The sequence below is a fragment of the Rutidosis leptorrhynchoides genome, chromosome 1, assembly GCF_046630445.1.
Source record: "Rutidosis leptorrhynchoides isolate AG116_Rl617_1_P2 chromosome 1, CSIRO_AGI_Rlap_v1, whole genome shotgun sequence".
NCBI classification, from domain to species: Eukaryota; Viridiplantae; Streptophyta; class Magnoliopsida; order Asterales; family Asteraceae; genus Rutidosis; species Rutidosis leptorrhynchoides.
Window position 1 is genome coordinate 188,382,789 of NC_092333.1, and position 72,089 is coordinate 188,454,877.

At 31.8% G+C, this 72,089-nt stretch overlaps 1 protein-coding gene and 1 long non-coding RNA gene across 2 annotated transcripts; one reads left to right on the forward strand and one right to left on the reverse strand.

The window, feature by feature from the left end:
- Positions 1–2,191: 2,191 nt before the first annotated feature.
- On the forward strand, positions 2,192–31,486 carry LOC139867582 (aldehyde dehydrogenase family 3 member F1-like). Its single transcript, XM_071855953.1, has 10 exons — positions 2,192–2,383; positions 3,038–3,106; positions 20,203–20,299; positions 21,461–21,667; positions 29,473–29,597; positions 29,705–29,809; positions 30,125–30,297; positions 30,393–30,483; positions 30,764–30,913; positions 31,005–31,486. Exons 1-10 carry the CDS (start codon positions 2,192–2,194, stop codon positions 31,245–31,247), a joined length of 1,452 nt encoding a protein of 483 aa, XP_071712054.1. The 3' UTR covers positions 31,248–31,486.
- Positions 9,738–13,187, reverse strand: LOC139867575 (uncharacterized). The gene is made up of 8 exons (XR_011765882.1): positions 12,827–13,187; positions 12,607–12,716; positions 12,051–12,176; positions 11,852–11,907; positions 11,670–11,756; positions 10,491–11,592; positions 10,236–10,359; positions 9,738–9,970 (listed from the first exon to the last, which is right to left on the reverse strand). It is a non-coding gene; the product is annotated as an uncharacterized lncRNA (long non-coding RNA).
- Positions 31,487–72,089: the final 40,603 nt, after the last annotated feature.

Consider the following 72,089-nt stretch of genomic DNA (forward strand, 5'->3'; position numbering starts at 1 on the left):
TATTTATTTGTACGTGAACGAGTAAAGGAATAACGTATATGTATCGAGCACACAAGAACTCATGAAATGCTTGCTGATCCGCTAACTAAAGGTCTACAACCCAATCTATTAACGAGTCATGTCGCTAAATTGGGATTTTATATGAGACCTTACGTAATGTTGAAGTTATTGTATAATTTTCATGATAACGTTTAATTTCAAAACAAGCACTTTAAGTCAATATCCCTCACTATAATGTCTAGTTTGTCTATTATTACTTCAATTGTGCACACTTATGTTTCATTATAGACAAACTTATTTATGTACCACATTATTCTCTTATCGTTTTGGCTTAAGAAATCATATATTTTATATTAGTACCATAGGATAATTAATGGGGTTCCCGTGTCAAAAGCGACACATGTAGGCTGTATCATTTTTCTTTGGTGCTATATATTATGATGATTACAATAAACTTGGTTAAACTAATTCTCAATTTATGTACAAATGGTAATTTTTCCAAGTGGGAAAATGTTAGAATATTCCATTTATTATGTGGCCTATTACCATTCATGATGTACACCCGTTAAGTTTGCATAATGGAATAATTTCTCCTTAACTAACTTTTGGCGGTTGTTTGATGGAAGTAACCGCCATAACCACCATAACTATATATATAGAGGGGATGTGGTTCTTGAAAGATGATATAATTTTCTGTATTCCATTCATTCACAATCTTGTATCATATATACAGAGATATCGACTTATGCCCCAAGCTAACTAACAGTTGATCCTAATTCTTTGAGATATCAAATCACTATCTAAAATACAATATGCTATAGATAAGTGCTAGCTATACATAACAAATATATCAGGACTATAGTTGACTAATACTCCCCCGCACTCGAAACGGGAGGTTGACGAACGTTGAGAGTGGCTCGAAAATCATTAAACAGCACATATGGGAGGTCGTTCGTAAAAATATCTGCAACTTGGTAAGTAGATGGCACGTGAAAGACACGAACATGACCGCGAGCAACTTGTTCCCGAACAAAGTGAATATCAAGTTCTACGTGTTTCGTCTGCTGATGTTGTATAGGATTACTGGACAAATAGATCGCACTCACATTGTCGCAATACACAATTGTGGCTTTGCGAATAGGGTGATGTAATTCTAGAAGAAGATTACGTAACCAACACGATTCGGAAACAACATTTGCAACTCCACAATATTTGGCTTCGGCACTAGAGCGGGACAAGGTAGGTTGGCGCTTGGAGGACCAGGATATCAGATTACCACCTAAATATACACAATATCCGGAAGTGGATCGTCTAGTGTCGGGACACCCAGCCCAATCGGCGTCAGTGTAAGAAACTAAACTGATAGACGACGATTTGGTGAGATGAAGTCCATGATTAATTGTTCCTTTGATGTACCGTAATATGCGTTTCAACGCACCCATATGACCCTCGTGTGGAGCATGCATGTGTAGGCAAATCTGTTGGACGGCATATGATATATCGGGATAGGTGAAGGTAAGATATTGCAACGCCCCTGCCATACTTTGATAGAAAGTAGGGTCGTGATATATGTTCCCGGCTTAGATAAGTGCTAGCTATACATAACAAATATATCGGGACTATAGTTGACTAATAGTTCTTTTCTCAATATATTGTCAAATAATTATTCTCTCAAGAACACCATTAGATGGTGAGAAAATCCCTCCATTGTATTCTTGACAATCAATATTGGAATCGATAATCCTAACGGTATTGTTTCATCATTCAAACTCAAGATTCAGTCGGTTCTTCGATCAAGTAATTAAGTCATCTTTCATAATCTTGTTATGATGTGATTACACGAGATTAAGATTGATCATGTTTATCATGATGATTAATTTAACACGTTCTTTTAACTAAGCGAAAAAATTCATGCTCGTATTTGAATGTTCATGTTGGTTGGTTAATAAACGAATATGTTGATTTTCGTTCGTTTAGAAAAACGAAAAAAGATTGTTCGTACTTGGTTAAAGGTGCCAAAAAGTACTTGGTTTTTGGTAGTTGAGTATTAATGAACCATTTCCCAAATCATGCAATAACTTCTTTTAGCTTCTTTGTATAAAAATAGCTAAATCCATGTGATTCCATCAATATGAACTAGCTAGCAATACTTAAGAAAGTAACTTATTTTGTTTCCAAAAAAACATACAAGATGTTGAATGAGTTCGAAAATGATTTAAAGGAACTGAAACAAGTTTTTAATTCTGGGAAAACAAAGGAAGCATCATGGAGGATTTCACAACTTCAAGGGTTACTCCATATCCTTGAAGATAGAGAAAATGATATTTTCATCGCTCTTAAGCAAGATTTAGGGAAGCATCATGTTGAATCTTATAGAGACGAGGTAAAAATACACATATCCCTTTCGAACTGATCGTTTCGAACCCATTTTAAATCGTTTGAATCATAACTAACTGTTTCGATTCAAAGGTCCCGTTGAAAATGCTTCAATGACGTTTAACTAACACTTTCACTTACAAAACGGGTAAACTGATAACGTTTTCCCGTTCAAACTACTCGAGAGAAAGACCAGTATTTTTACTCACATATATACGTTGTCTAAATGTGTATCTCTTGATGGTTTTCGACAATTTTCCTTAGTTATTGGTTTATGATAGAATCAATAAAATTATCACAACTATAGTGTGTAACTTATTGGTTATTTTTTTTATGTTTGAGATCATATCTTTTGTGCATCATAAACTATGCTACTAAGTTTTGTCATATATGATTTCATGAAGAGCAAAATGATTGACGACTTGAAGTTTGAAATTGGTCACTTAAATAAGCATTATAGAGTTTAAAGTTACGAATTAAGGTCTTTTTGTTCCTCATATATATACCGAATACATAATAAAAGCACATTTATTCAACATTTGATAAATATGTTATTAAAAGTTTAGCCAAAAACATAAATAAGTACTTTCTGTCACCTCCTATAGTGTGTAAATTGTAAAAATTAGGTACCTTTATTCATGTAACTAGTTTGTACGTGCAGATTGGAACAGTGGTGAAATCTATAAATAATGCTCTTGATAACTTGAAGCAATGGATGGCTCCCAAAAAGGTTATTTTATTGACCTTTTACTTTTCTACTTTTGTCATTTCAGGCGCTGAATTGCACATTTAGGACATTGATTATATACATTACATTTTAAGTTACAAATTTTGAAAGACTACATGTGTCACAAACAAAGGAAATTTCAGTTGGTTTCACCCTCTCATCACGCTTGTCTCTTTGCTTCATTCGGGGTTTTAAAGCTCGTCGGTGCTCCCGCCAACCGTCGGCTAAGGTGACGTCACCACACAGTTGGTGGTGACGTCACTACCAAGTTGGTGGTGACCGCCTTTAATTCGTTTTTTTGTTGTCAAACTCGCCGGAGGGGCTGGTTGTCATCACCCAGTTGGTGGTGTTTACTATGTTATTTTTTACATGTTGGCAGTGGTTAGTGACGGTTTTAGTTGCTGGTGTGTTTTTCGCGTTACTGTGGCCTAGTTTCTTCGGACTCCTTTTCGGGTTGGGTTGTCCAGGTTGATACATACAATGATCTCCCGGTTGGAGATCCGGTTTATCTATGACGATTAGACGGGGTTTTTGCGGCTGGGTTCCTTTTAAGCGCCTGCTCCGGAGGAGTGTGTTGGTCGGTGTTTTGGTGGTTGTTGGTTTTCCCGGCTGGCTTCCTATTGGCCGGATTTTTTTTGGTTTCTTTCTGGTTTGCTTCTGCCACCTTACTTCAGTTGTGAGGTTCTTTTGCTTAGTGGTGATGGTTGTGGTGGGCACTTTAGAGGTGGTCGTACTTTTTTCAGCATTAGTTCTGGCGACTTTCTGGTGCTTTGCCAGCGGTTCATTATTTCTTCTTTGTTAGTTGTGTTGGCGTTCAGCGTTCTTCTGATCGTCGTCGTTGTTTTATCTTGTTTAGTGCAACTGACTTTTAAGTTATCCTATGTTAGTGTTTTGGTCATGTTTAGTTTTCTAGTAAATTGTGTTATCCACCCTGTTTGTGGCACGATTTATTTAGGTTACGTGTTATGTTATTTGTTTGACTATGTTTAGATTTTCTTTTGTATCGGTTGTACGTGTTGATCTTCGAATTCGTATAATGTTATTAAATCTTTTAGTAAAGAAAAAGACATCGTCTGATCTACTTTTTAAAATATACAAATTTATGAGGAAAAAGAAAGTCAGATAATTCTCACACGAGAAATGATTATTTATTAAATGTTATAATTTTGTAGGCTTATAACTTCCTTTAGTGGCCTGGTTCTTGACTGTAGACTACTAATAAGTATATAGAGGGAATATGAGAGAAGTAGGTGTTTTATATATGTTTTTGGTGTGCACCTTATGTGCTCATAACACACATATATATACTAAAAAAAACTACTATACAATGTTTATAATAATAATAAAATTAGCATCCATCTCTCCCTTGGATGACAATTTTATTATAGAATAACTAGTACAGCCTCGTTAAAAACCTTGCTAAAGAAAATCCATTGGGATAAAACTTTAGCTAAGGGAAAAAGAGTGCAGCATAGAGTTGACTCCCCCTCAAGTAGGCAACGCCTGAATTGTTACATCTTCTGAACATGCCTCATGCCAATATTATGAACGTGTGTTCTGAAAATAGCAGTTGGAAGTGCTTTGGTGAAAAGGTCAGCAGAGTTTTTGCTGGACTGAACATATCTCATTTCAATCTGGTTGTCCTTAATGAGATTTTGAGTGTATGAGAAGAATCTAGGAGGTATGTGTTTTGTTCGGTCACTTTTGATATACCCTTCTTTCATCTGTGCTATGCAAGCTGCATTATCTTCATATATAGTTGTTGGACTTTTATCGCATTCTAGTCCACAAGAATCAGTAATGAGTTGTGTCATTGATCTCAACCAAAAACATTTCCGAGTAGCTTCATGTAATGCAATCACTTCGGCATGATTTGATGATGTTGCATCAAGTGTTTGTTTTTGAGAACGCCATGATATTGCGGTACCTCCATTTAGGAATACATATCCATTTTGAGATTTAGCTTTATGTGGATCAGATAAATAACCTGCATCTGCATAACCAACCAAATCTTGTTTTGATTCGTTAGAATAAAATAATCCTAAATCAGTAGTTCCTCGAAGGTATCGAAATATGTGTTTGATCCCATTCCAGTGTCTTTTGGTAGGAGCTGAGCTGAACCTTGCCAACAAATTAACTGCAAAAGAAATGTCAGGTCTTGTACAATTTGTAAGATACATAAGAGCTCCAATTGCACTAAGATATGGTACTTCTGGTCCCAGGATATCTTCATGATCTTCACAGGAACGAAATGGATCAGTGTCAACATTAAGTGATCTAACAACCATAGGAGTACTTAATGGTTTTGCCTTGTCCATATTAAAACGTTTTAAAATCTTTTCAGTATATGTTGTTTGATGTACAAGTAAACCATTAGGCATATGTTCAATTTGTAAACCAAGGCAATACTTGGTTTTTTCGAGATCTTTCATTTCAAATTCTTTCTTTAGAAGTTGAATGGCTTCATGGATCTCTTTATTTGTTCCTATGATGTTAAGATCATCAACATAAACAGCTATGATCACATATCCGGATGTTGTTTTCTTAATGAAAACACATGGGCAAATAAAATTATTGGTATACCCTTTGCTTATCAAGTAATCACTTAATCATTTATACCATATGAGACCCGATTGTTTCAACCCATATAAAGACCTTTGTAACTTGATTGAGTACATTTCTTTGAGTTTTGCATTGGTTGCTTCTGATACCTTAAATCCTTCAGGTATCTTCATATATATATCACTATCAAGTGATCCATAAAGATAAGCAGTCACAACATCCATGAGATGCATTTCTAAATTTTTAGAAACTGCCAGGCTGATTAAGTATCTAAAAGTAATTGCATCCATAACAGGAGAATAAGTTTCCTCATAATCAATTCCTGGTCTTTGAGAAAAACCTTGAGCTACAAGTCTAGCTTTATACCTTGTAACTTCATTTTTCTCATTTCTTTTTCGTACAAAAACCCATCTATATCCCACAGGTTTCACATCTTTAGGTGTGAGAATGATAGATTCGAAAACTTTTCTTTTATTGAGCGATTCAAATTCAACTCGTATTGCTCCTTTCCAATGATCCCAATCATGTCTATTTTGACATTCCATGACAGATTTTGGTTCTGGATCATCATCATCATTCATGATGTCATATGCAACATTATATGAAAATATCTCATCAAGATTTTTCATTTCATTTCGGTTCCATAATATTTTTGAATGTGCATAATTGATTGAAAATTCCGTATTGACATCATCAATCTCCTCTGCAGAAGGAGTATTGATTTGTAGTTCTTCTTGAACACTTTCTTTTACCTCATTATCAGCTGATTTTCTTTTTCGAGGATTTTTATCTTTGGAACCAATTGGTTTCCCACATTTCTGGCGTGGCAAAGACTCAAGAATGACATTATTGCCAGTTTTTGGAATTTCAATTCGAGCTGGAGCATTTGCTGCTGGTATATATGATTTAGTCACTCTTTTTGTATCTGTAAATGCATCAGGCAATTTATTCGCAAGTTCTTGCATATACATTATTTTTTGAACTTCGGTCTCGCATTCTTTTGTGCGAGGATCAAGATACATTAATTGAGGTTCACACCATGAAACATCATTTTCTTTATTTTTTATTTCTCCCCCTAATCTAGGGAATAATGTTTCATTAAAGTGACAATCAGCAAAACGTGCTGTAAAAACATCACCCGTCATGGGTTCAATATATCTTATTATTGAAGATGTTTCATATCCAACATATATTCCCATCCTTCTTTGAGGACCCATTTTAGTGCGTTGTGGTGGTGCGATAGGGACATAAACCGCACAACCAAATGTTCTAAGGTGGGAAATATTTGGCTGATGGCCAAAAGCAAGTTGCAAGGGAGAATATGTATGACTTGCGCTTGGTCTAATGCGAATCAATGATGCAGCATGCAAAATTGCATGGCCCCATACAGATACTGGGAGTTTTGTTCGCATTATCAATGGTCTAGCTATTAGCTGCAATCGTTTAATTAATGATTCAGCTAAACCATTTTGTGTATGCACATGGGCAACGGGATGTTCAACAATAATCCCAATAGACATGCAAAAGTTATTAAATGCTTGAGACGTAAACTCACCGGCATTATCTAGTCTCACCCTTTTAATAGTATAATCAGGGAAATGTGCTCTCAATTTAATAATTTGAGCAAGAAATTTTGCAAATGTCATATTTCAACTTGATAATAGACAAACATGAGACCATCTACTAGATGCGTCTATTAGAACCATAAAATATCTAAATGGTCCACATGGCGGATGAATTGGTCCACGTATATCACCTTGAATTCTTTCAAGAAACATTGGTGATTCTTTTTCAACCTTAAGAGGTGATGGTCTTATTATCAACTTTCCAAGTGAGCATGATGTACATGGGATAAGTGCATCATGAGGGATCCTTTGATCCGCCAATGGATGTCCATGTGTATTTGTATTATTCTTTTCATCATTGTTGATCCTGGGTGGCCTAATCTCTCATACCACAAACTGATCATTACAGGATCACATGATTTTTCTTTAACTACCACATTTACTTCAGGTACATTTATATGTGTATAATGTAAACCAGAATGAAGTCTTGGTAGTTTTTCAATTACACGATTCTTATCAGTGATACTTAAATATTTTTCATTTTCTGTTGTCACTGACTGATAATCATATCCATTTTGGTATATGTCAGAGAAACTTAACAAATTTCTCTTTGACATGGGAGAAAATAAGGCATTATTTATCAGAAAATTCGTACCATTTGGTAACATGAATTTTGCCTTTCCCATTCCTTTTATTAAGTCCACAGGACCTGATATAGTATGTATAGTTTCTTCCGTTGCTTTCAAGTCTGTGAAATATTTTTTAGATTTGAGTATGGTGTGAGTGGCACCACTGTCTGCAAAACAAATATCTCCACCATTTGACTGATTTTTTACTCCAGCAGTATACATCATGAACTTGATTAGTGTCGTGTGCTTGCTTAGATAAACCTTGATTATACGGAGCACTTCGTGCTGATAACGTGTTATAATTTTGTAGGCTTATAACTTCCTTTAGTGGCCTGGTTCTTGACTGTAGACTACTAATAAGTATATAGAGGGAATATGAGAGAAGTAGGTGTTTTATATATGTTTTTGGTGTGCACCTTATGTGCTCATAACACATATATATATACTAAAAAAAAAACTACTATACAATATTTATAATAATAATAAAATTAGCATCCATGACTTTTATAACATTAAAAATATTGTTGAAAATTAGGTCCAATCTTTATAACAGTAAAAGAGGTTCGCACTGCGCCCTTTTCCTTATCAACCTTCCGCCTTACGTTATTTGAGATGAGTATTAGATTTATTAATTATTTTTAATTTTAATATTTTTATGTATGTTTATATCATCTAAGAATTAAATTTCTCGTTTCCTAAAATTTTGGTAAAAATATTAAATTAATAAAATTTGATGATTTTATATCATGGTAGTTTTATTTTTGGTAAACTACACTATATATTCATATATATCATACAATTGATTATTTTTAACCTTTATTTACATTTTTAAAATCTTAATAATATGATATTTAAGTTAAAAATAATAAATGATTAATTAAACAAGATTTAAATAAACTTATAACTATAGTCTTGAGAATAGAATAATAGAATTTCTAAAATTAGAAATAATATATATATATATATATATATATATATATATATATATATATATATATATATATATATATATATATATATATATATATACATACTAGATTTTTTGAGCCCGTGCGATGCACGGTGGATATAATATAACTGATTATAAATGAATTTTTATTAAATTAGTATCAACAAATGATATAATTTTTTTAATCACCAAATAATTTTATTTAAATTTGTCGAACAAATATTTTTTGTAAATTGTTCGATTATTCTATGATTAATGATTATAGCTACTTCATTAATTGGAGCAACAATTGGTAGTTGTTTTCAAGACTTCTTTGTATAAAATATTTCTCTAAGCCCGTGCGTTGCATAGATGTGTAAAAAACTGTGCAATAAAAGGGATTTGCAGTTCATATTAGTATGTAAATAGTGATACTAAAAATACATAAAATATAAGGATTATTTAAGAGCCCGTGCTATTGACAAAATTTAAATATTCTTTTTGAGTTTAAGAGCTCGTGGTCATTGAGTTGATAAATCTGCAAATTTAACAAAAACAAAAAAATTCTAATATAAATGATTGTGCTGTAATAGTTCACCTCATAATACTACATCATAGGAGCCAATAAAAATCTAAAAATATATTTTATATTTAAAACATTCAAATGTGTAAAACACCATGCAATTGTATTTAAAACATATTTTTTGATGGCCCCAAACACCGAACACTGGTTTGATTACATTAGTAAACATGGTTATAGTTGTGTTTAACTATTGTAACTATTTTGATATTAGAAATCAAATGTGAAATGCCTTAGTATATATACTCCATAGATCTGGCGTTATACTAATTTACTAAATATTCATAAAGCCAATAATTATTAACAATACCAAAATGCAATATAAATTGGAAACTCAAACTAAGTGAGTAACTAATAAAAAGTCATTTCATAATTACTGTAATTCAAGGAAACCCCACGATGATTAGTACTTCGCAAATGTTAATACAAAAATAAAATAACATAACAAAATAGAATACAATCAAATATCTTCCACTTGATTACATGATTACCTCGAAGAACTCTGTTGAAGATGGTTGCATTCAACCTACCTTTACTTTTCTTTCTCGTCTTGTTGACTGATCAAAAATGTCTTTACTTTTCTTTCTTTCTCGTCTTGTTGACCTGCAATTCAAATGGTCGAAGGTCAAGCAAAAAATACATAAGAGAATCCAATTCATTTAGGGATATATAAAACAATTATTTTTTCTTTGGTTAAGCATTAAAAAGAAATTAAGTAAATAAATATAAATCGTTAATCATCAGAGATTAAAAAACTTAAATTCATAAACATAAAACACTTTGGACACCTTTCATCGAGAGCAGGATAAGATCAATATGTGCTTCTTAATGTATGGATTTATAAACCAAATATACGTGATAGACATACCTTCATTGAATCGTTAGGTTCATGAATCGTCGGAAACGGAGAACGGTTTCGGAATAGATGAATATACGGTAGTTTCCAATGAAGCCTTTTTACAACAGATAAAATCATTTGCAGTAATTGAGCCCTAAATCATTAGCAAAGATACTTACAATTAGAATCTAAATCATTAGTTACTTATCTTTTTGTAAAGAAAAACATTATAAAACCTATAATTAACACATCAATCGTTCATTATTCACAAGAAAAATGATGTACCTCATATGATAATTTGGTCATGTTCAATGGTCCATCAACATAACCCAGTCTCGGAATAGCAAAAATTAACAACTATAAATCATATAAATCAACATTCAGTTACTTAAAAAATAACAAACTTTAACTGTTGGTTAACCATTTCATGATATCGAATACTGTGATCTCTAGAATAGGATTTAATGCACTCATTATATTTGAAATTTGCACTACAGCTGCTGCAAGTGCTATCACAGTTGCCCAGTTCATGATAAAAAATAGTAACACCTGGGTTTTAATAAAGCGATAGTGAAACGTTAGCTAAAAAACAAATAGACAAATAATAACATTAAAAGAATAGTGAATTAGTAAGTCGGTAAATAGGATGGCACAAACCTTTGGCGGTTAACTAAACCTACATGAGCATATATAATCTAACCCAAATCGATCTCTGTTTAGAGCATATATTAAAGAAACTATTTATGTAAAATATAAAATATGATTCTGAATTCATCGACAAATTGTCTATCCTGTATTATATATCAGAGTTAGTTATAGTCTATCATGAGCATTTTATAACTAACAGAGTTAGTTATAGTCTATCATTACCTCTGGCCTCGTAGAGGACACTGAAATATGAGAGTAATAAGTAGAGGACACTGAAATATGAGAGTAATAAGTAGATAAGGCCAAAATTTTAAGCAGACAAAAAAACAAAGAGAAAGTTGCATTTTTATGTGATTTGTGTAAGCATGCATAAAATACCTGCTGAAACACACCAACTCTTTTTTCATGGTTGGAACTTGATCTTGAAGCTGTTAAAGATTCTAATGAAGAAACAATTGATTCTGATGCATGCAGATACGTGAAACTATAATATCGAATATATTTTTCACTTCAATTACCATTAATTATTGACAAAAATAGATATTCTCCTTGATATCAGATAAAATCCTACCTCTGCATACCCCTTTGAGATACGCAATGCATAATCTGCAGCCACATGTTGCCTTTGTGTACCGCTAACTGCATCATTATGTTGGGCTATTGCCAATGCATTAGCCAGGGCATTTGTATTTGGTCCAGAACTATTCCTGCCTTTATAAAATTCTAATTGCCTTGCTGCCTGTATTTGTTACAAAGGGTGGTGAGATTTTAATTAAAAAAAAACGATGAAATAAATGCGTTATAAAGAGAACTTACCAAATAATAACTACTCATTGTCCTGATATAGCCTTTGAAAGTAGGCCTGCTAGTAACGGATTACTGTCCAATATGTATTTGCTTTATCTGCGTAATTAAACATTTTAAATTGGTTATTTTTTAAATCAATAAGACAATAGACAGGATACAGTATTATATATATTTTTTCACAGTGTACTTACGGGAAGAAGTCGTAAGTTTTCAGAGGCCATGTTTCATTAGATGAGTTTTTTTGCATCTGTGTAGATTGATGGTGTAGAATATAACGCATTTACACGCCCATCCATTAACAATTATCAGTTATTAGTTCCTTCACAAGTAAATTAGACAAAAACAACATACATAAAGAAAGAAACCGTGTATCAATTTAAATGCCAATACCTGGTTAACATAGTGTATAAATTTATCCATCTGCCTGAACCATGAGACTGCATATTGATACTGGAAATCAGTTCCCATTGTCCACATAATATGGTTTGTCCTCTGGCCTCGTCTTCAATACATGACCTTATGTTATCAATAGATTGGTTCAGTATGTTAGCAATCGATTCATCCAGATACTCGTTCCAACAAATATTTTTCTCAATATCAAATCCATCGACGATGGCACTCACGAGTCACTGATATATTAGCAGATTTAAATGGGCATCGAATTATATGATAAAATCGAGAATTGGTGAGAAGAATGTGTTGTGCGGCTGAGTTGTTTCAAACCCTAACAAATGACGTGTTTTCAACGACTCCATCTCAAATGCCTTATAATTTGCCTTATTGTATAATTCAAAAACTATCTATACATACATCTACTATACGTATATAATTACGGAATTACTGATTGTGATTGATTGTATGATTCGTACTCCAAATAAAAACCATAAATTAGAATCATTATCGATAAGAAATTTAGAGTAATTATATAAAAAAGGAAATTACAAACCTTAACTTGAAGCCTTTCAAATCGTGAATAGATCAGAATGATTATACAAATTCTTGATCATGTTATGCTTTCTTGAAGCCTTTCAAAAACTTGAACCCTAATTTTAACACCTAAAATTATCAACATGAACAGACATAAAATGCAGCAAAATTAGAAAAACTATTTCATCCATACCTGAATCTAAATGTCCTCTCCATAACAAAAAAAGAAAATACATCACCTGAGTAGAATCGGCATCCGCAACAGAATCAAAAGTAAACCCTTGAAGGTGAAGTATCAACAGAATTCTCTCGTAAGATAGGGTTTCGTTGTTCGTTGAATGGCTTCATCTTTACCAAAACCCTAATTTGAAGTATAAACTATAGAAATAGATCATTGAACGGCTTCATCTTTACCAAAACCCTGATATATTAGGGGTTAAAATTAGAGTTCATAAAATTAATTATAAACGGATTAGAAAATTATTTATACGCTTCATAAACTGTAAGTTGCGTCACCATAACGCGAGACCTTTATTTCTCAAAACTCGAGAAAACCGTTACAAATTAATCATCATAGCCTTTTATATTAAACTTAATTTTATGAAGTTTATTCATCTTTATTTGGACATAGGCTCAGGTAAGTGGGTAATATCAAGTAAGAGAATAGGAATCTCGTGGCTACAAACTGTAAGTTGCCTCGTCAAGACGGGGGACCATTTTTTCTCATTTCTCAACACAACCTTTGAAATATTATCATCACAGCCTGGTATATTAAACTTCTTTCTATGAAGTTTATCGATTTAATTAAAAAAATGTCAGCATCAGAAAACACAAACGTTAGTACGAATATAGACTGTCACTTAAAAATACCACTAAAAAACAATATGTTTGCAAAATTAGAAAAACTATTTCATCCATACCTGAATCTAAATGTCCTCTCCATAACAAAAAAAAGAAAATACATCACCTGAGTAGAATCGGCATCCACAATAGAATCAAAAGTAAACCCTTGACGGTGAAGTATCAACAGAATTCTCTCATAAGATAGGGTTTCGTTGTTCGTTGAACGGCTTCATCTTTACCAAAACCCTAATTTGAAGTATAAACTATAGAAATAGATCGTTGAACGGCTTCATCTTTGCGAAAAGCAAGGTTAGTCGCGAGTCGGGGACGCATCGGTGGAGACCTAAAAAGGACGCGTCGGCCGAGTCGGGGACGCATCGGGGACGCATTGGTCGTTGACTAACGTTGACTTTATTGATAATTTCTTAAATATATATTTATATATGTATAAAATAGTTGATTCTGTACCATAAATTTCTTAAATAAGAACTTGAAACTAAATACAATCAAACTTCAAACTTAATTAATGTTACCGAGTACATAATCAGTAAGGACACAAAGAAAAAAGCGGCCAAAAAAATGAAAACGTACCCTAATTTTAAAACATATCACATCTTGACAAAAATTTGAATGATTTTGACCGATTTTGACCAACTTTGACCGTCTTTGACCGAACTTTTAGCTTTGACCGTCTTTTGAGTCGTTTTCAGAAAAAACGGGACAGAGAACCCAAAAAAACGACGCATCGGCTGACGCGTCGGCCAAGTCGGCCGACTTTTACAACACTGGCCAAAACCCTGATAAATTAGGGGTTAAAATTACAGTTCATAAAATTAATTATAAACGGATTAGAAAATTATTTATACGCTTCATAAACTGTAAGTTGCGTCACCATAACGCGAGACCTTTATTTCTCAGAACTCGAGAAAACCGTTACAAATTAATCATCATAGCCTTTTATATTAAACTTAATTTTATGAAGTTTATTCATCTTTATTTGGACATAGGCTCAGGTAAGTGGGTAATATCAAGTAAGAGAATAGGAACCCCGTGGCTGCAAACTGTAAGTTGCCTCATCAAGACGGGGAACCATTTTTTCTCATTTCTCAACACAACCTTTGGAATATTATCATCACAGCCTGGTATATTAAACTTCTTTCTATGAAGTTTATTGATTTAATTAAAAAATGTCAGCATCAGAAAACACAAACGTTAGTACGAATATAGGCTGTCACTTAAAAATACCACTCAAAAACAATACGTTTGCAAATCATTGTGGTTCTGTCCCTGGCTCATACATATGCATAATCCTAGCAACTGAAAATGAGTTGTCATGGTTGCACTCCGGAGGATGCTATGCCAAGATACAAAAACATTTTTAGTGTAAATAGACAATTGGGACATGCTTTGAAGCCACATAGTTCTATTCAGCATAGAACAATGTTTACCAACCAAGCCAATTAACTTTTTAAGTTATATCCCATAAACATAATACTATATATAACAATAAATAAACAGGTAATTAAATCAATAAAAAAAACCTGACGAACGGTAATCCGCATGTATTGTAATAATTTTAAGAATTAAGAATAATAACCAATAAACTAATAACAGAAAACATGGCACCATGGCTGCAATTCAAAAATTGCCATGCCAAGATATCATCATGTTTTTGTCATTGTAAGGGTCAAGTTATAACTGTAGAGGTTACCTGCAAAACGGAGCAACATAGATTCCCTATCATTATGAGTTCAAAATGGAACATCAGCATCGCTGCAATCTTTATTCAAAAGTCAAGCTAACTTAAAGAAACAAAGCGAGATAGAATCTCGACCATTATGAATTCCAAACAAAACATCACTTCAAAGGGAAAACGCCTCAACAAAAATTCGAACCATAAGAAATCATCAAATAACAAAGCTGACAATTATAAGTGTAAATAGAGCATTACCTCAGCGTCAAGTGGAGACATTAACTGCAATTCGATGGTGATAAACCCACCACAACCACCGGAAACTATCAAGCGTTAACTCAAAAAGTGTAAACCCTAAAAGAAATTCGACGGTCAAACACCCAACAGAACAACCATCGATGGGGAAAATAAGAAATCCAGAAGAAGAAAGCAAAAAAAGGCATCGAAGAACCGATTAAGAACGTGAAAACCCTAAACTGAGGCATGAATTTTGATGCGTGAAAACCCTTAAGGAAAGGGTTAAAAGTTATAACCTTTGTTAGTATGTAGAAAGGTATTGGTGCGTGAATTTTGATCAATCTCGAAAAGGGGCATGGCGTGAATGTAATTAGAGTTTGTAGCAGATGAATTAGGAATGCGGTGTATGAGAGGATTAAGGATTCAGTGTACAGAATGGCATGGCGTGGATGTAATTAGGGTTTCTTACACAAATCGTTCTTAAAGAAGAAGGTTGAAGGATATGGAGAGAGAGATTGTGCAGTTTATTATGTCTGTAGATCTAAATTGAAGATCAAGAAGATGCTTTTTGCACATGCTGTCCTGCAAAAAGTAAGTCTTGGGAAGGGCACTAAAAATTCAAATTTGAATCTGATTTTAAAAACGGGTTGATGATGTGGTGTATATATCTATATGTATAGGTAGTTTGTGAGGTAAAAAAATAGGAAAAAATCTTGTATATGTATAGGTTTTATGTGAGTGTTACCTCTCTCCTAAATGGCCCTTAAATCATGGGTTGGATGACATTTGGACAAAAGCTTATATATATATATATATATATATATATATATATATATATATATATATATATATATATATATATATATATATATATATATATATATATATATATATATATATATAATAGGATATAAATTTTTGATAGTTAATTCAACAATAAAGATCAGTTAGTTTATTAAATTTGTACAAATACCTATATATTTATGTTTCATCATTATTCTTATAATGATAATTACTAAATGATTATGATAAATATTAATAATAATCATATATGATCCGAGTGTACATACAAATTTAAAAGCTAGTATTATTATACAAGATTCTAAACTCATTGGTTAATAATATAAATTGATTAGCTTAAGATTTGTGTAATATCATGATAAGATTAAGGAATCTTATGATACACAATATATCATTAGCATTGATGAATGTCAATATCATGACAAGAGTAAGGGATCTTATGATATATATATATATATATATATATATATATATATATATATATATATATATATATATATATATATATATATATATATATATATATATATATATATATATATATATATATATCCTTGTGGTTGAAAGTTATTTTAAGATATTTGTAACTATATATTATATCTATATTATATATATTATTAAATTATGATATCGATTTATTTATATATTAAGAATTTATTACACTTATACGTATACATATAAATAATTAACAAATATATTATGTTATTACTATATACGCCGTATAAAATAAAATATAAACTTACGTATTACAATCTTTAAAGGAAAAGGAATGTTCATGATCCGTTTTGTTTACTTTTGGTTATTATTTAATTAATTACTATATATATAGTAATTAATACAAATACACCAAACAAAACCTACCAAAATTTTTTAATGGACTTATCTTTATGTTCGTCTTGAGTTAGGTTCCATCGCCATCACCGTTTAACTCGAAATAATTTTACGAACAAAACACAATAAATTTTATTCGAAACGGAGCTTAGATGCACTACCAAACAAAACATTTATTTTTAGCAATAAATATGGAAGTGATTTGAATTTACACTTTAAGTCCTTAAAATATTTTATGAACACAAAATATAACCATTATAATATTAATTATACATGATGACTCCCCCGAGTACCATTATTTTGCTGAAATAACTAACGACTTTTCTAAAATTAAACTCGCGGGTTATATATTTATATTAAAAAAATAATTGTAAAATTATATAACTTATAGTTTACTACTGTTACGTTCCATGAGAGATTTTCAATGTACTCTAAATATTACGTAGTATATAATTTATATATGAAAAAGATATTAATGGTGAGAAAGAAAATTGTAGAGATTACGTTACTAATACCATCCAAAATTACTTTTAAAATTTGTCAACACCACGGGCTCTTAAACTCAAAAGAACTTTTGAAATTCGTCAACATCATGGGCTCTTAAACTCAACGGTTTTTTTGAAAAAGAAGTTGTATGCGTCATAAACTTTGTCAACATTGTTAAAATTTGCCAACACTACATGCTTTTACACTCAAAAGAACTTTTAAAATTCGTTAACATCACGGGCTCTTAAACTCAAAAGAAATTTTTAAAATTTGTGAATACCACGGGCTCTTAAACTCAAAAGAATTTTTAAAATTTGTCAATACCACGGGCTCTTAAATAATTCTTATATTTTTTCTATTATTTTAGTAACGTTATTTACATAAACTGCAAATTACATTTTTTGCACGGTTTCTTACACACCCGTGCAACGCACGGGCTTAAAAACCTAGTATATATATACGAAAAAGTATTTTGTGAATTGTGGTTGAAAGTTATTTTAGGATTTTTGTATCTATATATTATATCTATATATATCTATATTATTTATTATATATATCAAAATATAATATAATACATGTATAGAATTCATACTCCGTATTCATTCACTTATATATCTTCCATTTCCATCAATAATTAATAATTGGTATAAACACTTTGATTTCACCTATCGGCAATTTTTTTTCCCTATCCTTCAAAATTACAATTAACTCCCCTCATAGTACTAATATAAAAGATAATTTGAAAGGCCAAAAGTTTAAATTCACTATTTAATATAAATCTACCAACAAAACGTACCAAATTTTTTAACGGCTTTATCTTTTTGTTAGCCGCGAGTTAGGTTCCACCGCCATCACCGTCAACTCGAAATAACTTTACGAACAAAACGCAATAAAATGTATTTGAAACGAAACTTCGATGCACTATTAACAGAGCATTTCTTTTTAGCAATAAATATGGAAGTGATTTGAATTTCCATTTTAGGTCCTTAAAATATTTATGAAAACGCAAATATAACTATTATAATATTAATTAGACATGACGACTCACCCGAGTACCATTATTTTACTAAAATGACTAACAATTTTTCTAAAATTAAACTCGCGGATTACACTTTTATTCAAAAAATAATTTTGCATAATAATTCTAAAATAATATAACTTATACTTTACTAATGTTACGTTCCATGACAAGTTTTCAATTTACTCTAAATATTACGTAGTATATAATTTATATATTAAATTAAAAAACTTATTAATTGTGAGGAAAAAATTGTAGACATTAAGTTAATTTGTCAACACCACGAGCTCTTAAACTTAAAAGAACTTTTAAAATTCTTCAACACCACGGGCTTTTAAACGCAAAAGGAATTTACAAAATTTGTCAACATCACGGGCTCTTAGAATCAAAAGATTTTTTAAATTTTGTTAACACCACGAGTTCTTAAACAATTCTTATACTTTTCCTAATTTAGTATCGCTATTTACATACCAATATGAACTGCAAATTACATTTTTTTACGATTTTTTACACAACCGTGCAATGCACGAGCTCAAAAACCTAGTATATATATATATATATATATATATATATATATATATATATATATATATATATATATATATATATATATATATATATAAAAGAAGGCAACATTTTGGTCGTTTAACTATAGTATACGAAACTTCACATTTCCTTTTCAAAGCATTTTTAAAATTATTCTTTGTTTTCTTTATTTTTTGGATATAATTTTTTACCTTTTCATTTTTAACTTTTTTAAAGTTATATATATATATACTTACTAGGTTTTGAGCCCGTGCGTTGCACGACTACTCAAAATCCGCTTTAAATAAGTCACTTATTTTAATTTTATGACGATTGATCTACATTTTCAAGCAATTTGTGGTTGCGTTTAAGGGGGCATGTCGACCCAATAGCTTAAGTGTGGTTAATTTGAGCCCGTACTCTATTTTCAATAAGTCATAGTTGTTAAAAAATGACGCATTTCTAGTATGTTAGTATGTTTCGTTGGCAAAACGGGACTATAAAATACATATATGTTTCATATTGCGTGTAGTTGCAACAACAAAAAATTGTTCGAGTTCTGTCAGATTTAAGAAATCGGTTGAATCGAATTATGTAATGGCATAATTTTACTAATAGGAGTAATACGTTACTATTCCCTCAAAATTAGTATTAAAAATTGTTTGGTAGTTTTTCTTATGATTTTTCTTAGGACATGTGTGTATGAACAAATGTTTATAGTTTTTCTGATGATCGTAGTAGTAGTATATAGGAGTAGGGATGAAATAGGAATTAAATTGTGTAAATTTCGGTTTAGTGAATTTTTTAAATTAAATGGGTATATATGGTAGTTTTAGTATTTAAATTGGGTATATATAATATAATGTTATTTACTTGGGTAAATATGTGATTTTAAAAGTTGATAAGGGTATATATGAATAATTGTGACATGTGAAAATTACACTTGGCTTAATATGCAATATTTAAGGAGCTAATGACATGTAAGCTAATCAAATCTCTCATATATATATATATATATATATATATATATATATATATATATATATATATATATATATATATATATATATATATATATTTTTGATAAAAGGTTCACATGTCTTATATAAATTTTATTTTTTCGTTGAAAATAATAATAATAATAATAATATGAATTTAACTTTTGAATAAATTCTTAACAGATGAGTCTACCAATAGCAGCATTTCCCTGCAGTTCAAGCTTGATTCCCGAGCCGTTGGGGGTGGTCCTTATCATCTCGACTTGGAACTTTCCAATAAGTACTTACTACCCCTCCAACTCTAAGCTTTTTATTATTAGCATCTTTCACTTTCCAAAAACATATGTAATAGAAAATTTTAAACTATTGTTATGTATTTTTCCTTCGGTCTCAAAAAACAGTCCCCCAAAACTTATTGTGGAAATTGGGATACATTGTCTCAAAAAACTTTTTGTTGAAAGTGTAGTTTAAAATTTTGAAAACTTTGAATAAAAAAGTAAATAAAGAACTTAATGATAATTAATACTCACTTTGTCTTATAACTAATGTCTCATTTGACTTTAAAGTCGTTATTAATTTTAACTTTAAATATTTTTTTATTTATATTATGTAAGACCATTCCCAACCGTGACTGTGACGTCATAGGCAGTTTGACTAAAAAAATGTAAAAAAGTGCAAACTGACGGTGATTAGGAACTGACCTTTTTTAACCGGTGTGTCAGTTTTTTGTGTCAAATATTGATTATGGTGATGTGGCAAAATCTGATTGGAAATCGAGTGGGAAAAAATAAATTAATTATAAAAAATATATATCAATTAAATATGGAAAATCATTGATTGGTGGAATATGTAAACTGACGAAAAAAATTTACGTTGAGGGCTCTACTAATGCCCTTAACTGACGAAAACTGACGCCCCGTTAATGGCCGTCAGTTTTCATCAGTTAGTGCCAACAGGGACTGACGGAGTAAACTGACGCTCCGTTGGGGGTGGTCTAATATTAATGAAAATTATAGGAATGGAATGAAAATTTTCATTAAAAAGAATTATCAAAGAAAAGAATAAGGATCAACAACTAAAGAAAGCAGATAAATGATACAAAGATACTAGATAATAAAAACATTATTTACTCAGGCTTTCACAATTTTCCTAACTTCGGATTAACCTTTTCAATTAATTTGATTTAACCGGCTTATATTATAGTTCAAACACTTATTCACTTTTCATTAAGTATTATATAACACACAAAATATATATATTTTTTAAATACTTCTAAAAGTCAAAACAAAACAATTATCTTGTGACATATGAAATAGTTATTTTATGCAAGTGGTTACATTGTGACGGATATAAATAGTAGGATGAATAATTTTTCTGTTACGTAGGGAGTATATCACTTTTAATTGAAACTCATGTGTTTTAATTTCTTACACACATGTAGGTATATCATTGGAACCGTTGATTGGTGCATTAGCCGCTGGGAATGCAGTCGTTTTAAAGCCTTCGGAGTTGGCTCCTTCGTGTTCTTCATTTCTAGCTGAAATGATACATGATTACCTTGATAATTCCGCGGTTAAGGTTATTGAAGGAGAATCGAATACGGGTGAAAAACTACTTGAACATAAATTCGATAAAATTTTCTTCACAGGTTCAATTCAAAATTCTCTCACTACTTTATGACTCAAAGTCTCATGCTTACAATCTTTTAAGACCGTACGTGTATACATTTATCTAAGATTATGGAAAGATATTTACACGTTACTCGTTTAAATAAGATTATACTTTAGAAAGTAAAATTATAGAAAGTTAACTTGTAACATGTTCATAAACTTAAAACAACATTAACCTAATCTTCTGAAAGTTTTTCTTAGAATTCAATTTAGACTAACTACTCGATTTGAGAATACTAAACTTGTACAAGGGGGATGCACAAAATTAGGTTAATTACATAGACATATAACTTCTTAGTCACAGTATGAACCTATGTGAGTGGGTAGTTGACAAGAGTTTGTTGTGAGACTAGGTATCATAGAACCAATTCCATTTGTGTCAGAATATTATTCGACTGAAGAATTCACATTATTATATGTCTTATGGAGAAATATAGGAAAAATAAAAAACCCTACACATAGATATCTTAGAATTGGAAAAAGTATATATTAGTGTTTCACGTTATTTGATTTAGAAGACACTCAATACCAAAAATGTCCTAGAGGGCGCAAATACTTGTTATAAACGGGGGTGTTAGTATTGCTTTCGTGCCTGAAACGGTAATGACTCCGGATTGATCTTTGAATCGCGTATTCACTTTTCTAATCGAATATTTTGACCCATTTAGCCACGGGTTGCACGAAACTTCAATTGGGATAAGACAAGAATGAATTGATGTCTTGGCTAAAAGAAATCAATTCCACAATTGCAGAGAATATAGTTCTATTTGTTTGTGTTGAAAGTGTGCTAGAAAAGATTAAAAACTAGAACCTTTTTTCAATACATGAAGAATGTATTTATAATGGGTCAAAAGGTTTTATGAAGAGTCACAACCTAGCTTTGATTCGTACCCATATATGACTTGGAAGTTAGAATTCATGTATTTGGGTCTAAAATGGTCCAAATACATGAATAAACCGTGTAGGAATGCCCTGGAACAACCCCAAAACGTTTGGGGATCAAATGCACCTTTTGGGTTGAAAAGACACCTTTTCAGCGTCCGTGTGTTAAGCCACGCCGCCGCCAAAATACCCGCGCCGCGGCTTAACAAAGAACCAAACACCTAAAAGAAGCAAAACTCTCGGCCAACATTTCACTCTTTAAGCCGCGCCGCGGACCCATGAGCCGCGCCGCGGCTTAAAGCTACTGCACGCCAAAAATCTTTTTAAGCTTATTTCCAAGTGCATTTAACCTTTCAAGTCGCGTTTCGCATTTCTAATGTTCCAAACATTATTTCCAAGCTTATTTACATTACTTCCAAGCTTATTTACATTACCTCAAACCATATTACCCTTTACAAACGTGTACTCCACACTCTCCATATTCGTGTAGCGTTTCAACGGTTTGATCACTTTCAACTTAGCAATCCAATCAACTAAAATGACGTTGGATCATGCTAAAATCACCAACAATTCCCCCCATTTTAGTATGATCCTTGATTACTAAAATATCAACAAACAGAAAATTAATGCATAAGTGTAACTGTCACATGGATTGAATTTACACATAGTATGTTACACGTGCAAGAATTAAAAAATCAGGGTGCTCTAATAGTTTGAACTCATTAATTCATTTAAAAACCTATCGATAATATACACACCAGTTTCATACTTCCTACAATTAACCCGACACGTTAAAAGCCATGTGTCCCAATCCTCTCATGAACATTTCAAAAGCTAAGTCTAAGCTTTCTTGAGGCGGCTTAACCTCATGTTCACATAGGTAGTTTTCCTTTAATCTTGCTCCCGCGATGCAATTTTTTAAGAAAACTATTAAGAAGTATCAAACTTCAACCTTCTTTATCTCGCAGATCCGAACACATACTTTGGGATCATATATTAAATGTGTTCCAGTCTTCAGATAGTAGGCTTTCCTCATTGAATTCAACTCCTAGCATTGTACTAGAAGGTAATTGGGTATCCCACTATGGAAGATTTTTTTTTAACGGCAAAACATTATATATTATATATATATGAAAACGAAACATTTACAAAGAGTTCCAATTACATAAAAGTACCTTCATCTATAAAACCAAAAACGAGAAAAATTATAGAGCCCCAAGATGAAAAGACTCCACAGATGGTAGGAAAACGCCTTAGTCCGTTCATTATCATTAAGGGCGAGATTGGACTTGAAAAGAGTTAACTTAACAAGCTGGAATGGGAACGGGGCACAGTGTTGGCAATTCAATGACAAAGCACCCCGAACCATCCCAAATTCTCTCGACCAAAACGACTACTCCAGGAGTGGGCAAAAAAACCTGCGTGGAGTACAACATATTAGCCAATCCCGGATCTCTTTGATGAAAGAGCTAGCGAATCGTAAGCACGTGGATTTGCTAACCATACATCCCATTCGATTTTGATGCCTTTTATCCTATTAGAGAACCATTCAAAACTTTTAAGTTGGATGTCATTAAGGACCAAAGTGCTAGTCGGTCTAGCTTTAGTGAATGTGAAAGCATTTCTATTCTTCCAAATCGAATATCCTGTAACCCATTCGGTAGCTTGCCACAATTGTTTACCAGCATCGGTAGTAAACGTGTGACCGTTACCGAGAAAAGCTTCATTTATACGCATGTTTGAAAAAGGACCAAGATTCCCCCAATTGAAAACCCTACTCCAAACGTCGAAAGCAAAACTACATAAAATGATGGAGTGATCCACCGATTCAAGCCCGTTGTCACAAACCGGGCATCGAACCGTACCCAAATCCATCCCACGCTTATCATGTTCGACTCTCGTAGGTAACCGTTTGTGCCGAGTAAACCAAATAAACAATTCAACAAATAAACAATTCAACTTTAAGCAGGACAAGGTAGTTGCGAAGCGTCTTAATACACGAGGAAGTGTTGGGTAGATTGGCACGAACTAAGATATCAGTGAGCTTCTTAACCGAAAACGAACCATCCTTGCTCCAAGACCATGACCATTCTTCACAACCTGAGCTACATGGAACAAAACTCCATAAAAGGTTAGCAAGGTTGGTGAGGTCCCCGACCAATCTCCCCGAGATATCGCGGGACCAACACCAAGAGGTATAAATATTAGTGCCCTCCCAATGTCAAATATGTTTTCCTTTTTGATCTTCCATTTCTTGTATCGTTTCCTTTTTGTTTTCCCTATACATCTTCTTCCCCCCTTCAGTCATTTCCTTCTCTTTGGCTGCCGTCAACTCGGTTGAATCCGCTCCATGTTCCTCGTTGACTTCTTCCGATTCGCAGTAGTTTTTGTCATTGTTGTTGGTTTTGGCTCTCTTCCTTGGTTGTCGGACTTGTTTGTTAGAGCAGAAGAAGTGGTAACGCGTCCACCCGAAGTTCTGTTTAAAGTTCTGCTGAAACTTTGAAGTGAAAATAGTGGAAGAGTGGTTCAGTGTTCTATTCAATGTTCAGTCCAAAGTTCTGAATTAAAATAACATTATTTTATTTTGATTTTAGTTTAATTTTAATTTATTAAATTAAATAAAATGAAGGAAACTAAATTTGCATCGATAATTAAAAACGGTACAATTTCTAAAAACATTAAAAATTAAAAAGTTACAATTACTAAAAAATGAATTATTAAAAACATTACAAATTCAAAAAACCAAAATAACTAAAAACATTACAGTTCTAAAATACATTAAAATTGAGTACAAGTGATTATTCATCACGACTCATCCATATATTCTCTACTAAGTCGGATCGAAGTCCCTCATGTATGTCTCTGTCTCGTAATTCCTTAGTCATTCTTCCGTACGTTTCACACCTATCGATCAAAGTACCTTGCATATTACCAACCGCTTCATAGAATGAACAATTCTCGGCACAAAAAAAAGTTGTTATATTTATTGATCATGTTATGCTATATGGTACATGCATACATAATCCTTTTAATTGCACTCGTTTTTTAATCTCTATAAGATTGTTGTAGAATATGTCATCGACCTTGTAGTACACCAAACGTCCTATCAACATCTTTACGTGCAACAACTGGTTTTGTGTAAAATAAGACTGTTTGGAACGACAACATTTGAAAAAACCCTTAACGCATGATGTCCATCTTGGGTAAATCCGACACAGTGAAAGTATCATCTTTGGTACTCCACATCATATATTGTATACGGTAGTTAGGTGTGGTATCATAAAACATGGAGTTGAATAATGGTATAGAGTTTTGCACATTAAAATCTTTGTTTGAACGCGCTACCCCAAAATAAGCATACCAAATTCACATATCATATGATGCAACACCTTCAAGCATAATCGTCGGATAACGATAATCATCTCGAGTGTACCGACCTCCCCATGCATTTGGACATTTTGCCCAAGCCCAATGCATACAATATATACTACCAAGCATTCCTGAAAATCTATGAAGCTCTTCATGTTTCGCATACAATCTTTCCATATCTTCTTGAATAAGTTTTCTCATATACACATTTGCATATAATTCTAAAATGTACTTTGTAAAATTTTGTAGAGTTTCACCTAACTTCCATTCACACATTTGTAAATACTCGTAAAAAGCATTCGGTGATGTGCTGTATGCCAATTGACGTAATGTGGACGTCACTTTAAAATTGGAGTAAAACTTACTATGCCACTTGCAACATTTTGTTATTGAAAGTATTTGAAATGAGCAGGTATAGATTGTACAGAGTAATTAGTTATACCTTGAACAATTATTAGGAAAAGACGCTTCCTCGTGCGAAAGCGTCCTTTTAAAATACTCGAGTGGATATTTCGCATAAGGGCTGAAATATACACTCATAAACCTTTCATTAGAACCTAATATATCGTGCTCGATATAACGCCGTCTATTACATTTGGCGTTAGAACTTTTACCTTCGTCTTCCTATTCACGGTTTCTCAAAATTATATCAATCATTCATAACATGGTTCCGCCTTCGAAAGACACGTTTTTTATTTGAAAGTTTAAAGAGGGTATTGAAATATGATTGTGCGGAATGAATCATAGTAGTATGGTATTTATATTGTAAAAAGTGATTAATTTTAAATTTTAAAATAATATAATAAAACAAATTTTTAAATACATAGTCGTTGCATACATTGAAAATCAAAAACAACAACAAAGAAGCGGTCAAAATCAAACTTCAAAAACACCACACCGCACCTGAAACGCGGACGAAATGCTGAGGGGAACGCTAGCCCGGGAGTGGCAGAACGCCAAACTACCGGCGTTCCAGAATGTGAACTAGTGAAAAAGTGTACCGCTCCCACCTCTCTCAACGTTGGCATTGTTGGAGCTTCGGTTTTGAAGTTTTTCCAGGTTTCATCTTAGTGGTAAAATACCATGGCTTTCTTTCGATCCACTTTCGAAAAATACACTTTATAGCTGTTCTCCTACCATCATGTGAGACCTCTTAGGTTATTGTGAGTGGCATCTTGATAACATGATTAGTTAGATCATTAGAGCTATTCATTATTGTTTGCACTACTTGTATTCATTCGATTCCTGGATCGCTACTTTATTATTTAATTTGATTTGTTTTATCCTTACTAAAAAAAAAATGGTGAATAGTTACTTTTTCACTTATTATAAATTAATTACATAACTTTTCATTTATGACAAATCAACCATAATTAATTTCTCTGAATTTATTAAAAATCAACCATATAATTTTTCACGGTTACAAGCTAACCCTGATTATTATTATTATTGTTAATATTAATATAATTGTTATTATTTTCTCTTTTTATTTTTTATGGTAAACTTTGAGTTTTTTTTATCCATTTCAATTTATGTCATTTGCTTCTATTTTTTTCCTCATTATTCTCAATCAGATTTAGCTAATGTTTTCTCGGCGCAATGTGAGGACACCCGAACTCGTTAATAAACATGAAGAAAATTAAAATTCTACGTAAAAGAATAACAAAATCAGTTATTTTTGTAATATTAAGGTTAAATAGTTTGTTATTCATTTAAAACTTTAATGCGACATATTTAATTGTTCCACCCGTGAAATCGTAATATAAACACTTAGCATTCAGCTTATATGTATATCGTATATTTTAATTTTATTTTTATTTTAAAGCAACTCAAAGTTTAGCTAGTGAGAATTAATATATCCCTTTTGAAGAATTCCAAATCTATAAGACCATTTGTATCGGGGTGTTCCAACCCCGTTGAATCCGATTTGGCACCCCAAAAACGCCGGCCACATCACGTATCGCGGCGTTGCCGCTTCAAGTTGTCGAGGCGTTTCCGGTGCTGTAACGTGATCTCCAACAGACGTTGGAGCTAGGTGGCGAGTTCTAATTGGGCCATTTATCTAGCCGTTGGGTATTAAAGGAGGGAGCCGTTGGGGATTAAAAAAAATATATATATAATTAATTTTACTATTATATATATCCCCATTTTACTCAACAAAAATACACACAATTTACTTCAAACACTCTCAATTTCATCTTTATTTACAAAAAAATGGCTAACACTCCAAGCAATTCACAAAACGCAAATGTTGATGATCACGATGCACCACTCTCAAGTACCCGTCCGTTATCAAATCTTTTGGCGTTCGGGACTCCTAATAGTCCCGGGTTAAACCGACCTCTTCATACACCAAGTCCACAACAATTGTTATCCGTCACTAGAAATTTATTTGGGTTCAACCAACCGCCACAAATCGTGCCGCCGTTAACTCATGAACAACAACAACAATGGGCATTTTTACAACACCAACAAATGATGCAAAAATCAACAAATGTTCCAAAACCAATCACAACAATTGTTCCAAAGCCAAGCACAACAATTGTTCGAAAACCAACCACAACAAAATATTCAAACCCAACAAGCAACTTCTCAAACCCAATCACAAGAATCGCAAAAAGTGCAAGAACGTCGAGGACGGAAGAGTTTATGGACCAATGGGGTATTGTGGCAAAAGAAAAGACAAGTGCGATCGACAGTTTCAAGCAGTTTTGCACTATGCAAACCGCGCTCACATAAATTGATGTGTTGGGGAGATCATCGGCTCAAATGGAAGAACCTGAAGACGTGATACGTCTTCAAAATCTCAAAAAATTGGTTCGTAAGCAGATGAAAGACAACTTGAACATCGACGCTAACCCGAATGCCTAGATTCACTTTATGTTATTTCATCTTTTTATATTAAGTATTTAATTTATGTATTTTTTTTATTTTGGATTTTTAATTATGTACTTTATTTTATTTAATGTTATTAATTTTATGTCTTTTTAATTTTATGACAAATATTTATTTTTATTTTTAATAATAAAAATAAAATAAAACAAATAAATAAAACAGAAAAATACAAAATTAAATGCCACATCAGCATTCCACTAACACAACATCAACTCTACTCCACTCAACAACACAACACGTCCTGGTCATCAAAAAAGTACAAAAAATGCACAACACGAACCCACAACACGAACTACCACTACAAATGGTCTAAACACCGGACCACCCCTTAGAGTTATATTTATTTCGTGTGAAATCTTGAATATATACATCTTTAACTTATACGGAGTATTTATTAAGTATGTGTGGGAAATTAAACTCATACAACATGATTATAAGAATGATTTTTGTGTCCCAAGGTTTTATCATTAACATGGGAAAAAAATATCGTACGTATCGATTATATATTGAATATAAAGTATCAGCTATTAAATTGTACAATACTTCTATGCACGATAATTAATGACAGTCATTATAAAAATTCTTGTAAAGGTGTTTTATATCGCTTAAATGCATAATAAAAAGTAATAATTTACAGGGAGTACACGAGTGGGTAGACTTGTAATGTTAGCTGCTGCACAACATTTGACTCCTGTGACATTGGAGTTGGGTGGAAAATGCCCTGCTGTCGTTGATTCATTTTCTAGCTCCCGAGACACCGAGGTTAAAACAACGCCATTTTGCATGAGCTCATTTAACGTAAGAATATAATATGTATTATATTTACAAAATCAACAATAATTAATGGATGTAATTTTTTTCAATCTTAGATGGCAATAAAAAGACTTGTTTGGGGTAAATTCGGAGTATGTGCTGGGCAAGCTTGCATAGGAGTTGATTACATCCTCACAGAGAAAAGATACTTATCAGAATTGGTAAGACTTACATATACTTCTAAGTAGTTATTAACATCTTAATATACTCCTTTCGTCTATACTATTGACTTTTCAAAGTTTTTGTTTATCAATTTTGATCGTATATATTTATTTTGTGTTATATAAAGTTTGATATAAAAGTTATATATAAATGAATTGAGTTCTTAAATGTGTTTTAAATAATATAATTTTCATAAAATATTATGTAACACAATTTACAAAGTTGACAAAGTTAAACTTTGAAAAGTCAACAGTGGACAGTTATAGTGAGACGGATGTACTAACTGATTATTTACATGGTCCTTATAATTTTAGTTGCAATTACTAAAAATAAATATCAAGACATGTTTTGGAGACGATCCAAGCGGATCGTATAGCATGTCTAAAATAGTCAACAAGAGGCATTTCACAAGATTGGAGAATCTTTTAGATGATCCCAAGGTCAAATCTTCCATCGTTTATGGTGGTTTGTTGGATGAAGAGAATTTGTAAGCTAGCTTTTTTAAATGAAAAGTTTCTCCCAAGTGTTTTATAACCTTAACATAATTCGTAACATAATCGATTGATTTATGTGGCAATGTAGGTTTATTGAGCCTACCATAATAGTTGATCCTCCACTTGACGCTGCAATTATGTCGGAAGAAATATTTGGTCCATTGCTTCCAATAATCACGGTTAGAAAATTTGTTCTAAAAGTGTTAGGTGTAAGTTGTCGTTCTATATAAAAAAGGAAAATGGTTCTAAAAAATGTCCGCTTTACACAATACCGTAGTGCTTATATCTATGTGTTTTTTTTATTCTGTTACAATTTTGTCTACCATTGGTAGAGAAACGATCTAAAGTAAAAGAATAATTGTCTACATCTCACCTTCTTTTACATTCATGGAATTGATCAATTTGTTTTTGTTGTACTACTTATATATATTAATGCGGAAAAATGATATGTTGATGTAGTTGGAGAGAATCGAAGATAGTATTGAGTTCATAAGGACAAGACCACAACCTCTTGCTCTATACGCCTTTACTCATAATGAAAATCTCCAAAAAAGATTGATCTCAGAGACATCATCAGGGTGTATCATGTTCAATGATGCCATTCTTCAAGTAATATTGCAACTTATGATGTCATTTTCTATATTTATCTTATGATAAAATAATGAGTTTAACCTTATTATCTTTCTTAAAATAAATGCAGTATGCAGCTGACACACTTCCATTTGGTGGGGTCGGTGGCAGTGGGTTTGGAAGATACCATGGAAAATTTTCTTTCGATAATTTTAGTCACGAAAAGGTGGTCGCTAAGCGAGGATTCTTTATAGATATCTGGTTTAGATATCCTCCATGGGATGATAAAAAGCTTCAACTCATTAAGGCTGGTTTTAGATATGATTATCTTAGCGTTGTGCTTATCGCATTGGGTTTAAAAAGCAAGGCTTGATTTGAATCATCTTATGCTCGGACATCACAGTTTCTTTATCTTGTTTAATTTTCCTCCACTATGTTGAATTTGTGACTGGTTGATGGAGCTCATAGGGTCAGTTTTATCCTTTTTATCTTGTTTACAATAATGTTGTTCTATACATATGTTTGTTATTCATGAAAGATAAGTAGAAAAGGATGGCCTTTGATTCTTTGACCATAATCAAGTTGTTAGACGATGTGTTTGATGTCGATGTGTGGAACAATCTTGTAATGAATGTGACATTTCAAGGTAATAAGGTTGGAGAATTTGTTTGTATCATACTTCATTATTTAATAACTACATCATCATTCAAGTTGTTGAGTTAGTGTTATTAAATTACAAATTATGTAATTAGGAGTAAATGGCCAACTTTTAAGAGGACATTATGATCTTTAGCTTTCTTCGGTTACCCCATGTTTTTTTTTTTTTTTTTTTGAAAAGCAAGAAGATATATTTATATAGATTAACAAGAATACAACACTAAGGCATCGGCCACAAAGAAAGGCCTAGCCTCACACACACAAAACTAAGTTTGGATGCTAAGGATGCATCTCACACGACAATATACATTAGCTATCTAGATAAACACTTGGATTTACAAGCCAATTGAGCCATTCGATTTTTTTTCCTTTGATTCTTCCGGAGATCCATTCAAACGATTTAACTTGAATTTCATTTACTAGCACCGACGAGCAAAAGGACTTGTTTTGAAACACCTTCATGTTGCGATTCTTCCAAAGATAATAAGCACACACCCACTCCACCGCTTGCCAAATTCGTTTCCCAAGCTCGGACGTGGTCAAGGTGGAGATTCCATGTAGAGTCTCCGATACATTCGAGGACGAGAATACACCAAGATTCCACCATTTGTAGATACGGTTCCAAACATCCAAAGCAAAATCACAATTGACTATAGAGTGATTCACCGATTCGAGGTCCCCATCACAAACGGGGCAACGGATGCTATGAAGATCGATGCCCCGTTTGTCAAGTTCCGTTCGAACCGGTATTCTTTTTTTCAACAATCTCCACACGAAAATCTCTATTTTTTTTAGGAATGAGGTTGTTCTTCAAAGTTTTTTGTGACGAATGATCAGGATTACCAAGAACTTTCTTATCGATAATAGATGATAACCTTTTCACCGAGAATTCCCCATTATTCGCGAGTGTCCACTTCCATGATTGACGAAAACCAAAATCTAGATGTAGAGATCGAATAAGGTTAATCGCTTCCAATAATTCGTCTCGAGTTCTTCCAGTTGGATCACGGGCCCAAGCCCATTTAAGCGTTACTGTAAGGTGAAACCGACGGCCAGTAGTAGCACTGATTGTTGCAGTTGTGACCGAGGGAGTTGCTGGCCCACCCGAAGCTTCCTGAACAGAATCAGAGTCAACAGTTGGTGCAGAAACAGAAACTCGATCAGCAACCGATGCAGACTTCACAGTTTCGAGCATGAATAATCTCGGGAACAAAGATCTGAAGGATTCTGTACCGCACCATATGTCGTTCCAAAACGAAGTAGATTTCCCATCACCTAATGACTTTTTGAACGAGTTTTTGAAGGGAATTTGAATGTCTTCAATGAAATTACATGCACAAATAATATTATTCCAAACGCCCGAGGCGGAGGAGCGAGCACGCTCATCCCCCGACCTCAAGCCACCGTCAATTCCATGTATGCTACGAATAATTTTGGTCCAAAGGCAATTGGTTTCGGTTTTAAATCTCCACCACCATTTGCCTAAAAGCGCAAGATTTTTTACTTTTAAAGACCCGATGTTTAGACCCACCTCCCCATAAGAAAGACAAGTAGTAGCCCATTTAACCCAAGTGATTTTTGTCCCCGAAGAATCCCCGCCCCAAAAAAAGATACGCCTCATACTCTCAAGCAACTTAAGCACACAAGGCGGAGCACGAAAAAGCGCGAAGTAGTACGAGGGAAGCCTATTAAGAACCGACTTTAGAAGAACTAAACGACCACCAAAAGACATCGTCCTCATTTTCCAATCCGATAGCCTATTCTTAAACTTCTCGACAACCGGCGCCCAATCGCTAACTTTCTTCATCTTTGCTCCGATTGGGAGGCCAAGGTAGAAAAATGGGAATTTCCTGGCTTGACATCCCATACGCTTTGCTAGGTCCCCAATATTTACCGGATCAACCCCCACTCCATAAAGACAACTTTTGTGAAAATTCACCTTTAGCCCCGATGCAAGTTCATAATATTTTAAGATGTTGATAAGATTCCTAGCATTCGACATAGACCATTCACCGAGAAACATAGTATCATCCGCGTATTGCAAATGGGATATCATAACATTGTCACTACCAATTTGAGCTCCCTTGAAGAGTCCTCGGTCAACCGCGGCTTTAGTTAGAATGTTAAGTCCCTCCGCGGCGATGATGAAAAGGAACGGGGATAGGGGATCCCCTTGCCTAACACCTCTACCTACAGAAAATTCCCGAGTTGGGGAGCCATTAATTAAAATGGAGATGGTAGCCGATTGTAGACATGCGAGGATCCACTTACGCCATTTAGTCCCAAAACCCATGCTTGCCATAACTTCAAGAAGGAAATCCCAATTCAAACTATCAAACGCCTTCTCAAAATCAACCTTTAAAATGATGCTTTTTTTCTTTTGGCTCCTCAAGAAATCAACCGATTCATTAGCAATAAGAACACCATCTAAGATATATCTTTCCTTTAGGAATGCGCTTTGTTCTGAGCCAATAAGACTAGGGATGACCTTTCTCAATCTATTGGATAGGATTTTCGCCACGATCTTGTAGAAACTCCCGATGAGGCTAATGGGACGATAGTCATTAAGGGAAATTGGATCATTTTTTTTAGGGATCAAGGTGACGAATGAAGCGTTGCATCCCTTCGAGAACTCTCCTTTTTCCCAGAACCATGAGATAGCGTTGATTACATCCTCTTTAATAATACCCCAGAACTTCTTAAAGAATCTCAAATTAAAACCATCCGGCCCTGGTGCTTTTGAACTTACGCAATCATGGATAGCCTGTACAATTTCCTCTTCACAAAATGGGACCTCCAACTGATTAGAATCATCCCTGGATAAGGTCGGATAAACAAGATCAACTAGGCTAGGTCTGCTTCCCGTATGATTCTCAAAGCGGTCCTTAAAGTGCTTATAGGCCGCTTCTTTGATATCATTGGGATCTTCACACCAAATACCGTTAATGGAAAGGCCTCTAATGTTGTTCCTGTTATAACCCCTATTAATAACCGAGTGGAAGTACTTAGTGTTTTCGTCACCTTCTAGAATCCACCGGACACGCGCTTTTTGCTTTAGCATCCCTACTTTAACCTTCTCCTTTTGAAACCACACTTTCCTAGCCTCTAACCAAAGTCTCCTATCATCATCACTGATATGTCCCTTCTCGGCTTCTAATTCAAGGGAATTCGCAATTGATTTAAAAAATTCTATTTCCCCCTCAAGATTACCTAACTTTTGGAAACTTGCTGATTTTAACGCTAATTTGGTGTTTTTCAATTTGTTTCTTAACCGACAATCCATACGCGAGCCACCCCCATAATCTTTTCCCCAGGCCTCTTTGATAACATCTTCAATACCTTCGATATCGAGCCATTCATCAAATACCTTTATAGGTTTCGGACCAAAATTCTTCACATCATCCTTAAGAACAATAGGGCAGTGATCCGATTTATCCCGATCAAGAGTAACCACCGTTAGGTTACCCCATGTTTTAAGTCTCTAATTTTTTTCTCTCTTTAAAAATGCATGCAAGAATTTGAATTCCTCAATTCCACCGGAACCGCCTCTCACCACCCACAGTTACCCTTTTCCTCCACTTCTAATCTTCATCTTCCTCATATATGTCCACAATGATTCTCCAATTATTTCAAAATTTCAACCTTCTTTCCCCAATTCTAAGGTTGAAAAATACGCGAGACGGGGTCGAGACGGTAGGGCCCTTAAAACGTCGCAACGAAAAAAACAGGGTCGAGACAGATGTTGACTAACGTTGACTTTTTATATATATTTCAAACATAAATATTTCAAAGTAGACATAGGTATTTGTCTTTAATTTGTAATATTTATGTCTGAAATGTTTATTTTTTAAATTAATTAAAAAGTTAAAGTTGGTCAACATCCGTCTCGACCCCGTCTCGACCGTTGTGTCTTTTTAGCGTTGTTGACCGTTTCTTAAGCGTTGACCCTTTTTTTAACCGCTTTAAGGTCCGTTGCGATGGTGGCATGAGAAAACAGTTGCGACGTCCGTTGAGACGCCCATCTCGACCGTTTTCTACAACACTACCAAATTCAATTCCTACCAAACAACCTCCGTTTGCTCCTTTCAATTTCAAAAATTGAGCCAATTTAATAACTTCAACACTCGACACTCATTCCCTAGAAAAGCCACTGTTTTTCTGGGGGAGTTTCAAGGTCATTAAATCGATCTATTATTAATAATGTGCTTCAAAGTTTCGGTACGATCCAAGGCACATCATGGAAGTAGGATCCTTCATTGGCATTCTTGAAATTCGAGAACGTTTTCCAGGATTCCAAAGCGGTTTCAAAGATGAATGGAATGCATATTAATGGTAAATACCTTATCCTTGAGCTTGCTAAAAACGAATTGAATGTCAAAATTAAGCGATTTGACAAGCTTCCCCTGTCCTTAGGTTACGCTCTTCCGCCCATTAATCATTAAGTTAATCACGAGTCCTACGGTGGGCTTATGTTTAGTGCGCTATCATTGATAAAACACTTATCAAAGTCATTAAACAGTTAAAATGATTAAAAAGTCGTTTTATTGATATTAAAGTCGTCTTTGCTTGGGAATTATACGGATACATTTCAGTGTTGTGATGAAGAAAGCTTTCAAAGAATGGTTATGGGTCCTACGTTGAATGCTTTAGAGTTTCTTGAGGTTATACCGATGGAACAAAGAAAAAATCAATTTTCAAGAATCACAAGGTTGATGATAAAAAGTATCCCCTTTGAGTGTTGTTCATCCGATTTTACTATAGAAGTGGCTAAAGCCATTGAGAGAGTCTTACATGTTTATAGCAATTCTCATAACCTTAAACAAGACGATATCTTGTTTACCTTGGTCGAGGTCAATGATCCGGGTTCTATTATATAATACGTCAATGCAAATGTAGCGAACGTTTCAAATTGCAAATTGTGGATCGAAGAGTTTTTTCACACCGATTCGATCGAGCTGGTAGATAATGAAATTATTGATGAGTACAATCAAGTATTACAATGTACTATCAAAGCGGTGAATGAACATATGGATATGAACCAAAATGAAAAAGTGATGCTGGAAACCCAACAACAACCGCTTCCGGTTAATCAATCGAAGGATGAAGAAATTATTATTAAAGACGGCGAGTCGAGTTTTCAAACGCCTGTTAAGGTTACAATGCAAAACGAGGTGCACTTTTCTTTGGAAAAAGTCACTAATGTAATTAAATCCCAAAAAACAATAGATGTGGAGACTTAAAATCTGCTGAGGTATTCAATAATTCACGAGTCATAATGTTACGATGCAAAACGAGGTGCACTTTTCTTTGGAAAAGGTCACTAATGTAGTTAAATCCCAAAAACAAAAGATGTGGAGACTTTAAAATCTACCGAGGTATTCAATAATTCACGAGTCAATCTCTCCAAGAAAGCCTCATTCATGTCTCCCATAAAAAAGATCTCATTTACCAATAATGATGTTTCTTTAGCTTCAAAAGTTGTTGCTACGAGTATCGCGGTCGAATCCCCTCATGATCAATGTTTCAGAGATGATTGTCGTTCTTCGTGTAAAAAATTCGGTCCCGTTGTGTTCCACAAGAATAAAAATGTGCCTTTGTCTAAGCCAAAACGCGTTGAAGGCAAGATGAAACCCAAATCCAACAAAAACCGTTGTGTAGACGAGGTGCCAAATATTTCCAATATGTTTGATATGACTAGTAAAATACATCACGTAATCGGCCAAACTTCCACTTTCAAAAAAAGTAAACTCAATAACCAACACTTCGGGTGGAGAAAATTGACGTTTAAAGAAGAAATGGTCAAAAATGTCGAACTTATGAAGAATATGGTAGACGACGAACTTTCCAACAACGAACCCAAACTATGAAGATTACCTCGCGATTTGGGAATTTTATGGTGGTGCACCCCTTAGATCAATGTTCAATTATCATTCATATTACTAGATTCTAATTCAAAAGAATGTCACTTTTTTGTTGCATGATATTTGGGATTGTGTTTCACAAATGTCGGATGGCAACTTGATCATTAGTCTCTTGTGTTCTTTTTCGATCCAACATGTTTCAACTCTTCAGCCGGTTTGATCTCGTTTTGTAGTTTAGGCTTTATGGCCAGGTGTTGGATTTTGTTTGTGCATCAGGGGGCAGCCCATTGTTTCGGGCTCAACGAAGGCTGCCATTTTTTTTTTTTTAAGGAGCTTTGTTTTTTCCTTCATCCATCATACATGTGTGACGGACTACGATTAGGGTACATCAAAAGAGATTGCAACTTTTTATCGGGTTAGCAAAAGATGGAGGTCGTATGCCAAGTTTCATTGTTCATTAGTCAATTAATGCACTCTTAGGAAACTTTGGTGAATTTTAAAAAATTTTCTTTTCTGCAATCTCTCGGGTTTTCAACTTTCGATGAAAAATTTCATATCATATGAGTAGGACATAAAATAGTCAAACCCTTTTATATACTGATTGAGAATTACTTAACCAATAATGCAAATGAGTTGTGAGCATCGAAAGTGGAAATTTGTAAGTATTAATCAAAACAATTGTGTTGAGTGTGTGAGTTTGTTTTAAAAAAATAACTATTTAGTGTGTTAAATGTTCAACATACTAATAAAAAGTTTAATTCAACTTTGCTATAAGTCTGTATTTAATGAAAATTGAAAATCTCAAAACCACACTTTAATGAAAATTGCTATAAGTTTGTATTTAATCTCAAAATCTCAAAACCACACTACGAATGGGGGTGTGACAACCCGGAAATTTCTGACCAAATTTAAACTTTATCTTTATATTATTCCGACACGATAAGCAAAGTCTGTAATGTTGAAATCTAAAAAAAAAAAAAAAATTTGAACTATGTTTATGTATTCAATTACTCATTGACTATGCTCGACGATTCACGAACTATTATGTGTATAGATATGTATTATAATATATAGTTATATAAATTGGAAAACGTTAACAAAGTATTAGATATATAATACTTTACCTAAACGTAATTGTTTCAATATAAGTTTATTTATCGACGAGATTAAAAGATAGAATTATCAGATACATTGATATATGATTACGAGCCTTTGTTGAGAGGTCCACATTGATTTGAGAAATCTTTCCATTTTAACAATATTCGGAAAATGGTAAAGTGATTTACAAGTAAGAACAAATTGTCAATTATCGAGAGTTAGACAAAGGTTAGTGGAGGATTGAATTTCATAAAACTCGATTGATATATTTTCAAACGTGCGAAAACGCTTTTCGATATAATTGAACTTAATTATTAAAATGGCCTTGTTTAAATAACGTGAATTAGAATATTAGTTGTTGAATATATAAATAACTTACAACGTGTATTTAAGACGTGTTTATAATCATTGAATATAGATAATTTTAGATTAGTTAAATAGATAGTGGTAACACTTGTTTATTTGATTCGATTGATTTTTAGAACGTTTTAGGAGTTAAAATAAACGTTGGCGCATAAATGAATTATATTAAATTAAGTTTTAGAACGTAAACGTTAGGTGAAATAATAATATCTAATGTTTAAACGATTTTAATTTATATATATTAAACTTTGAAATATAATTAGTTTTTGAAAAACTAAATATTATATTAAGTAAATAAATATTTCTAAAATATATAAGTTTATATTTCTAAATGAAAATATATTTTACGAAGTGATGAAATATAATATTAACTTGGTCATAAAACATTTTGGATTTAAAATAATATCATTAAACATACTTTGATAAATAAAGAGATTTTGATTTATAGAAGCAAATGACCAAAACGCTCGAACATTCAAGTTACATTTCTTATAATATAATTTACAGTTGATTAAGTCTAATTATTGATAAAGGTACGTGTCACGAAACATATATTACAATTTTTCTTAATGTGCGAAACTTCTTTTGGAAAATCGGAACTGGGTCTTTAGTCGAGTGACAACGTACACGTCTTTGGAACTAATTTTATTAGTTAACTATACCCAAAAATATAATATAATATATATATAATTATAAATATTTAATATATATATATATATATATATATATATATATATATATATATATATATATATATATATAATTAATAAACTATCGGCCGCCACAATAATTGATGAAGTGAGCTGGAGAAGGACTCCATGCGATCGCATGGGATTTCCTCTACCAAGCCATGCGATCGCATGGCACATGGATTCAGCAAAAGATCTATAAAACGCGTATTTGTTCAGACACAACACACACACTTACCTTATATCTATCTCTGCTCTCTCGATATATATATTATATATTATATATTATTATTATTATTATTATTATTATTATTATTATTATTATTAATATTATTATTATTATTATTATTAATCATATTAGTATTATTATTAGTATTAAACATAAAATATTACGACGGAGTCATGAGCGGGTTATTTCAGAAACGGGTTTTATGAGTGGGATAGAGCTAAGGAAATTATGGGTTTTAGCTATGGAGGTTATGGGTATGGTTCGAGAGTATGCTCGAGAAGTCAAACTAGTGTTTATCATTTTCGTTGCGTCTACGTACTTTCCTGCAATATTGAATCTCAATATTGATACGTGAGCACTCATAACTTAACTTTTATATATTATTAGTGTATCCCTGACTAGTGCTCGAGTATATATGTTTATGCATGCTTGTATGTTTAATTTTGTCGTTAGATAACTTATGATAAATTATGAATTTGATACATATGCGATTGAGATAAGGTATATGATATGCATGTCGTTGGAAAGCTGGCGAAAAACTATAAACATTTCATTTAGATATCGTATGGTTTTGATGAACGGATTAAAAGATATCGTCAATTGAATTATCTATAATTTTAAAGTATTATTGTTAAAATGATTATCGTTATCGTTATCGTTATCGTTATCGATTATCGTCATCGTTATCGTTATCGTTATCGTCGTTATTATCGTTATTATTATTTTTATTTAATAATCAATTATATTATTATTATTATTATTATTATTTATTTATTATTATTATTATTATTATTATTATTATTATTATGTTTATTAATATTATTATTAATATTATTAATATTATTAAAATAATTAATATTTTTTTTATCAAAACTATCAATTTATTATTTTTATCGTCATTTTTATTATTAAAAATATCACTAATATTAAAACCATCATTTTTATTAAAATTTTTATTTTTAATAGAAATATCGTTGTTATTATAAAATATCATTATTATTATCATTTTAGTATTATTATTATTTAAAAATTATCATTTTGAATAGAAATATTATTTTTATATAAAATATTATTATTACGGTTAATATTAAAAAGTATTGCTATTATTAAGATTGTCATGATTAGAATTATCATTTTATTATAATCATTAGTAAATATAAATATTGTTATTTTTATTAGTAGAATAATAATAATTATTATTACAAAATAATACAATTTCACTTATTTTTGTTATTATCGATAATATTTTATCAAATCAATATGTGATACAAAGATATTTTACTACATGTAATATAATTACATTAATAATACCTATCATTATATTTTATGATATTAAATGAACTTTATAAATTTTATTACTTAAGATATATAAAAGTATATTTTTATTATATAAATTTTAATATAAAATTTTATTTATTAATAAATGAATTACATTATTACTCTAATAAAATCTGTTAAATATATTAAATATATAAAACGACTATATTTAAGTTATATAATATTCATGCATAGATTTTGAAAGTCATTTTGGGTCAAGTTGACTTTTGTTGACTTTTGCATGATAATCTCGAGCATTAGGATTGTGATACACTATGACCTGACCTAAATTGTTAGACAGATATTGACCAATCTATGAATATATATATATATATATATATATATATATATATACTTAATATAGGTTCGTGAATCCGAGGCCAACCCTATACTTGTCAGTGCCATCATATGCACAATTGCTACGAAATACAGTATTGTGAGTTTCATTTGATCCCTTTTTAAATGCTTTTGCAATATATATTTTTGGGACTGAGAATACATGCGCTGCTTTTATAAATGTTTTACGAAATAGACACAAGTAATCGAAACTACATTCTATGGTTGGATTATCGAATCGAATATCACCCCTTTTAGCTTGGTAACCTAAGAATTAGGGAACAGACACCCTAATTGACACGAATCCTAAAGGTAGATCTACGGGCACTAACACCCCCCATACTGGAAAATGGTATGCTTTAGTACTTCGAGTTTATATTATACAGATGGATTTCTGTTTTGGGGATATTCTATATGCATGATGTTAATGTCGGTTACCAGGTGTTCAATCCATATGAATGATTTTTAAACACTTGAGAGTGTATGATTATTGAATAAAGGAAATCTTGTAGTCTATTAAAATTATAGAAATGATCGATTATGATAAACTAATGAACTCACCAACCTTTTGGTTGACACTTTAAAGCATGTTTATTCTCAGGATTGAAAGAAATCTTCCGCTGTGCATTTGCTCAATTTAAGGATATTACTTAGAGTCATTCATGACATATTTCAAAAGACGTTGCATTCAAGTCGTTGAGTTCAATAGAGATTATTATTAAGTAAATGATAGATTAGGTCATTTATAGGTTGAATATTATGAAATGGTATGCATGCCTGTCAACTTTCGATGTAATAAAAGTTTGTCTTTAAAAACGAATGCAATGTTTGTAAAATGTATCATATAGAGGTCAAATACCTCGCAATGTATCCATATGTATTTGTATTCGTCCTTATAGATTAGGACGGGTCGCTTCAGGGGGTATCTAGTAGAATACATGTGATGCGTGAGCCACAATTATAATATGATGAGGGATGACGATGGATGTTCGATCCATCGGTTATTCATCCGATTCAATTCACTAAAGTGAATATGGATGGCATAAATTGATGATAACTGGATATGAATATGGATATGGATATGAATATGAATATGGATATGGATGATGTAAAATTTTGATCATATATGAATGTTAACTAGTTGGGTGACCTGGCTTTGCGCCGGTTATTCACCCTTGATTAACATTAATTGCATAGCTAATTATTTAGAAAGTAGCTGTTTATCATTTTTTTTTGTTTTATTTTTCGTTTTGTCGAGAAAGAATCCAAAATAGTTATGTGATTGATTTGTAATAAGCGTGAAAGTAATAATTCATCATTTTTTGTTTTAGTTTTCATCTTATCGAGAGAAAAGACCCAAATGCTCAATCAATAAAGTGACGTACATCAACGATTTGTACAAACCATGGGGCGATTTTATGTAGTAGCAAGGGGGGAGGGGGGAAGGGGGCAGTGGATTTGCAATTTTCAGTGTAAAAATTTCAAAATTTTCGACTTTGCCCACAGTGAAATTTTTTTGCCCCAAAACTTACATATTTTGCCTCAAAATAGTTCAAATGTTGTCCAAAAACATTCAAATTTAGTCGAAAAAGCTCCATATTTTGCCCAAAATTCTTTTGGCCAAAAAATTGCTACGTTTTTTAGAAAAAAATTGGCCTCCGGTGAAAAAAAAAAATTATACTTCCGCCACTGGTATGAACTATTTAATAAAATAGGAAAAACTATTTATATGATACATATATATATAATAACGATAAAACGGTTATTAAAAAATGAGTTACGTGGTTAACTTTGTAATAAGAAAAAAAGTTAAACAATAATAAAGTAAAAAATTATGTGACTGAGTTAATAATAATAATAATAATAATAATAATAATAATAATAATAATAATAATAATAATAATAATAATAATAATAATAATAAAAAATAGTTATTAGCTAGTAAAAATTGTGTGGTGAATTTATATTAATGAGAAGGTTTATGATTAAATTATATAATGTGAAAAGTTTGTAGTAAGTTTATGGAAACTATAAATTTAAGTATTATAAAGGGTGTGGTTGAATTGTAAAAAATAAAAAGTTCGTGATACTTTTGTGAAGTTTGTGGACTCTACTATTCACTTCTCCTATATCTTTTAGATATATAGAGTAATATATCATCCACATATCTATCCATTTACGATCCAAAATATATATATATATATATATATATATATATATATATATATATATATATATATATATATATATATATATATATATATATGTACACACACACACACACACACTATGTTTTAGAGCTCGTGTGTTGCACGGAAGGATAAAATAATCGTGAAAAATTAATTTAGTTTATCAAACAATTATTGTTGTAACCTATAGATAGTATGGTGTCAACAAAATGTGATACGGTAGATTTTTGAGCCTGTGTGTTGCATAGTTGTAAAATAAAACCATTAAAACTTACTTGGTTCTTTAATTGATATGGTAAATTTTTGAGTCCGTGTGTTCCATTCTCTCTTCAACATCAACAGTTCTCTCAAAAGACGATGACAATTATTATAATTTATTTATATAATTATGACTTGTAATAAACAATAACAACTAAAGCGTCTTAGACTATATATATATATATATATATATATATATATATATATATATATATATATATATATATATATATATATATATATATATATATATATATATATATATATAATTGTTGATAAAACTCCAAAATAGCATTTTTTTACCCTATTTTTTTTATCATTCAGAAAAGACAAAAAGAGTTCCGGATAGCAAACATTCTCTAAAGTTTCTCTTATATTCAACCCCATAGCTGATAAGAGAACTAGAATAGATAGTTTTTGTTGCCTACTCACACGAACCCGTATCCTTGATTTTCTATCAGTCTCTAATTCTAATCTTCCTCCCCAATCTGATATTATGGTCCCGGTATAGATTGAAATTCCGTTATCATTCAATTTTGACTGGTAATAAATACCGGGACTTTGCAATATTTGATTGATCACAATTCTATATATTCCATTTACTATAAAAGCTCCCAAAGAAGTCATTAGAGGGATCTTTCCTATCAAAATTGTTTGTTCTTGGATATACCTACGTCTATCGTTTTTCCAAATTAGTCTCGCGGATACATATAATTCAGAAGAATATGTGAGTGATTCATATATATATATATATATATATATATAAAAGCATTCATATGAGAATGTTCTCATTTTAAGTTTTGGTGAGAACAATTCTCAACCACATGTTTAATTTTTGAATTAATAAAAATCAGAATTAAATTAAATAGAATAAAAAGGATATAAGTGGTAGTTAACACAATACTATTTAAAACCGTTTTCCATCCCTACTATCACTCAAGCCGTTTATTTGTAAACATGCTTCACTCTCTTATCTTGAACAAAATTATCATTCACTGCAACCCAACTGAGGCATCACGATTTCATATAACTAATGTATACGTATAAGCGTTATTTATTTATTTATATTTTTATTATAATGCATCCACTTTCTTTCATATTGCAATTGTTACTCTTTGCATCCACCAATATATCTAAAAAACGTGTTTATTGGTACGCTGGGATGCAAACAAATTACGGAGTATTTTGGATGCAAACAATGTTAAGCATTTATTTTAGGATGCAAATAATGTTAAAGTGTTTATATATATATTCATGCTCCACTCTCTTATCTTGAACAAAATTATCATTCACTGCAACCCAACTGAGGCATCACGATTTCATATAACTAATGTATACGTATAAGCGTTATTTATTTATTTATATTTTTATTATAATGCATCCACTTTCTTCCATATTGCAATTGTTACTCTTTGCATCCACCAATATATCTAAAAAAACGTGTTTTTTGGTACGCTGGGATGCAAACAAATTACGGAGTATTTTAGATACAAACAATGTTAAGCATTTATTTTAGGATGCAAATAATGTTTAAAGTGTTTATATTATGATGCAAATAATATTTGAAGCGTTTAGTTTAGGATGGAAAAAACGAGTGACTATTGTTGTACAGTATTAGCTTTTTATTATTTAAAAAAGGATGAAAAAATAAGTACTAATTTTATTTTGAAAAAAATAAAGGTTGCATAAATATGCATCATTGATGATTGGAATTTTTTCTTTTAAAAACTCGCCTAGTGCTTCTTCACTTTGCATCCATGTATTTTCTCCTAGTGCATACATGTTAAATTGCTATACATCTCTATGCATGAGCCTCAATAAAAAAAATACGGATTGAATTATATAAACAGCTCATGGAAGATGAAAATGAGGGGGAAGAGAATTTTAAGGAAATGGTTAAGTTGTAGATATACATATTTGCCCTTTTATTGATTATTTGTCAATTATATATTTGTGGTTCAAAACTGTTCTCACCAAAATCTAAAATAAGAATGTTCTCACCGGAACGCTACCCTAAAAGCATTCATATGAGAATGTTCTCATTTTAAGTTTTGGTGAGAACAATTCTCAACCACATGTTTAATTTTTGAATTAATAAAAATCAGAATTAAATTAAATAGAATAAAAAGGGTATAAGTGGTAGTTAACACAATACTATTTAAAACCGTTTTCCATCCCTACTATCACTCAAGCCGTTTATTTGTAAACATGCTTCACTCTCTTATCTTGAACAAAATTATCATTCACTGCAACCCAACTGAGGCATCACGATTTCATATAACTAATGTATACGTATAAGCGTTATTTATTTATTTATATTTTTATTATAATGCATCCACTTTCTTTCATATTGCAATTGTTACTCTTTGCATCCACCAATATATCTAAAAAATGTGTTTATTGGTACGCTGGGATGCAAACAAATTACGGAGTATTTTGGATGCAAACAATGTTAAGCATTTATTTTAGGATGCAAATAATGTTAAAGTGTTTATATATATATATATATATATATATATATATATATATATATATATATATATATATATATATATATATATATTCATGCTCCACTCTCTTATCTTGAACAAAATTAGCATTCACTGCAACCCAACTGAGGCATCACGATTTCATATAACTAATGTATACGTATAAGCGTTATTTATTTATTTATATTTTTATTATAATGCATCCACTTTCTTCCATATTGCAATTGTTACTCTTTGCATCCACCAATATATCTAAAAAATGTGTTTTTTGGTACGCTGAGATGCAAACAAATTACGGAGTATTTTGGATACAAACAATGTTAAGCATTTATTTTAGGATGCAAATAATGTTTAAAGTGTTTATGTTATGATGTAAATAATATTTGAAGCTTTTAGTTTAGGATGGAGAAAACGAGTGACTATTGTTGTACAGTATTAGCTTTTTATTGTTTAAAAAAGGATGAAAAAATAAGTACTAATTTTATTTTGGAAAAAATAAAGGTTGCATAAATATGCATCATTGATGATTGGAATTTTTTCTTTTAAAAACTCGCCTAGTGCTTCTTCACTTTGCATCCACATATTTTCTCCTAGTGCATACATGTTAAATTGCTATACATCTCTATGCATGAGCCTCAATAAAAAAAATACGGATTGAATTATATAAACAGCTCATGGAAGATGAAAATGAGGGGGAAGAGAATTTTAAGGAAATGGTTAAGTTGTAGATATACATATTTGCCCTTTTATTGATTATTTGTCAATTATATATTTGTGGTTCAAAAATGTTCTCACCAAAATCTAAAATAAGAATGTTCTCACCGGAACGCTACCCTAAAAGCATTCATATGAGAATGTTCTCATTTTAAGTGTTGGTGAGAACAATTCTCAACCACATGTTTAATTTTTGAATTAATAAAAATCAGAATTAAATTAAATAGAATAAAAAGGGTATAAGTGGTAGTTAACACAATACTATTTAAAACCGTTTTCCATCCCTACTATCACTCAAGCCGTTTATTTGTAAACATGCTTCACTCTCTTATCTTGAACAAAATTATCATTCACTGCAACCCAACTGAGGCATCACGATTTCATATAACTAATGTATACGTATAAGCGTTATTTATTTATTTATATTTTTATTATAATGCATCCACTTTCTTCCATATTGCAATTGTTACTCTTTGCATCCACCAATATATCTAAAAAATGTGTTTATTGGTACGCTGGGATGCAAACAAATTACGGAGTATTTTGGATGCAAACAATGTTAAGCATTTATTTTAGGATGCAAATAATGTTAAAGTGTTTATATATATATTCATGCTCCACTCTCTTATCTTGAACAAAATTATCATTCACTGCAACCCAACTGAGGCATCAAGATTTCATATAACTAATGTATACGTATAAGCGTTATTTATTTATTTATATTTTTATTATAATGCATCCACTTTCTTCCATATTGCAATTGTTACTCTTTGCATCCACCAATATATCTAAAAACGTGTTTATTGGTACGCTGGGATGCAAACAAATTACGGAGTATTTTGGATACAAACAATGTTAAGCATTTATTTTAGGATGCAAATAATGTTTAAAGTGTTTATGTTATGATGCAAATAATATTTGAAGCTTTTAGTTTAGGATGGAAAAAATGAGTGACTATTGTTGTACAGTATTAGCTTTTTATTGTTTAAAAAAGGATGAAAAAATAAGTACTAATTTTATTTTGGAAAAAATAATGGATGCATAAATATGCATCATTGATGATTGGAATTTTTTCTTTTAAAAACTCGCCAAGTGTTTCTTCACTTTGCATCCACGTATTTTCTCCTAGTGCATACATGTTAAATTGCTATACATCTCTATGCATGAGCCTCAATAAAAAAAATACGGATTGAATTATATTAACAGCTCATGGAAGATGAAAAAGAGGGGGAAGAGAATTTTAAGGAAATGGTTAAATTGTAGATATACATATTTGCCCTTTTATTGATTATTTGTCAATTATATATTTTTGGTTCAAAACTGTTCTCACCAAAATCTAAAATAAGAATGTTCTCACCGGAACGCTACCCTATATATATATATATATATATATATATATATATATATATATATATATATATATATATATATATATATATATATATATATATATATATATATACTCTCCATACATTAAATATATATAATTTTAAATTAAAGACATAAATCAAAATTATATTATACATTTAACAAATAAATCAATCATACTTGCACATATATGACATGATTAGAATAATACGGATTAATAGAATTGTTACTTAAACAAAAAATGTTGCATTTTGCTAATGATCTAACTCAAAGGGAGCATAAGGTATATGGACAAAAGTGGAGGGGGTTACCATGTATATAATATAAGGAATATTATTATTCAATTACTAATTTTAATGTAATTTAATACTAATAATTAATAATAAACCGGCTTTTGATGCGTTGTAATCTATTCATAATCTCATTTAAATGCAATTTTAATGTAATTTAATATTAATAATTAACTTTATATGATTTATGTCTTTAATTTAAAATTATATATATTTAATGTATCGAGTATATATATATATATATATATATATATATATATATACTAAACCATATGCGTATACATTTACATACACTTACATATACATATACATTATTATTGTAAAGAAATAACTATGTAAATATTATTAAATTCATATTATATCTTACATATCCAATGTTTAAGTTTTTCTTTTTTACTATTGACATACAACAAATCAAAGTTCATACATCAATATTTAACAATTATAATAATAATAATCAAAAGTAACTCAAAGCATGTATGATTAAATAATAATCTTAGAGATTACAAGTAACAATAATTAAAAGATACTAATTTTGCTCACGGTTACACGTTTTTGTGTATAATTTTTATTATATTACGTTATATTTATATTTATATTGGTTAAATATAGTTCGATAATTTCATTTCAATAGGAATATCTTTAAGAAAAAGCTTAAACATCTAACTAGATATCTATTATTCCGCATAATTTAACGGATATAAATATGGATGGATAAATAATATTTAAATGAATATGGATTTTAAAAGTTAAATGGGTTTGAATATAAATATTTGATCCATATCTGATCTATTGTCATCTCTAAATGTGACGCGTAGATATTTTAGTTTTAAATTGTACTACAAAATATGAGTATCCTAATATTACTAGTAGATGTTTGTTTTGTAAATAGTACAATGTACAAACGTAATACTTTTTTTTACATAATTAATTGTTATAATTTAAATTCAAATTAATGATTCTATTAAATTATAAAATTAATAAATATTTAAAATGCAGCTCATATCCGAAAATGACGATAAAAATAGTTTATAAATAAAAGTTGTAATAAATGATATAACATACTTATATAATTTTTTACATAAAACCATAAATTATATTGTTAAAAAAAGTTTATTACTGTCGCAACTATTTTTAAATTGTTAATTCTAACAAGGGCTTAAGCTACTCAATATACTTTTTTTTCCTAATAAAAACCATATACCCAAGAAACTACTATTGTATGCTATATACATTCAAATAATGTGTTAATATAAACCAATGTAACTTGTTAACCTGGACAAGTTGATCATTTCAGCAACTTCATTTACTTTGAACAGTAGCAGTTTTGTCATGAACACCAAAAATTAATTTTGCGATTTATAACTTGTTAGCTCATGATTCCTTCATGAAAAGTATAGTAAATCATGTTAACAACACTCGATCACTGTTATAATGCCAGAAACATCACACAATTTCCGAATTTGATGAAAAACATTCACGATGAATATGAAGAACACCATAAATTAAAACTGAGATCTGTTGCTTTTTAGAAGATGAATCCAACATAAACGTTGCTTGAAATCCTTTATAGAATACTCGAAAATCATCTTCTTAACTTGAAATCACCTGTAATCTTCTAATTTGAATTGTGAAAATTCGGTTGACTTTTTGACTCGTAGTTTGACCTCGAAATTATCTTTATATAGAGAGTTAGAATCTATAAATTTACAGAAACCATAACGACATGATTCTAAGTACTTCTACATTTTTACTTTTCCTTAAATAGTCCTGGATTAATTCAGATACCTAATCAGTCATGTTCTTCGCATAATCATGAACTCGAGATCAAAAACTCTAAATCTGTTGATGTTTATCGAGGTCCATCAATGGTTTTATATTTAGAATGATCTAATGCAGCTAACTGCAAATTTTATTGAGTTTTGGTCGAGTTTTGAGGTGCTTTCATTTTGCACCACCATAAGCCGCCATGGACCACCATAGCTTCTGCCGGATTTTTCTATTGAAGATGAACTGGTTTATTCTCCACGCCTTACTGAAGCATATCTTGAAGCCTTTTACGATAGCTTCTAACGGATTTTTGCATACAATTGTTTCTTTTTATCTTCGATTTCAGATTCATGCCCCTTTATGTGTGGGAGATCATGGTTTAGCATTTGAAGATGAAGATGACCGGTTTAGCAGGTAGCAAGTTACCTTTTGTATATACAGATACACTTTTGAAAGTATGTGACTTACATTGATATTGTTTGGGGTATATAGCCTACATTGAAACAAAAAAAAAAAATTATATGACTATTGAGTAGCTTAAACCCTTTATCAATGTATAAAAACTTATTATATTGAACAATTTTATATGTTCCATTAACAAGATTGAGGGGTGCGCGCTGCGTGGCTTTAATTATTGATTGCTATTCTATAAAGATAACTATTGTCAAAGTATTATATAGTGCACAATTTACCATTATAGGTATTCATTATAAAGTCAACACACATCCGAAACTATTAAACAGTTGCAAAATTACCATAATTTACATCGTAAACTATCCAACTGCTTCAAGGTTATAAGCACATAATGTTTAGGTATCAATAGACATACATATTAGCTTCATACATATATCAAAAGAGGTTACATATTCTGCCTTCACACCTAAACAGCCTAATCATATAATATGGTCAAAGTTGTGAACATCATCCCATGCCACGATAAACTTACCTTCGGAGCGTTCGAATACACTCCAGATCTCGTCTCCTGGATTATAGCCATTTAAACGGACAAACTTCATCCATCCAAATGAAACAAATAAGTTTGGTTTTCTTTTTTTTCTTCTTCCAACAGGCCCCATATGTGTGTGCTATCAAAAGCATCAACGCATTCATAAGTTTCACCACTGTTTAGCTCCGGAAGTTAAGCTAAATCTTTGGGTAGTCACTGAACCAAATTGGTATTATTATTAGTAAATAATGTATTAGTATTTGTCAATAACATATAAAATACGACTGAAGAACGTTTAATTTATGTTCAGCCAAGTGTAGTTTGTATGAAAATAGAAGTAACTTACCCATACATGCCCTCTCGGCACGTACACGAAAATGTAAATGTCTCCATCAGCGGTATGGAAAGCCATGCTGTCTTCGTTAATTCATGCACATAAGCCAAAAAATGTTAAACTCATAATATATTAACTAAACTGGAATCTTGAAACAAATTTCATATAGTATTGTATGTAACAACAGCATATGGTTTAAAAAAATAAATCTATTCCGTTACTACTATTTTTATGAAATAATCCGGTTCATAACCCAACCTGAAATGATAAGATATATACATAGACAACTATCAGCAGAACTAAATAAGCATACAACATGAGTATCCAAAAGGAAAGTTTTATTGATCAGTCATATGTTAATGTTTATGGTAAATAAGTCATGATTGAAGGTCTGCTTTGCATCGCCCCCATCTGTGGCCTGCAGATGGTGAACCAAAAGGACTGTCTTTTGGCTGATTGTTCTAGCAAAATAATTTAATCGTGAGGCATAATTTTACTTTTAAAACCCATTGTAACCCTAGTTTGACTTTGAAAACCGATTATAACCTACTATAATCATTTATGCACATAAGCCAAAAAATGTTAGACACATAATATATTAACTAAACTGGAATCTTGAAACAATTTCATATAGTATTGTATGTAACAACAGCAAATGGTAAAAAAAATCTATTGATGTCTTTGTTAATTATAAAGTGCATAATAAAGAATGTTGTTATATAATGTGAAGCAAACATTTCTTTGATATCAAGCTAGATTTAGAATAGAGGTCATAAGATAACTTCTTAAGTTTTTTAGCGTGGAATCGAAACATCGATACTAACAGGGAACTAATGTGAGGTTAGATCATTGACAGCGGAAACAAAGAATAAAACAAACAATATAGTGGAAATTCCTTAGTGTACAGTAAAAGATGCTTTCAGTATAAAACCTAACGTAAATTGATCACATCTTGTTAGCGACAGAGTTTGTTACCAGTGTAAAGCAGATGGATAATTGTAAACTAATATAAGCGGTGATCAAGAAGGGATACAAACCTATTAATGCGATGGAAGAGTTGCTGATTGTTGAGAGGATTTTACAGGTGAATGCGTGTGAATATCGGAGCAGGTGAAGAAGAACTTTTGATCTTCTGAAGTATTTTATAAAATATTATTGGGAAACGCTTATCCGATGTTGTTGATTGGCCTGTTTTAAATGGGTTAACCAAGTGGTTAATGTGGCAGATTTGGGCTTGTACCAAATATTAATTGTAAGATGGTGAATATTTGTTTTGGCCCATAAGTATGCATGCATTTTAGTTTGCTAGCCATTTTTTTTTTAAGATTTCAAATAGTTGTATTTGTATAATTCAGCACTTACAAGTGTAAAAAAATGAATTATTTACTGATTACAAATACAAATAGTATATAGATTTTCATATGTATAATTATTGGCATGGATAATAAAAGTTTTTTTGTTTCTTTTAAAAAAATAAATAACGTAAATGAACTTGGAATGGATTGATAGAAGTTAAGGCTAAAACATGTGTAGCAGTTAGCGTCAAGTACTTCAACGATTGTTATTGACTACATACCGATCCATGCAAGTACGATAGTTATTTATCGCACATCGTATTTACATATGACAACGTCAAAATTATACATATTTGTTGTCGTTATTTCGATCCGATTTTGTATCATTTTGTATGTAATTGTTGTACTTGTGTATTGTAATAAGTTAAAATGTGTGTATAATCCATTGCGAGTGTTGAAGCGAAGATTTATGGAAAATATTGCTGATTTTAGAAGATTCTGCGCACCTGCACCGTTTTGGCCATAACTCGGTCATACGAACTCGAAAAAGGGTGAATCCGGAGCTCAGACGTCCGTAACTTAGAGTTCTACAACATAATATTGGAAATTTACCAATAAACAGTACCAGATGTGATGAATCTTCCTTAGATGCGACTTATCTGAGGCCAAAAAAGTCCCGAAAGTTTCAGATGCGGAGCATTAGACATCAACAAAGCCAGATGCTGCGCATCTCATCTAGATGTGGCACATCTGAAGGCCTGCCGACAGTTTTAGGTGCTAAAATGAGCTAGAATCTACTAAAAGTAAAGAGATGCGGTGCATCCCTTCTAGATGCAGCGCAACTAATGCATTTCTGGCCATTTTACCTAACTTTTGAGCCTTTTTAAGGGAGCCTTTGGTTACACCTTCAATACACCACAATATAGATCAGTTCTAGTCCGAGAAGGGGGCTTCCCCCAGCCATTATAAAGGGTTCTTCACCCTTTTGAGCATCAAGATTGAAGAAGGGATCATACGCTACGATAGGTACTCTCGGTTTCATTTATTTTAGTGATAAGATTATGAATTCCTATTGTTTTGATTATATCATTATAACCTTCATTATTATGATTGGCTAAAGCCTTGTGTGTTTACTTTAATGTAAGATTTATGGTTTGGGATTGTTCAATCTTTTAATGTTATTTAAGTTACTATGATGTTTGATTGATTAAATTACCATGTCCAACCAAAAGAACCATAGTTATGCTAGTTTGGTACTTTCCTTCAATTACATAGATTGTTAACTACATGTGACACTAGGAACACAATCTATGCTTCAATACTTTTAGTAATCTAGACGGGTAAACATATACTTAATTGACGACTTTGCTATATGTTTAGATCGGTAATTAAATACGTACTAGAACTATATAGTCATGAATTTACCTCAAGTGATTGTTGTAATTTAGGTTTTACGTGAGTTTAACCGGGTTGGGTCTAATTAATCTAATCAATCTAAATTAATTATGTTCTTCCATAGATCCATTGTTGTAAGTATCCATTTACTCTAGTTCAATTATACAAGTTATGAATTGGTTTATGTGAGTTTATCAATGTTCATGGCTTGTACTTCAATACTTAGTGATTTAGACATCTACATGTGAGTGTAGGATGGTAATTGAATGGTAACAAGATTTCACAATAGTGTAGTTTATTTAGAGTGATCTTAATAAACTAGGTTTTATGTGAATTTAACCAAGGAAGAGTCTTATTGATTAAACATAGGTAAAGAAGAACTAATGACAAGGTTTATGTGAATTTACTAAGTTTATAGTACTCGGTTTATAGATATTGTGATATTGATATGAACCATTTACTTGTAACTACAAAATATCGGGTTTAATTATAAAAGAACAATCCCTATCATTTATCAAGCATTGAAGTAAACACCGCCTTCTCATCCTTGTTATTTATCTCATATTATTTCCCATTTGTTACTTAACAATTCTACAATTAAAACTCCCTCTTTAGAATAATTAATCATTTAAAGTCCTTAAAACAAACTTCTCCCTGTGGATCGAACTGGTAAATTTACTTGCTAGTTACTACATGATCGGGTTTTAGTTGCCTGTATTATGTGTTAATTATTAAGCATATTGTCTACATTTTAAAGGTTACGTCTTAACACATCAACTTTTTGGCGCTGCTGCCGGGGAGCGGTTTTGTTTAAAAGATTTTAATAGACTTTTAGTTATTCGATCCTTTCGTGGGAAGTTATTTTCACGAAAGGTATCTGCTTTATTTTTGCTTTTGTTTGTTTTGTTTTTCTTTTGTAGTGTGATTGCAGCTAGGTTACAGGTATAATATGGCTGGGTATGATTATATGATTTCGGAAGCCATGTATGATGTCCAACAATCGGGTGAATCATCGGTTTTCATGGGTATGAATGATGATTGGTATATGGGTTCTTGGGAAGCTAGGGTTGAACCAAGAGGTGTTTGTGAGACTTATGGAGGTTACTATATGCTCGAGGAGTGTGATGATAGTCTTATGTATCATTATGCCCCTATGGACCAACCATGGGATTATTATGTAAATGGTAACTCATCTTCGGATTCATCTCAACAACACTTTCAAATTCAACAAAGAGAGGAGAGTCAGTCGAATTTAGAAGATGTAATTTTATACTTCATGAGAAATGAGACTGAACGGAGCCAAAATTTGCAAGAAACACTAGCGGGATAACAAGAATCCATTGAGCGTTTACAGAAGACCATGAGCTGTCTACTCCGGTAAATTGAAGAAAGGGAGACGGACACTTTTTTAGCTAATTCACTAGTTGATTCGAGGGGTAATACGCAGATACCCGAGGTGGAGAGTGTTGAGCCTACCATTATTATACCACCTACCACCCCAGTTATGTCCATGTTTGCAATGTTTAATCTAGGAATTTATGAGGGGAATTACGGGCGATAGGTTGGTATTCATGGGATAGTGATTATGATGACGTTTTAACTACCGAGGTCGAAGAAATGGAGTCATTAAAGATCATCGACGATGAGGAGTCTAATATAGTGGAACCATTTGAGGAGTCACCTTCTCATGTGGAATTTGTATATCCTCACGAGGTTAGCACTTGGAATATATTAAAAGATGATCCGTTTGAACATGATCCACCTGAAAGAATAAAAATTTTGCTGCAAGCCGCACTTAAGAGAGAGTCATGTGTTGACTCTCGGGCTAGGTATTCCTTTTTCAAGAAATTGAAAAAGGAATTATATGATATATTATATACCACCCGAGGGGTTAATGACTGGCTCACGTTACTTATTCGTGAAACTTTTTCCACTGATTTTACATGTCGTCCGATAAGTGTGGGGAAGAATGACCCCATTAGGTATTAAAAGAAGGGGTAAAGTTGGGTGCACAACTCATTAATAAATATGCACCATATAAAATGAGTATTGTGCTTTGTGCTGCAATTTTCAAAGACTGGCATGAAGTTCAGCAAAATACTTGCATGATGATTGGTTTGTGATAGCCTTTAAAGAATGGATGATGTTCTTATCGTGACAGCCAATTCAGCGCCATCATCCCGTGATCTTCGGCTTAAAGCCTAGAAAGTATTAACTCTCTTTCATACTATTTGCCCTCTCGAATTTACAATTTTTCTGATTTCATGTTATGAGGGCATTACATGATCTTAAGTGTGGGGAAGGAGTAAATTCTTTTGGATTTTACAAAAACATGGTTTAAAATGGCTTAAAATGTGGGTTTTACAAAAACATGGTTTAAAATGGCTTAAAATGTGAAAATTTTTAACTTTATAAATTCATTTGCATGAATTTATTTTGTATAAAAGACTCAAGAAATAGCCAACTAAGGAAATGATCAACAAACTATACCACATACTTCGCGCAAGGATTCTATGGTACTTTGTTGAATCGGAAATCAAACCCAATACTCATTGAATTAAGGAAGTTAAGTCTTCCAAAATGACGCACTTGCTAACTTATGTTAGAAGATGTAGTCCAGAACAGCTGTAGGTTGACGAAAAATCTTGAAAAGTCATCTCTATCATCGGCTGGAAATCCACCTCACCTCAGCATCAAACAGGGTTTTTGGTGGTCAGACTTATCCTAACCATGAGATAGATCTGTCTCCTACAATGGGGGGCACAGTGCAAATTAGCTATTAATACTAATGAATCTAATCTCCAGATGGATAATCTCCGTAAAGATCAACCGCATCTATGTTGACCGCGGTCAACATACATATGCTATAACAAATTGAGGTGTGCCAACTCATGGTTCACCGATGATATTTGGACATGATATAGTTTCTTCTAAAACTTATGCTATTTTATGAACTATATTGTGTAAAACCATTTTTAGGACATCCGGTTACAAGTTCCATGATACTACAATCATGGGGGCGAGTAGCTTGCTAAGCACCGACTGAGGCTTCGGTTTTCAGTTACCCTCAACTGGACTTTGAGGTTAAAACCGGAAAACATGTTAGTGTAAAAACTAACATGACTATTTTTAAAATATCAAAGGTTTTTCTTAAAGGTCCTAATTTCCCTAAGGATCCAAATTTTCAAGAAATGTGGACTTTAAAACCCACCTTTCGACTTTGGTGTGATTTCATTTCATGTGTGTACTCAAAGTGTGTGTATTACATTGTGAAATAAATAAAAGTGTGTGTACTCTAAAGGTGTGTGTATAATCAAAACGCGTGAGTTTGATTCGTGTGTGAAATAAAAAGTGTGAGTGTGTGTATATATTGTGATTCGAGTGTGTTTTCATCAATGTGTGTTCATTATAGTAAATTTCAATTTCTTGTACGTCTTGCTTGAGGACAAGCATGGTTTAAGTGTGGGGATTTGATAACGTCAAAATTATACATATTTGTTGTCGTTATTTCGATCCGATTTTGTATCATTTTGTATGTAATTATTGTACTTGTGTATTGTAATAAGTTAAAATGAGTGTATAATCTATTGCGAGTGTTGAAGTGAAGATTTATGGAAAATATTGCTGATTTTAGAAGATTCTGCGCACCTACACCGTTTTGGCCATAACTCGGTCATACGAACTCGAAAAAGGGTGAATCTGGAGCCCAAACGTCCGTAACTCAGAGCTCTACAACATCATATTGGAAAATTACCAATAAACAGTACCATATGTGACGCATCTGCCTTAGATGCGGCGCATCTGAGGCCAAAAAAGTCCCAAAAGTTTCAGATGCGGAGCATTAGACATCAACAAAGCCAGATGCGGCGCATCTCATCCAGATGCGGTGCATCTGAAGGCTTGTCGACAGTTTTAGGTGCTAAAATGAGCTGGAATCCACTAAAAATAAAGAGATGCGGCGCATCCCTTCTAGATGCGGCGCATCTAATGCATTTCTGGCCATTTTACCTAACTTTTGAGCCTTTTTAAGGGAGCCTTTGGTTACACCTTCAATACACCACACTATAGATCAGTTCTATTCCGGGAAGGGGGCTTCCCCCAGCCATTCTAAAGGGTTCTTCACCCTTTTGAGCATCAAGATTGAAGAAGAGATCATACGCTATGATAGGTACTCTCGGTTTCATTTATTTTAGTGATAAGATTATGAATTCCTATTGTTTTAATTGTATCGTTGTAACCTTCATTATTATGATTGGCTAAAGCCTTGTGTGTTTACTTTAATGTAAGATTTATGGTTTGGGATTGTTCAATCTTTTAATGTTATTTAAGTTACTATGATGTTTGATTGATTAAATTACCATGTCCAACCAAAAGAACCATAGTTTGGTACTTTCTTTCAATTACATAGATTGTAAACTACATGTGACACTAGGAACACAATCTATGCTTCAATACTTTTAGTAATCTAGACAGGTAAACATATACTTAATTGACGACTTTGCTATATGTTTAGATCGGTAATTGAATAAGTACTAGAACTATATAGTCATGAATTTACCTCAAGTGATTGTTGTAATTTAGGTTTTATGTGAGTTTAACCGGGTTGGGTCTAATTAATCTAATCAATCTAAATCAATTATGTTCTTCCAGAGATCCATTGTTTTAAGTATCCATTTACTCTAGTTCAATTATGCAAGTTATGAATTGGTTTATGTGAGTTTATCAATGTTCATGGCTTGTACTTCAACACTTAGTGATTTAGACATCTACATGTGAGTGTAGGATGGTAATTGAATGGTAACAAGATTTCACAATAGTGTAGTTTATTTAGAGTGATCTTAATAAACTAGGTTTTATGTAAATTTAACCAAGGAAGAGTCTTATTGATTAAACATAGGTAAAGAAGAACTAATGACAAGGTTTATGTGAATTTACTATGTTTATAGTTCTCGGTTTATAGATATTGTGATATTGATATGAACCATTTACTTGTAACTACAAAATATCGGGTTTAATTATAAAAGAACAATCCCTATCATTTATCAAGCATTGAAGTAAACACCGCCTTCTCATCCTTGTTATTTATCTCATATTATTTCCCGTTTGTTACTTAACAATTCTACCATTAAAACTCCCACTTTAGAATAATTAATCATTTAAAGTCCTTAAAACAAACTTCTCCCCGTGGATCGAACTGGTCAATTTACTTGCTAGTTACTACATGATTGGGTTTTAGTTGCATGTATTATGTGTTAATTATTAAGCATATTGTCTACATTTTAGAGGTTACGTCTTAACACATCAACATAACAAAGTAGTGTAGGGTGTAAAAGTTACCAAAAGTCGGATATTAGTGAAAAACATAAATTAAATCCTAAAATATCCAGTTGTTACAAGGAAACTTACAGGTACAAACATGGGATAATTTACACCCTAAGTTGTGCTACAATTAGAAATTTACGAGCATGTGGCTAGCCAAAAGTGTAAATTGTTTTTCGGATAGGAACTTAGAAGTTCATACAACAGGGCCATATGCCCAAAGCATACATACATTAACAGTTGTGTACAAAAGTAAGCTAAAGTTGCAGCACCAAAAGACTATCCACCTGAATCAAATTTCTAAAGCATGTGCTTACCGTCCAAGATGATGAAAAAAGTTTTCAACCTTCTAGAGAACCCGATCATTAATTTATCACCTGCCACATACCTATTCATAACCAGAAACTTGAGTCAGTCTGTATAAACCAACAACTCTTTCTTCCTTGCACCTCTAGCCTGAATCAAACCCCAGACATGCATGTTGCCTTCGAGATCCAGGCATTGATAGCTGCATCCAGCGTTGAGCTCTCTGAGCCGATTGAAGTCTGCAGGCAGTTCCTAAATGACACCAGGATTAAATTGTTAAAGAGTTGTTAATTAATTATCTGTGAATAATATTTAAACAAATGTTATTAACTAATTTCTCTTAAAATGTAACTAACTCACCCAAAATGTTCGTTGTGGGATTTTGAAGAAGATGTATTTAATATTGACAGTGCCCCAAATGTTGTATCGCTCAGCGAACGCTAGCTGCTCCTCAGCACGTGTTCGGGTTGGACTTGAAGATGCTTGACTTGAACATACTTGATTTAATTGGTGTAAACATATAACACAAAATGTTAGTTATTAGGTTCATCAATGAAAACAAATGGTGTATTATGCTGAAAAAATTAAGTAAACAAATTGACATCTATTATTCATCCAAATATCAAAAGTGAATATTTCAAATAAACGCTTATAATCTACATGAGGTACATAAAGTCAAAGTGTGTGCTTGATTATCTGCAGCCACATATGTTTTTGCAGGTAATGTAATTTATAAATATACTCCATATGAACTTAAATTCATGATAGCCTTTAAACCATTATAAATGTTGTAAAATCATGAATAGCTCAATAAGCAGGTGTTAAAAACAGAAATTGAGGTAGAAGCTTCAGTTATAAGTTTATTTTATAATGAAAGATTAAACCAAACAGTCAATTTATGTGCAAGTTAAGGACAATAATTGCACTTATGCAATTAAAAAGCTTGAGTAAAATTTTGTAGGGTTTCATATCCACAAATAATGGTCTCAATGTAAAGGACATCGCCAGCTGTTAAGTAACCTAAATGTTATTTGACAAAAGGCATTAACCTGATTGAATTGTATGTATAAAAGTTGTAAAAGCATGATTGATACAATAACCAGTTGTAAAAAATTGAAACAAAACCAACAATTATAAACCTTAAGACACATTTAATAAGAAGCAAGTTGTGAATCACTTAAACTATAAGTTTAGTTTACAATAAAAGATGAATACAAACAATAAATGTATGTGCAAATTAAGGGCACAAACTGCATTTATGTGATTATAAAGTTTGAGTAAGTTCTTTACGGTTTCATATTGATAATCACTGATATGAATGTACAGTGCATGCATCGTCAACTATAAAGTAACCTAAATGTTGTCTGAGGAAAAAGGAATAACGTGAAGTCGCCTGGAAGAAAAATGATGGCAGTTGAGAAGCTTTTGCAAGAAAAGAAATGGTGTTAGTTGAAAAGATCTTTCCAATGTACTCCGTATCTAGTACTTGAGCAGGTGAAGGGATTTTGTTTTAAAATACTCGCTTCTTTCCAGACAGATATATTTTTTTTCTTCATTGGGTCGGATCCAAAATTGCCACCAAATCACCTATTTGCAGTTTATACAATTGGCGCCCCTTTATTTTAATGCTATTTGCAAGCCTTGAACTATTGTTTTAGTTCTCAATTAAATTGTTTTAATTAACACGACCTTTCACTTCTATTGATTGATTGCTGGTTATGTTAGAGTGGAAATTCAGTACGCTTAAACCATTAGATAGTTGTGGAATACATACACAATCTAGTGTTTTAGGAATGATTACAAAGTGTTTTAGTAACTATTACAAAACTAACAAATCACTGACGTATTCATTAACGAAACTGCACATTGCCACTTGAAAATTACAGTACGATAAGGTTACAAAGCGAACATAGGGTACACCATTAAGTGTTTTAGCAATGATTACAAAGTTAACAAATTACCATAATTTACACCATAAAGTGGCTGACGATTACAAATATCTGAAAAGATAAAGTCCAAACATATAAATAAAATGGACTAGTGGCAGTTTTCCAAAACCGTATAAAGGTTTTTAGGGTACTGCCTCGTGACCGTTAACACCCCAAAAACCGTAGCAGTTGTGCGCTTCTATTTTCCCTGGTCCACACGCATTTTCTTTGTGCCTCCCTCATTTTCATCATATTCTACGGTGAATAGATTGCGCCTAACTGACCTGTGGTTTGTGACATCCTTTGGCTCTTTCACTGGTTCTGACTGCTCGGTTGGTGGAGGTGGTGTGGTGGCCTCCAAACCTGGTCAATGGCATATTGGGTATAATGAGCATACACAAACTCAAGGGGAAAAAAGGAATAACAATAAAACTGCAAATGAGAAGGGTATGAAAAAAAATTAAATATAATTCACCAGGGAAAATAAGAAGAAGATGGTCTAAGAGTCAAACCTGTTGGGCTTTGTTGAATGTCTGTGGAACTGTTAACCTGTGTGACAGTCAGTGTGTCATTGGGCACTTCATCAAGCAGCCTATCGACAATAAATTCTGGGTATTATTTCCTTGATTGCTGATTATAATTGAACTGAAACGTATGTGACTGTCCTTCAATGGCTTTTATAATGTCTGGAAGTTCGTGGGCCTGGTCAAAACCTCTAACTGTCACCAGCTCACTGCATGTGTGCCCAACAATTTAATTCCCAGCGTCAACGAAGAACGTAAAGAATGCAGTTGTTGAGTGATCATTGACGATTGTTTTGAAACAGTAACTGTCACATATAAAAAATACTTGTAACTTAGTATAAACATAGTTGACATATAATGAGTTGGGCAATTTTATTAGCATGAATATGGCTGGAATAAAATTAAGGTGTTATCATTTCATACGCTGGTCTGTAGGTTGCCTGCGGGCCATGTGTTCATCAAGTGTACTTGTCAGGTTCATCCACTTCCTCTATGACCTTGAAGGTGCAGTCATTGTAACTTTTATAATACTAGTCTCTGTTACCGCCTACTTGCTTAACAATGGCTTGGCAAGTGAATTCTACAGACTGCACAAGTATTTTTATTCGCGTGTAACGAAGTTGCAATTAGAAAGTTTTTTTAAATATTATACTTACCCTGTAGTTGTTGAGATTTTGTGTCAGTAGTTCTGCGATGGGAAACCTATTGCGGTTGCGCTCAATTACAATGTCAGGACACCTCTGTCGGTTAATGAGCAATGGTGGGTTGGCTAATAAACGCGCCATGTGCCTGCGTAATTAAGTCATGGCAATTATTTTCAAGCATTTATTTATAAATGGTTTCCATGATAGGAGTAAAAGTGATTCTCACTCATCAATTGAATCGATAAATTCTGGGATCAGCGGGTTGAAGTAACAATGTGTAGCCTGCGTTCCATTAAGCTGTAGCACACATTTTTGAAACAGAAATTGTAAAAGTAAGTTAGTAAATAAGTCATTATTGACCCATGATTAGATCAAATATTTGGAAAGCAAATATGAGTTTTTTTGTTTTTTCTGTCTTGGTATCACGATAAACTTTTGGTCAACACAAGCTGACTGCTAAAATTACAGGTTTTTCCATAGAGTCGTATGTGTCTGCATCAAAGCAGTTGCTAGTTCGTTCCAGAGAGTTACTTAAACTGCGTCACCTCTCTGTATAAATTTGTAGATAAAACATTATTTAGTAACTAATTATAAGACTGCCTTGTAAAAGTCACATAGTGTATAATGATGTTAGAAGCTAAAAATACATAAAAACAGTTTTTAATTATAAATGTCTAAATGTTTCTAGTTATATAGCCTAAATAAGGTAAAGATAGAAATTGTATGTTTTTTTTCAAAGTTTGGTTAACAATGGCTTACTCGAGGTTTGTGAGATCAATAGTTCTTCTTATAACCTGTCTGCGATTAGGATCTCCCATCACAACCAGGTCTTCAAGGTGGTCAATACAGCCAATGTAGTCGGTTTGTTTAAAACACACATCAATGAGTGTGTAAGCGTAAGTTTAAAAAATAACTGCAGCTATGTTAATTTTACCTGCAAGTACAGTGTTGTTCGGTACACGGCTCTGCAGTTGATTGTATGCTACAAAATCAAAGAAATGGTCAGGGAAGTCTGCAAGTCGGAGGTTTTCAAAAGTTGTATTGCTATCAAAAGCGAGGGTTGTCGGGCAGGATAACACTTTCTCCCACCTAGTTGTGGCATGACATGAGAAGTTTCTAATCATGTAAACTTTGTCCAAATGCATAAGGTTGTCAAGAAAATCTTTGTCACCATAGCGCATGTTCACGAGCATATGATGGTGCTGCAAAATGATATATATAATGTCAGACAGGTGTTCAAATTGAACATACAAATACCTTAGAAAACAGTGTAAAAGTAAGAAACCATTTCATCAATGAGCATGCAGCAGTAGCTAGTAGGAGCCTGGTTATGGTAACTGTAAGTTACCCACTTTTGGTATATCCTAGCTGCAATTGTCCTGTTTCTATCACCCGGTATTAACTGTGACAACCCGAAAAATTTCGACTGAATTTAAACTTTATTTTATATTATTCCGACACGATAAGCAAAGTTTGTTAAGTTAAATTTCAAGAATTTTAAACTGTGTTCATACATTCATTCAATATGTTTATCGATGGAATTAGAAGATAATATCAAATGATTGATTTATCAGATACATTGTATGATTACAAGTCTCTGTTGAGAGGTCCACTTGAATTTAGGAAACTTTTCCTTTTTAACGGTATTCGGAAATATTAGTAAAGTGATTTACAAGTGAGAAAAAAGTGTCAATTAACAAGTGTTAGTCAAAAGTTAGTGAAGATTCCCGTTTAATTTTCAAAAGTATACTTTACAATGATTGCCTCGTGTCCTTTGGTAAATTTATTATTTAGTTTTCATATTATTAAAAACATTAATTGAAATAATAACTTTTATTATTTAAATGAGTTTAAATTATATAAAACAGACTTTGAAATATAACTAGTTTTCAAAAACTAAATATTCTATTTAATAAATATTTCAAAGATATATAAATTATATTTCTAAATAAAGATATATATATATATATATATATATATATATATATATATATATATATATATATATATATATATTTATAAAGTAATATTAATATAATTATAAAATGTTTTGATTTGAGTAATATTTTAAATATAATATTAAATATATTTTAATAAACAACGAGAAGTTGATTTACAGAAGCAAATGATCAAAACACTCAAATATATAAGTTACACTTCGTGTAATATAGATTATCAAGGATTTTAGTCGATATTTTAACAAGGGTACGAGCCACGAAACGTAAAGTGCTAGTTTCCTAAGCGTACAAAAGGTCATTCGATAAACCGAAACCATGACATAAACCATTTTTCAACGTTCAAGTCATCGGAACTAAATTTATAATTTAACTATGCACATAAATATAATATAATATATAATTAATTATAAGAATTAAATATATAAATATATTTTTAATTAAAATAGGTATCGGCAGAAATCATTGGACGAATGTGAGCTAGAAAACATTCCCATACGATCACATGAGAATTACATAGCAGAGCCATATGATCGCATGGATGCTGGGGACATACAAGTTCTATAAAGCATCGAATTCAGTTTTCATCGCACACACACAATTCACATATTTCTCCATCTATCTCTCTGTAATATATTCATATTTTTATTATTTATATTATTATTATTAATATTAAGATTATTAATATTAATCTTATTATTATTAGTATTAGTATTATTAGGAGCGATATTATTAGTATTATACATAAAAATACTACGAAGAGATTCTGCTCGCATGTTTACCAAACGGGTTTTCAAGTAGGATAGAGCTAAGAAAATTATAGGTTATAGCTATGGAGTTTATAGGTATGTTCGGGGGTATGCTCGTGAGGTAAAACTAGTATTTATCATCTACGTTACGTCTACGTACTTTCCTGCAATATTGAATCTCAATATTGATACGTGAGCACTCATAACTTAACTTTTATGTATTAATAGTGTATCCCTGACTAGTGCTCGAGTATAAATGATTATGCATGCTTGTATGCTTATTATTATCGTTAAATACTTTATGATAGATCATGAATTAAATACATATGCTATTGAGATAAGGTATATGATATGCATGTCGTTGGAAAACTGACAAAAAATCAATAACTTTTCATTTAGAAGTCGTGTGGTTTCGATGAACGGATTAAAAGATACGGCCAACTAAATTTTTGTATTATTATTATTATTAAAACTGATTATTATTATTACTATCGTCGTTATCATTATCGTTATTATTATAATTATTATTATTATTATTATTATCGTTATCGTTATTAATAAAAGTATTATCATTAAAAATTGTTATTGTTATTATTATTACTATCGTTATTATCGTTAAGATTATTATTAATATTATCATTAGTATTATTAGTATTATTATTATTATTATTATTATTATTATTATTATTATTATTATTATTATTATTATTATTATTATTATTATTATATATTATTATTATGATCATTAATATTATCATAATATTTATTATTATTAGTATCATTATCATTAAAACTAATATTAGTATCACCTAATTATTATGATTACTATTATTATCATTATTATGAATGCGATATAAAAGACGACTAAAAACTATTAAACAAATTGTTTAGGAAATAATGAGTATAGGTATCATGATGAAATTAAAAGATATTGATTCAGAGAAAAATATCGTTTTCATTATTTTTTTTATCATTATCATTATTATTATTATTATTATGATTAAAAATATCATTGATATTAAAACTATCATTTTTATTAAAATTAGCATTTTTAATAAGAATATTATTGTTAGTATAAAATATCATTATTATTATCATTTTAGTATTATTATTATTAAAAATTATCATTTTGAATAGAATTATTATTTTTATATAAAAATAATATTATTATTATAGTTAATATTAAAAAGTATCGTTATCATTAAAATTATCATGTTTAGAATTATCATTTTTATTTATAATTAATATCATCATTAGTAAATAAATATTATTATTATTATTAATTATTATTAGTAGAATAATAATAATTATTATTATCATTACAAAATACTACAACTTTTACTCATAATTATTATTATCAATATTATTTAATCAAATATATATGTGATACGAAGATATTTTTTACCACACGTAATATAATTACATTAATAATACTCATCACTATATTTTTATGATATTAAGTGAACCTTATAAATTTTATTACTTAAGATATATAAAAGTATATTTTTATCATATATGAATTTTAATATAAATTGTTATTAATAAATGAATTGTATTATTTACTGTAATAAAATCTAATCAATATATTTAAATATATAAAATGACTATATTTAAGTTATATAATAAACACTTTTAAATTTTGGAAATCATTTTTAATCAGATTGACTTTTGTTGACTTTTGCATGATAATCTCGAGCATTAGGATTGTGATACACTATGACCTGGTCTAAATTGCTAGACAAAATATTGACCAACATATAAATGTATATATTAACATAGGTTTGTGAATCCGAGGCCAACCCCGCACTTGTTCAGTGCCGTCATATGCATAATTGCTACGAAATACAGTATTGTGAGTTCGTTTGCTCCCTTTTACTCTTTACATTTTTGGAACTGAGAATACATGCGCTATTTTATAACTGTTTTACTAAATGCTTTTGAGATATATTTTTGAACTGAGAATACATGAACTGCTTTTATAAATGTTTGACGAAATAGACACAAGTACTAAAAACTACATTCTATGATAGAATTATTTAGATTCAGAGGTTTGATTTGCACTAGCTACAATCGGTGAGAAATTTTTGCGTTACACGATGCATTAGCTACCGTTTAGCTACCCTCGGTGAGAAATTTTTGCATTGCACGATGCATTAGCTGCCGTAGGTGATTTTATGTAGCATTAGCTACCCTCGGTAATAAATTTTTGCATTGCACGATGCATTAGCTACCGTTGTAAGATTGTTTATCTGTGAGAAATTTTTTCATTGCACGATGCATTAGCAACCATTTTAGCTACCCTCAGTGAGAAATTTCTGCATTGCACGATGCATTAGCTACCGTTGTAAGATTGTTTACGGTGAGAAATTTTTGCATTGCACGATGCATTTGCTACCGTTGTTGTATTTTCCTCGGTGAGAAATTTTTGCATTGCACGATGCATTAGCTACCGTCGGTGAAATAGTATTGTATTAACTACCACGGTGAGAAATTTTTGCATTGCACAACGCTTTAGCTACCGTTGGTGAGTTTGTTTTGAAAGGTTCCGGTGTTCTTCATATGAATGATTTTTACAGCAATGAGTACACCTGCACAGATTGTTTTCGAAATATAAGTATTTGTGGTCTATTATATTATTGAAAATGATTGTTTATGATAAACAAATAAACTCACCAACCTTTTGGTTGACACTTTTAATCATGTTTATTCTCAGGTATTAAAGAATCCTTCCGATGTACATTTGCTCATTTTAAAGATATTACTTTGGAGTCATTCATATTTATGGCATATTTCAAAAGACGTTGCATTCGAGTCGTTGAAGTCATCAAGATTATTATTAAGTCATTCATAGTTGGATATATTGGGATATGGTATGCATATTGTCAACTATCGTTATAATGAAAGTTGTCTTTTAAAAACGAATGCAGTGTTTATAAAAATGTATCATATAGAGGTCAAATACCTCGCAATGTACCATATGTTATTGTATTCGTCCTTATGGATTAGGACGGGTCGCTTCATTAACTATGCTAGAGCTGTTATTTGTGCCATACTATTGAAATAAAAAAATATTAGTAATATAACAATACATATGTATTAACTATGTATATATTTAATTTCTGGCTGTTTTTTTTTTAACGGACAATATGGCTAGTTGGTGCTGGCTCAAAATTGGTAATCGAGGATAGGAAATCTATGTTGACGATGTTTTTTGTTACATTGGGCCCATAATCTTCTTGTTGTCTAATCAACACTTTTAAACCTTCTGGCGAAGTAGCTCTTGAGAGTGCAACATATAATTGCCTGTGACCGAAGATGGGTTTTGGTAAATAAACACCTATCTTGTTGAGTGATTAACCTTGACTTTTGTTTATGGTCATTGCATACGAATTTTTTTTCGGAAACTGTATTCTTTTTAGAACAAATGGTAACGGCGGTTCTTTGTGGATGAGTTTCATTCTTGGGAAGAAGACCTTCTCACCAACATGGGTGCCCGTGATTATTTTAGCCTCGGCTGATTTACTTAGCAGTTGAGTAATAATCATCCTTGTACCATTACAGAGGCCACCAGTAACATTTATATTACGCAGTAGAATGGATGGCACGCCCACTTTTAAATTTAGGACGTGTGGTGGGAGGCCAGGGTAGTTGAGCGGGTTTAAGTATTCCGTTGGATATAGCATTTCTGCCTTACCACCGTCATTTTCATGCGGTGTTGCACTGTCATAACTGTTGCAGGTTTTTACCGGGCCATCAACCATGTCGACGATAATCTTGTTTATAGTATCTGCGTCGTCGTTTTTTGGATAAACGATTGCCTTTTGTTGGAGTTCAGCGGCAGTTGAATGTTGCAATGATTCACGGGGGTATATAAAAAGAAATGATATTTTGTAGACCATTTTCATCATCGGGAATGCAATACCTATCCAGAATACATACCCAACGACTATTATGTAGGTCCTCCGAATTAGTAGTCTCTATATGGTCGTTTCCCAAACTTGACAGCCACCTTGAAAATTCCTCATTTCTCGCATTTTCAGATGCCGACAAATCTGGACGTAGTAATCACATATTTTGTGTTAGAACAAACACTTTGAAGTATCGCCACAGATACGAAGCTGTGATGCAAGCAGCTAATATGTCAGATTTACTCCCTTTTTTCTTTACTAGTAATGTTTGTTTAAAATCACCCCCAAGAATAAAAGACTTTCCCCCAAAAGGTGTATCGTTGTCTAGAATGTCTCTTAGGCTCCTATCTAGAGCTTCAGAACAGCGTTTGTCATTCATTGGCGCCTCATCCCAGACAATCAGATCTGTACTCTTGATCAGCTTTGCTGTCACGACCCTACTTTTTCCGTTATCTTTTAGCGTTTATTATTTAACGTTCGTTAATCGTTATTCATGCCACGTCTTTCTATGACCTACATTATTATTTTAGCAATAATTTATTAATTGTTATGTGTTATGTGAATATTTGTATTCATATTTAAAATTGTACTTTTCTACGTGTCGTGGATTTCTATCCGGCGAATCTTTTCGGTTTTCAAAACAACGGTTAGACTTTTGATATTTTCGAATCCCAATTATTTTAAAAATGATATTTTTATATCATATGAATATATATAGTGTTTATATATTTTATTTGTCGCGTATATGTTATCTCTCCGAAGATTAATCGCGTAGTAGCGTTTTCTCATTTCAGGCTTCGTTCGGGCATTCGGGCCACAAGTAATTTATCAAATATCAAAATTGGGCCAATGGGGCCCACCCCCATACCATTTTCGGCCGAACACCCCAAGGGAGGGGGGTGTTTAGCACACTTGTTCCCTCATTTTAATTTTTATCATTTCATTAATCATTTTCGACTTAAACCTAATTTCTCTATAACATTTTCTCCCTTCCTCTTTTTTTTTTTTTTTTTTGGCCATCGACAACCACATCAACATCATCATCATTCTTCATCAATTCTTGCTTGGATTTTAGGGCTTTCAACATAATCGGATTCATCTCTTAGATCTCTACGCGATCAAACCTTTCATTTCTTGATTAGGGTATAAACCCTAACCTTAACTTTTTGATTTCTATTTATTTTACTTATTTTGATGTTATTATAATAGTATAGCACTTGTGTATTGTTGTATTGATGATTGAATGCGTAGAAATGCTCGTTAATGTATGTTTTCGGCTTAATAAAATTGGTACAACGGACTTTTTGATTAAATCATTTGGCATGTGTTTTTGATAAAAGTGTATAGATAAGTTCTTCTCATCAAGACAATAATTTTAGGCTTTGGATTCATGTTATTTCGAGTCCTGGATCAAAAGTTATGCTTGATTTGGTGTTTTGATGAGATTAAATTATAAAAACGAATGTAATCAGTTGGGTTCCAACTTTGTGACCATTTTTGAAGGCTCTGGGGTGTACTAGTGGGTTAGGATTGATGATTGGATGAACATTCATATTCGGGTCATCGAAATCCGAGCCACGGATGACCCGGAATGGCTAAAACAAGATTTTGAACGGATTAATGGTTTAGGTTGGTTCATGGCTGTTTTTCATGACTTATGAACTGACCTTAGGATGTTCTTGAGTGCACTAATGTTTCGGATGGTTTGGTTAGACGATGATAAAATCGACACCCGAGGCTCAAGATATGACCCGACGAACTTTTAATGAAACTTATGGTTATAAAATTTGACCTTATGATATAAATAATGATTTTCATTGTTAATAAATTACTTATGATATAAAAGTAAATAAATTTAATTAAAATTTATGATATATATTTATTATATCATTTAATGATTACTTATGATTTAATTATTAATTTAATTAAACTTATGATTAATAATACTTTTATTATTAATGAAAAATACTTATGATAAGTATTAAACTTATGTTATGAGATTATTATAATAAGACTTATAATAAAGATTAATTAATTACATAATTATTATAAGGCTTAGTTAAATTTAATTATTAAATACTTATGATTTAATAATTATAATTCAATACTTATGATATGATTAATAATTCATTATTAATTAATAATACTTATGATATGATTAAAAATTTATTATTAGTTAATAATACTTATGTTATGATTAATATTTAGTTAATTAGTTAAATACTTATGTTATATTAATTATATCATTTAAACTTATGATTAACTTATTAATTCAATTTAATTT

What these genes read in the sequence shown, in the direction of transcription:
- LOC139867582 (XM_071855953.1), top strand. Translation starts at nt 2,192, where the DNA reads ATGTTGAATGAGTTCGAAAATGATTTAAAGGAACTGAAACAAGTTTTT. An exon ending in GACTTGGAACTTTCCAATAA is followed by an intron (nt 20,300 to 21,460) that starts GTACTTACTACC and finishes ACACACATGTAG; the next exon opens with GTATATCATTGGAACCGTTG. An exon ending in AAAGATACTTATCAGAATTG is followed by an intron (nt 29,810 to 30,124) that starts GTAAGACTTACA and finishes TTATAATTTTAG; the next exon opens with TTGCAATTACTAAAAATAAA.